At 45.6% G+C, this 72,089-nt stretch overlaps 3 protein-coding genes across 3 annotated transcripts in view; all 3 read left to right on the top strand.

Annotated features, from left to right (window-relative positions):
- The first annotated feature begins 31,890 nt into the window (after window positions 1-31,890).
- Window positions 31,891-42,039, top strand: LOC149335997 (podocan-like protein 1). Its single transcript, XM_089552506.1, has 5 exons — window positions 31,891-32,049; window positions 35,702-36,095; window positions 38,068-38,314; window positions 39,793-39,979; window positions 41,778-42,039. The coding sequence occupies exons 1-5, from the start codon at window positions 32,046-32,048 to the stop codon at window positions 41,954-41,956; spliced, it is 1,011 nt and encodes a 336-aa protein (XP_089408632.1). The 5' UTR covers window positions 31,891-32,045; the 3' UTR covers window positions 41,957-42,039.
- A 6,304-nt stretch (window positions 42,040-48,343) lies between these two features.
- Window positions 48,344-53,595, top strand: LOC149335996 (uncharacterized). Its single transcript, XM_089554631.1, has 4 exons — window positions 48,344-48,740; window positions 50,111-50,357; window positions 51,656-51,842; window positions 53,166-53,595. Exons 1-4 carry the CDS (start codon window positions 48,475-48,477, stop codon window positions 53,342-53,344), a joined length of 879 nt encoding a protein of 292 aa, XP_089410757.1. The 5' UTR covers window positions 48,344-48,474; the 3' UTR covers window positions 53,345-53,595.
- Window positions 53,596-71,191: 17,596 nt separating this feature from the next.
- The window catches only part of LOC149335995 (uncharacterized), a 1,811-nt gene continuing 913 nt past the window's right edge, over window positions 71,192-72,089 (top strand). Inside the window, exon 1 of the mRNA XM_089554630.1 lies at window positions 71,192-72,089. This exon is cut by the window's right edge and continues 913 nt beyond it. Within this exon, the coding sequence (XP_089410756.1) occupies window positions 71,756-72,089 (334 nt within the window). The 5' untranslated portion in view covers window positions 71,192-71,755.

Below are 72,089 nucleotides of genomic sequence, written 5' to 3'. Positions count from 1 at the left end.
TGAACGGAGGCCCGTTCTTCATCAGGATATATATATATATATATAGTATAATGCAGGTTCCAGACAAACATAGAAGCTCACGACGGCTAAATGTGGGCAATGCTCACTATAAGTGCTAGCATACTTGAAAAACTTGGAGGAACCCTAATTACCATTGGCAGTGCGATAGCGTAAAAACCTCGTTGTGCGCTGTCATGCACCATCAAACTTAACTTCCCAGTTGAAAGGAGGATGTCCCTATCTCCACATTTCCATCTGTCAGGTTGCTGCTGAGTCTTCCACGTACCAGCTTTCGCAGGTGGCAGGGTTCTTACCCTGGCAGCCATCATTCGGACTTCCCATCCTCTCCCCTAGAATAGGAGAGGGGAATTGTCTTTTCACTTTGCACCTGCCAACAGTACCTCCCTCTACCATGCTCTTCGCATGTAGCAGGAGCCACCTGCCAAGGTGTCACCGGCCACATTCCACGTGGTAAAGTGTGGCACCAGCGGGGAATACGGGTACATGGGGCTCTTGTGATATCGCATAAAAAAAAAACGAAAAATCTCTCTGCTGCGTACAGCATGGAGGCGCTGGGCGGTTCGCTGTCTATTCCGCTGCTTGGGATAAATTACTACTGCTATGAGTGGTTTCAACAGCGCTGAAATCTAGGTATGCGTATGCAGTTTCTTTTTTCTCTCTTTTCGTTTCCGAGCCGCAAAGTGGCCAGCATTGGTGTGGCTCAGTCATCGAATCAGTCCGGAGTTGGTAACCGACGCTTAGGGAGACAAAGTTATTAGGAAGCCGATATAAATAGTGCCTTATTCTTAGATTTTCACCACGCATGAGACCGAGACTTCAGCATCAAGACGTAAAACCATCTCTGTCTTGTAGCTACGTTCCAGGGGCTGCCATTCCAGTGCATTGTTCCTTAGGTGTGTGCATAGTTTTTGCTATGTATTTCTTTTTTCCTTGTATAATAAGATACATTTATCTTAAATTATGCGATATTTACTTTCGTATAGAAGATAAAGAAGCGCAGATCACCCGGACCTTTGGAACAACCTGACGATTGCAGTTCTGTTCAATAGAGGTGATCAGAAAGGGTTGAGAAAAGCGGGATGCTACTGAGCGGAATGCTGCGATAACAAACAACGCAACTGGGACATTGCATCGGCGCTTGCACCATTGCTTGGACACCTCGCAATACAAGCGGCTTATTATCAGCGTTCCCGGTGATATTAGCGCTGCTTCCGGTGGGGATAGAGTTGATATTGTGCTGCGAAGGAGACAGCACTGTGCGACGAATTAATAGACATGCATTCAGAACCAGTAAAATGAAATTGCGGCAAAATACTTGGCTGCAAATGCTTTTACATGTTCATGATTTGCTTCAAAACGTTATTATAAATCTTCACATGTGCGGTGGCTTTACTCCGCCAATGTGAAATTTAGCGGCTAAGGAAAGTGGATTGCAGTTTTATGGCACAAATTATGCAACGCAACGCAGTACCTACACGCTCCCGTAAGCCAGTAACTCAGCATACGGCATAAATTTGCTTCTGAGTGCAATTGTTCTGCCTGGGTTCGATCCCCAGTGCCGCCGGGTACCCACAGGTAATAAAATGGATACAAGATCCCCCTGGCCGGGGGTTCAGCTGATTCAGGGTGAAACGCTTATGAAACGGATCTTTTACCAAACCTTCAGCCGACAAAAATATATTGCGCCATGGTGCTCTTTGGCCGTAGATGCCGTTGCGCCATAAAAATTCATCATCATCATCACAGCTGTTCTTCGTACAGACAGTTCACATTGTGGCTTCATCATTCAAAATATACGAGACCTAATGCGGAAGAGGTCTGTCAATTACTGGCTATGCAGATCGCTGGACATTTCGCATTACATAGAGCAGCATCGCAAACTTCACCGCGCATGTCGAACTGGTGTTTATTGCAAGATCCATCATTTCAACGCAAGGTGCAATGAGTTTTTCTCTCCTGAAGCTCGTTTTGGCAACTACTTCTCGTTTGACAAGCAGCCTGCTCGTGCCCGTAAAAAGCCAAGTATCTTGTTTGTAGAAGTGCGCCAAACAGTGGGAAAAAGAATGAAACACATGGCCAGCATTTACTCCCTCAAAACAAATTGCTGAAAACTTGATAATTCGAGCAGTGTGCTCAACGATCGAAAGTCACTGTGGGTTAGACAACAAACACATCTGGTTTTACACATCAGGAAAAGTTCAGGTAAGGATAATGCCTCGCCGATGCGAGTATTTCGCTATGAAGAAAGAACCGATGGGCTCAAAAAGAAGCAAAGGAGGTAAACATGCAGGGTAATAGTCGTCAATGTCGACAGAGATTGACAGCCACGGGAGAAGATATGGGCGAGTCGTCTAGAAGAGTGTGGCTGCGACTGACGCAAGACAGAGGAATTGAGATCGATGCCCTTTGTCTCTTGGCACAGTTGACTATGGTCATGAGTGTGTTGAGTGTCTCGGTTGCTGAGGGCCTAGGAACACTAGATGCCAGCCTGGTATTGAAAGCATTTGAGGCCTAATTAAGCCTGATCATTAATGAGTTATTTAAATATACTTTACTGCGCTCTAGGGAGACGTCGGGCAATGCGGAAATGCTGGAATCTATGAACCTGAAATTAAAGATATAACGAATACATGAAACATGAATCTAAAGTACAGCTACCAGCTGTACGCAAAACTACTGCAAACTAGTACAAAGTTTGCCATTCGCCTAAAAAGAGAGAAAGTATTTTAATTTTATTGAAGCTCTTCGAGCAGCCCTTATCCACAGACACGGTAGATGTAGGCTGAACACTGGGGAAGGTTTTTCCAACGTGGAAATATCCTGACAAACATGTTGTTAACAACTATGGTCCCATTTCTCGAATACCATCCCATTTAAAATTCTTAAACTTAGCATACCATCTAAAATCACCCCACCCCTCAACTGCCACTTCTTATTTCACAGTTCCCAACATTATTTGAAGAAGCATTATTCCGGTGAGACACAGCTGCCGTCATTCACCAATTTTATTCACAGCTTCCTCGACCGGGGAGGTATTATTGATAGTGCAACGGTCTTTATGGACAGTTGTGAAGGCCGGTTAGAGCGGGCAAGGACAGGTCCGGTCCCAGAACAGTTCACGCTCTCGTCTCGCGCCGCGCGTCGGCTCTGCTGCTTCAGCTGCCGATCGTCGTTTTCTCGTCTCGTGCCTCGCGTTGGTTCTGCTGCTCCGACTGCTGATCATCTTCTTCTTTACAACAGAATTTTTGAGAGATATTTAGACCCTTGACTAGGTATTGTATGGCCAACTGCTATTTATGCTAAGCAATCTTGACCTGGATCCTAATGTTCTTGCATGATTAAGCCGTTTTGGTCCTAATCCCTCCCAATAAATAACAGTTAGCAAAAATAACTCTTCTCTTTCTACTCTCTTTTCGGGCGTCCTGCAACGCTCCCTTCTCGCCCAACGACTATTTCTAGTCCATGTCAACAACCTTCCCGGCAAAATCCGATCGCGTCATTGCCTTTTTCTGATGATTAAGTAATCTACCGTGACAAAACTAATCGTGATTACAAAGACAATCTCCAGTGAGACGTTAAATTAATCACTGCATGGTGTAAAGATTGACTAATGATTCTAAACTCTAATAGGACCAAATCGTGCATGCATGCCCAGATAACTTTCATGCATCTTCTTACGAATTAGAGGCTTCCGCGATGGGGCAGTAGCATCGTACAAATACTAAGGCGTCTTTGTCTGTTCTAACCTTTGATGGGAAACGCCAATAAAATTAACTACCAGTAATGCGAATTATTCAATAGCTACCTTGCAAGGAAACTTCAAATTGCAAAAGAACTAAAACTTTACACAGTACTTCTTCCTAAAGAGCATGGAGATTTGTATGAGATCTGAGATTTATATGAGATATGAGGTTTGTATGAGTATCCAGATTTGATTTTCAAGCAACCTCCATCGAAGCTACTCAGAATTGGTCTGCTCGTTACATTCTTAACAGTTGTCAACGCACTGCTAGCACTACTAATATTAAAACTACCAAAATACGTTTAACGATCCTATGCTTCGGTGACCTGCATACCCATCACTTCGCCTAGACCACCGTCATGATATCAGGTCATTCACATGCCACGCCACTGCCTTTTAGCACGCATTTCCGCCTCGCTCAATTAAGAACTGAAACCAGGTTCCTTAGGCGCTACTCTATTGAAGAATCTCATGTATAAGTGTCTTATGTGCCATGTATATATGCATTTATTGAATATGTGTTAAATGTGTCTCATACATATCAAAGACATATGTCATATGTGTCTCATATTTATGAGAATGTGGGCGAAGAGAAGACCCGGGCTAAAATACTAACTCTGTTTGAAATGTTCCCTAAGCCACCGTGCGTCCAGATCTCCGTGACGCACCGCCATCGTGGGCCTCCGTATACTATGCAATCCCAAAACGATGAGAAGATCGTAAGGCACACCATCCTCACTTTTAAGCACGACGTATCTAATGCCATGGAAGTCAAGCAGAAAATCGTTAAGAGACCTTGGGTGGACGTCCACCACCCCCCCCCCCCCCTTCCCCCCCAATAAAGAAAAGAAAACAGTGTCCCAACAGTCCAAAAACTTGTGAACAATCATTTAAGCCTTTTTACTTAGGAAGCCTGGACTCCGTACGGCACAAATAATAGCCTTTTCTCCAGCCACATTTTTACGGGAAACGTGCTGCTGTGCAAACGAATAAGAAAGGTTTTGGCAGCCGGAGAAATCTTCATAACCCTTTTTAAAATATCTTGCCATGGAGCTGCACCGCACATGGTCATCTACAGTTGTGAAGGGAAGGGTTACCCCCAAAGATTTTTATAATAACTTTTCGGGACACTCTGCTGAAAAAATGGCAGGGCTGTTCAGCTTACTCTAAATGATGACGAATAATTCCTTCAATACAATGCGTTAAGAGGAAAATTTCAGGCAAACCTCTGCCAGTCTCAACTCAGTCACAGCAAAAAAAAAAAAAAGGGTCGCAAGCTTCCCTAAAGAAAAGAAAGCTATTGATTAATTGTCTGTCGAAAATGGCATAATGCAAGGCCTTTATTGCGGACTAGCTGAAGTAAGCGGGTTCGGATAGCTCTCTATTAAGGGGAACCCCAAACACTGCGAGTGCTGTGTGCAGCTTTTGCACAATCATACGGGAACAGTATGAGGGCTACATTACATACCACAATTTTGTGACCAAGGAAAGATTGCAAACAGTGGCACCTACAAGCCCTAACAGGTTCAATCCAGTAAATTCTTCCGTTTTTTCATCTAATTCAGCAGCCTTTCTTCGCCAATAGCGCTCACTGTCAATATAATATTCAAGAGGGAAACTTAACTCTTTGGTTGGAGTTGTACGTACTTCACGATCATCATCATCATCATCGTCATCAGCCTGACTACACCCACTGCAGGGCAAAGGCCTCTCCCATGCCTTTCCCTGTCCTTAACAATGTCTTTTGCCAGTGGCGGCCATTGTATCCCCGCAAACTTCTTAATTTCATCCGCCCACCTAACTTTCTGCCGTCCCCTGCCCTGCTACGTTTGCCTTCTCTTGGAATCCACACTGTCACCCTTAAAGACCAGCGGTTATCTTGCCTTCGCATTACATACCCTGCCCAAGCCCATTTCTTCCTCTTGATTTCAACTAGGATATCATTAACCCGCTGACATTAACCGTTAGACAGGCAGAGCAGAACGCTGGGGCTAAAAATTAACATGCAGAAAACCAAAGTAATGTTCAACAGCCTACCAAGGGAACAGCAGTTCGCAGTTGGTAGCGAGGTGCTGGAAATATTAAGAGAATATGTCTACTTAGGGCAGGTGGTGACCGCAGATCCGGATCATGAGAGGGAAATAACTTGAAGAATAAGAATGGGGTGGAGCGCATATGGCAGGTTTTCTCAGATCATGAATGGCAGTTTACCGGTATCCCTCAAGAGAAAAGTATACAACAGCTGTATCTTACCGGTACTCACCTATGGGGCAGAAACGTGGAGGCTAACAAAGAGGGTTCAGCTTAAGTTAAGGACAACGCAGCGAGCTATGGAAAGAAAAATGATAGGAGTAACGTTAAGAGATCGGAAGAGGGCGGAGTGGGTGAGGGAACAAACTTCACGATGTGTTGGCGTGAACATTCGCAGCCCGAGGCCATTAATCATGCCGAAATTCTAAACACTTTCCTCATTTCTCCGTGCTCCCTCTTGGCTGGTAAAATACTTACGCTTTTTTAATCGTTTCCAAGGTGATATCTATATTAGTATAGATAACAGCAACATCATCGCCAGCGGCGGGGAATCAGTGGTTCGGGCGCTCGACTACTGAGCCGGACATCCTGGATTCGAACCCGGCCGCGGCGGCCGTATTTCAATGGAGGCGAAACACAAAAGGCGCCCGTGTGCTGTGCGATGTCAGTGCACGTTAAAGATCCCCAGGTGGTCGAAATTATTCCGGAGCCCTCTTCCATTCTTCGATCAATCCCTCCTTTATCGCTTCCCTTACGCGCGATTCGGGTGTGAGACACATATGAATGTGAGATACGAGACACACATATGACTATAGATATCAAATACGAAGAATTTTAAGCACGAAAATGGGCTGTTAGAGCATTTTTGTCAATTTAATGTTTAATACCTTATGAGAAAAATCATATGAAATCATATTATTTTTCTAATAAGGGAACAGGTATTTAATTGTTAAAACTGCTCTAACAGCTGACTTTGGTGTTTAGAAATATTCATATGTGATATCTGTATAATTCTTTTCGCTTAAAACCATTACATGTATGTTAAAGAAAACGCAATGAAAAACGAGAAATTAAAAAGTACAAGAAGTTAATGCGTTCATAATTATTAAACAATATTCTTACATTCGTATCTACGACGATGGTCGAATTTCTACATGTTGATGGTGATTCCCGATGAGAACAAACATATGTGGCTACGGCTCAGACTGTGGGCGTGAGCAAACATTACAAGAGCTCGCTTCCGGCTCGGTATCTTTCTCAGTGAGCTGCGCACGTGCAAGGCTCAAGCGCAAACATGAATGGGACAGAGACATGTAAAAAAGGGCGTAAAGACTGACCGGCGATGCACTACGTCAGCCGTCGCTTGAATCGGTGCGATAACTGTGGGCGGCCATAAACAGGCAACTTCTGCGTCTATCCCCTTTGTTTACATGAGCGATACCATTCAAAGCATGTAGCGAGGCAAACACGCACAGTCCAGATATGATTCGGTACGTATAGGCCTGGTATTGTTAGGTTACCGACTCCGGTGACGAAAGTTCAGATTACAACAAGCCGTCTGTTTAAGGGCCGTAATGTAAGGGACTTTGACGCATTGTAACACGAGCGTAAACGTCACCTGTAGAGCGTGTTTTTTTGTGAAAGCACATCCTGACCACAGTCCAGATATGATTCGGTACGTATAGGCCTGGTATTGCGAGGTTACCGACTCCAGTGACGAAAGTTCAGATTACAACAAGCCGTCTGTTTAAGGGCCGTAATGTAAGGGACTTTGACGCATTGTAACACTAACGTAAACGTCACCTGTAGAGCATGTTTTTTTGTGAAAGCACATCCTAACCACAGTCCAGATATGATTCGGTACGTACAGGCCTGGTATTGTGAGGTTACCGACTCCAGTGACGAAAGTTCAGATTACAACAAGCCGTCTGTTTAAGGGCCGTAATGTAAGGGGCTTTGACGCATTGTAACACGAGCGTAAACGTCGCATGTACAGCGTGTTTTTTTTTTGTGAAAGCACATCCTGACCACAGTCCAGATATGATTCGGTACGTATAGGCCTGGTATTGTGAGGTTGCCGACTCCAGTGACGAAAGTTCAGATGACAACAAGCCGTCTGTTTAAGGGCCGTAATGTAAGGGGCTTTGACGCATTGTAACACGAGCGTAAGCGTCGCATGTACAGCGTGTTTTTTTTGTGAAAGCACATCCTGACCACAGTCCAGATATGATTCGGTACGTATAGGCCTGGTATTGTGAGGTTACCGACTCCAGTGACGAAAGTTCTGATTACAACAAGCCGTCTGTTTAAGGGCCGTAATGTAAGGGGCTTTGACGCATTGTAACACGAGCGTAAACGTCGCAGGTACAGCGTGTTTTTTTTTTTGTGAAAGCACATCCTGACCACAGTCCAGATATGATTCGGTACGTATAGGCCTGCACTCTAAAAAAAAAAGGTAGTTGAGGTTACTACATTTTGGGGTAGTAACGACTGTCACATATATGACTACCTAGGTAGTAACTGTACGTAGTAACTGCAAGGTAGTAACATTTACTACCTCTCAGTAACTGTACGTAGTAACTGCGAGGTAGTAACATTTACTACCTCTCGAGAGAAAACACCTTAAGAAATAATCTAATGACTTTTGACATTAGAATCTTATGCACATAAGATAGTAATAGTGCAAAATAAGAGCCAAAAAAAAGAAAACTAGAGGAAAAACAAAAAAGAAAAAATTAAAAAATGCCTTCTTTTAGGAGGATTCGAACCGCCGACCTTTGACTTTCTATCCTGAAGTTGTTTCTAACCTGTTTCTATACTTTCTATCCTACCGCGCTAACCACTACGCCACGCCACCAGACGTTAACTTGTCACCTTATGTGCCGTGATATGTGCAGCCACAGTTGTTTCTTGTTCTTTTCATTGCGTGTAAATGTAGCAGCAGCATCTACATTCTCGCACGGGACAACAATGTTGTTGAGAAGGACCTTTCAGTGGCTGATGGCCAATGACATAAGGAAATCTTCTGTGTTAATGAAAAAGAGTCTCTGCTGAGTTTTTATTGTCGAAAGACATGAATACCTGACTTCGTGGTGACTTTCTAATGTGTCACAAGGAGTGCATGAACATGACATCAGAAACTCAACGCCCATTTTTGTGCATCTTGTAGTAAACCAGAAGGAAAAATGAGCACAAGTCAGGCACAATAGCTTGGGGTTGGTGAAAAATTGCAATTAAGAAATCAAACGAAAGAATGGAACACATACGCGCTGCGTATATTGTATTGAAAACAAAAACAGCACTGGCAATTTTGTTAGATTTGCTGCCAATTAGGAAACCCTTTTCATTATATAAAAACATGGGGCATTGAGTAGCAATGTCACCGGGAATGTTAGTATGTGCATATTCCTATCATCCATTTCCAGATCAAGGTAGTAATGGATACTACCAGGGTTATAATGAGGTAGTACAAGTGTAGTAACTGCCAAAAAACGTAGTAACAGCAGAAGTTACTACCTTGTTACTACTTAATTTTCTTTCGAGGTAGTAACAAGGTCGTAGCAACATAGTACATAGGTAGTAAGGGTTAAAAAAAGGTTGTAACTGCAGCCGTTACTACGTTTTCACTACCTTTTTTTCTAAGAGTGTGGTATTGTGAGGTTGCCGACTCCAGTGACGAAAGTTCAGATGTCAACAAGCCGTCTGTTTAAGGGCCGTAATGTAAGGGGCTTTGACGCATTGTAACACGAGCGTAAGCGTCGCATGTACAGCGTGTTTTTTTTTGTGAAAGCACATCCTGACCACAGTCCAGATATGATTCGGTACGTATAGGCCTGGTATTGTGAGGTTACCGACTCCAGTGACGAAAGTTCTGATTACAACAAGCCGTCTGTTTAAGGGCCGTAATGTAAGGGGCTTTGACGCATTGTAACACGAGCGTAAACGTCGCAGGTACAGCGTGTTTTTTTTTGTGAAAGCACATCCTGACCACAGTCCAGATATGATTCGGTACGTATAGGCCTGGTATTGTGAGGTTACCGACTCCAGTGACGAAAGTTCTGATTACAACAAGCCGTCTGTTTAAGGGCCGTAATGTAAGGGGCTTTGACGCATTGTAACACGAGCGTAAACGTCGCATGTACAGCGTGTTTTTTTTTTTGTGAAAGCACATCCTGACCACAGTCCAGATATGATTCGGTACGTATAGGCCTGGTATTGTGAGGTTGCCGACTCCAGTGACAAAAGTTCAGATGACAACAAGCCGTCTGTTTAAGGGCCGTAATGTAAGGGGCTTTGACGCATTGTAACACGAGCGTAAGCGTCGCATGTACAGCGTGTTTTTTTTGTGAAAGCACATCCTGACCACAGTCCATATATGATTCGGTACGTATAGGCCTGGTATTGTGAGGTTACCGACTCCAGTGACGAAAGTTCAGATTACAACAAGCCGTCTGTTTAAGGGCCGTAATGTAAGGGGCTTTGACGCATTGTAACACGAGCGTAAACGTCGCAGGTACAGCGTGTTTTTTTTTTTTTGTGAAAGCACATCCTTATTACTCAGATCGTGTAGAGGTGTTCGATGGCTCACGCAATACACTGGCAATTAAGGGACCGCATGATTCAGGAGTTATGGGATTCATTTAAATAAGCACTTAAATACGTGGCCTCTTAATGCATTTTTTGTCGTGTTGATGGCGTCGTTCAGAGTGAATGACATGATCAGTGCACAACGATTCTTTGACAGGTGTCGGAGTGGAAAAAAAGGAGGAGGCACACCCAAACATTGTACGCTTCTTTCTGTCGAAAAAATGGGAACTGTAGTATTTTTTTCTCCAATTCCCCCGAAGCCATGAAATCGCCCTATCCAAGCATCACCAAACTCAAACGATCTGCACAACGCGTTATTTTACACGTATTGCCTAGAGGGAAAAAAGGAACCGCCGTCTTTGCATCTTTCTCAAAAAGCGTTTCGTCCACCGCGGTAAAGCTGGAAGCACACAATCACTGCTTGTCCTGAGTATAGTGCAAGGATAAAACGGGGATAATCTGGCTGAATGAAGGCTGCGCTTGATTCAGTCGCTGTGCGCAGAATGAAGTTTTTAATAGTATTCTTTCCACTTAATTCTTTTTACCCAGAACAAAATGTCCCTGGGTAAAATGAGTGTGCGACAAAAATTCCCGGGAAAAAAATCCCCAGAAAAACCATCTAAAAACATTTTCCCATCATCGAAGTAGGAAAAAAATGTGCCCAAAAGGATGCCATGAAACGTCCCTAACCCCTTATGGTTTGAGAATCCGCCTCCATGCTGGTGTTGGGGGTTCGATCCCCAGTGCCACCGTGTATAACCACCAATTTTCTTGGGCACATGCTTACTTGGCCTGCTGCTCAGCTTATATTACGTTACGTGCAGTGTCGGTATGCAGTGCACTCTAAACTAGATACTTGTCCTCCCCGTTGGTACCGTACTAAACGCCATGGCTGCCGAGGTGCTTAGTTGTGTACCGTTCGCAAAGAGACTAATGAAAGAAGCTGCCCGAGAAATACTAGTCTACTTTGGTACACGCGATGTTTCCGGTGCCTAAATTCATGTAAAGAGAACTAAAACATAGTAACTTTCCGGCAAACGACTCCGTTCATTCGGCCACTTTTGATAAAGGGCACAGGACCAATATTTGTGCAATATAGAACACTACAGGGGTCCTATACATCGGCGTAGAAGTGACTAAGCAACGAACATATTCGGGGCCTTCATTCCCCCGCTGCTGTTTTAAAAACCTAGTGCAATTGATCAGTAGACTGAGGAGTGCCAAACTGAGCGTCGATCAGTATCAAGTTGTCAGTGGACACTGACCTTGAGAGACAGTGGTAAGGACACAGTCATTTATATCAATGACAGGCGGAGCAATTGCCGACAGGCCACTTTAAAAAGGGCTGTATATTCTCACCACCACCACTACCCAACCAACCACAGTGGAGGGTCCATAAAAGAAATAAGGGCAGCAGAAAGCAAGTGGCCAAGCGCAAGTCCACTTCTGCATCGTTCAGTGCTTCAGCGAAGTCACCGGCGCAAGTGTTTTGTGGTGTGGCTTTTCTTGGCAACACCTACGCTAAATGACCATAATATGAACTGGCACTGCGAAAAGCTTCACGCTAACATGTATTCTGGTTTGGTTTATTTGGGTTTAACGTCCCAAAGCAACTCAGGCTATGAGGGACGCCGCCGTGAAGGGCTCCGGAAATTTCCACCACCTGGGGTTCTTCAACGTGCACTGTCATCGCACAGTACACGGGCCTCCAGAATTTCGCTTTAATCGAAATTCAACCACCGCGGCCGGGATCGAACCCGCGTCTTTCGGGTCAGCAGCCGAGCGCCGTAACCACTGAGCCACCGCGGCAGGCTAACACGAGTTCTCAAGAGCTAGAAGGAGTGCAATAATGAGGGCAGCTTTTCGTCGAGCAGGTTCCTAACAATTCATTTTTAGGTAATTTTTTACAGTGGGGCTTTTTTTTTTTTAATGGGCGCTTCCTGAAGGGATCATACTCCAAGGACGTATCTTCCGGGGAAATTTTTTCCTATACCAGTTCTTTCGGCAGCTGTATAAAGACGCTATTATGGAGCATCCAAACTGCTTTCCGTTTACCACAGAAGGCGCCGCGGAGCAAAGCTTATACTATTTGAAACAATCAGCGTGTGAAACCAAATCTTGATATCCACTGCAGACAGAATCTCTTCAAGAAAAGGATGGAGTGCATATGGCGTAAAGACACGCAGCTTCCTGTTATCGCCAAAATAAATTATGGCATTTGTTTCATCATAGTATTCACAAATGGGACGGAATATTAGGAGGCTAATGCGAATGCTATTTGTGGAGACTAAGAGAGGATGAGGCACCTAGAAATAAAAATTATTTGAGCCATTATCGTTCATCGACACAACTTCTTCGGCAGCAACAAGCATATATTTTTTGCAGTACGCAACATTTGCAATTTATACAATAGCTTTTTTCCTTGTTTGATCTTGATGTACAGGCAAAATATCATATTCTTAGGGTTTAAAAAACCCTTTGACTTGGTATCAAGAACGTAACTATGAAAAATTGTCTTTGATTTTGTTGCAACATTAAATGATTGCATCTAATGTTATCTTAACGGTTTTATATAGCGCGTTTTAATTATTATCCCTTAATCTCGTCATGTAGCTCTTAACTCGGAAGCATCGCAGTGGTCTGTTCAGAGGCATTTGTTGTTTCGTGTGTAGATAAATGATGTTTTAAATGAGACTTCATGCAAAATACGGCCGTACGCTGGCAATATTTTTCACAGAACAGTGTATACTTGGTTACCTACCATATCATTTGGACTTATATAGCGCTAGTGTGCGGAGTGGGGCTACATCTGAATCCCTCTGTATAGCCATCCATTTCACTCGCACACATAATTCACACCAGCTACAGTAAACGCTTTGCAGTGAACAGCCAGTTTAAATACCTTGCGGTTTGCCACTGCTGTACCGCATCTAGATTTTGCAGGTTTAAGATTATCGTCAAGAACATGTGGAATGCCGAACTTCCTCTAGCGCATCCTTAAGAATAACCTCCTTAAATGGCAGATTCCTCATATATATCTTTCATCTGAGATTCACCTTAGATAATAACTATATAGAAGAATGCTTCGCAGGTTGGACACACAATAAGAATCAATAACAAATTTGTGAGGTATGCCGTAATGGGTACAAAGCCACGCAGATCAATTTCTCGCCCAAAACTGAGTTTTTATTACCGGCGATGAGACTTACAAGCTCGCATCCAAAAATATGAGTCCCCAAATGATGTATATAGAATTTGAACCCCTGAGATATGCTAGATCAAGAAGCTGCTTCATTTCCTCCCATTGACCTACACTAATCCTAGTCAACAGTGGTAAATGAGGAAAATTGCAAGTTTAACTAATGGTGCTCAAAGTGTTTCGGCACAATATAATCGAATGGAATCTATAACCAGAACAAGTTATTTTGTCCGAGTTATAAATAGCATTTGTTGTTGCACTAAAGCAGTTTTAGTGAGGTTCGCGTTAGCTTTATAATACATATATATTTGACCTCGCTGTTAATTGCGCTTGTAGCCTGGCCATACCCAAACAATGTATACCCCCCTACCCAACTGCGTACTGATACATTCGATTACTGCGCATGTACGAGAATCAATAAAATAAGTAAGGTTATGAAAAGGGTGAGTAGGGTGAATGGATAAACCAAAGCGAAGTAATACCCGCAGGTGGCAACAAGAGGACTTCATAGACTCGGCCTATTGGCTGTGAGAGGACGTACTGGAGGGCTTCGGAGGGCAGAGATTCTTAAAGTTCACTGACATCGCACAGAACATGGTGGTTGTTCGCATTGCGTTTCCGCTGAAACACTTCCACTGTGCGCAGGATGTCCGCGTCCTTGGGCTCGCCATGCGAACACCATTAATAGTAAGCCACTGCGCCACTTGATCGTGCATTAAAGATTAACATCAGGCACAAAGAGGAGACAGGCGTAGCCAGTGGACTGAGATGGCCATGGGCAGCGGTGAGATTAACGAATTAGCTGAGACACAGCTACCGCTGCCGGAGCTACAGGCGTTATTAGCACAAGCTTCCCAAGCAGTATCGGCCCAATATTGAACATGCATTGGGAGAGATCGGTCCTACAGATGACTTGAGTGAAACCATCCATTCTAAAATCGGGTCGATTAGATCCCCATGTGGTCGAAATTATTCCGGAGACCTCCACTACGGTACCTCTTTCTCTTTTCCTTCTTTCACTCCTACCTTCCTCCCTTCCCTTACGGTGCGGTTCAGGTGTCCGCCAAGATATGTGAGACAGATACTGCGCCATTTACTTTCCTCAAAAACCAATTTACCAATTTACTTTACCAGTGCTGCTTGGGTGTAAACTCTCCAGGTCAAAAGTGCAACTTTTTTGGCATGTTTTTGCGACAATGTCAGCGCAGCTATCTACCGTGCTGGAGGGTACATAGAGTCATATATAGTAACGAAAAATACTTGAAATGAACTGCAGGCCTATCAGAATGTTATGCAGGTGGCCCCAACTTTTAAGGGACGAGTGGACGGCCGCTGTGGCGGATATGCAGGTCCTTTTCCTTAGGTTGACCTGAATGTTAGCAGGCCCACGAAATGGGGGGAGGGGGGGGGGGGGAGGGCGGGAGGGGGGGAGTTTTGTAGCAATCGCTGGCACCTTGCGTGTTGGCATATAATTGCAGAAAAAACGGAGTGACAGTCGCACAACTCGCTTTGAATGTGGTTGGCGATTGGCCAGTTTCTTTATGCCGGACTTATCGTGATTTTTTCTACCGTCACAATGGCTGCCATGTTTTCAAGTGGAAAAAACCTTCGCTAACACTATCATTGCAGGTCTCTGTGCGTCGCGCCGGACATCCGGCATGTCTCCTGAGCCTTTTTCACCGGAGATAAGCTGCGTCATACTGGAAGTGTAAAGATCGTCGCCATTATCCGTCAGATAAACACTACACGTCTATCAGCCCGATAGGCAGCGTTAATACGTAACACCAACGCTTATACCCATAGGAGACAATAAGATGATATTGCCGCACAACTTGCGCCTCTCTGCTGCTGTGCACCGCCCAGTGTGAGTTCATAAAGATATACGGGTGACCCTGCTTCAGCTTACTAAAATTACCGCGAACTGCGGATCACGTCTCATAAAACCTTGCCTTGGCAACCTCAGATTAACTAACGCAATTTTCTGCCCGACTGCTGTGCTCTCTTATAGGCGTATAAATGCTGTTTGCTTCCAATTTTCTGCAAAGCAAAGCATTATTAGAACAGCGACTAGCAGAGAACAATGGCAGGTATAAAAATTAATACCCTAAAAAGTGAAGTAATGATCAAATGTTTGGTTTTGGTTGGTTCGGTTTATGGGGTTTAACGTTCCAAAGCGACTAAGGCTATGAGGGACGCCGTAGTGGAGGGCTCCGGAAATATTGACCACCTGGGGTTCTTCAACGTGCACTGACATTGCACAGTACACGGGCCTTTAGAATTCCTCCTCCAAAGAAATTCAACCGCCGCGGCCGGGATCGAACCCACGTCTTTTGGGTCAGCAGCCGAGCACTAAAACCACTGAGCCACCGCGGCGGCTAATGATAAAATGTGTAGAAACGGAAGACCAGTTCGTGACAGGCAGCGAACCACAGGCATATACAACATTAGGTCCGGATCACAAGAATGAAATTAGAAGGAAAATAAGAGCATGACGCAGTGCATTTGGCTGGTACTCTCAGACCATGAATGGCAGTTTCCCAGCATCTCTGAAAAGAAAAGTATATAACAGCTGTATCTTACCGGTGCTCCCCTATGGGGAGACACGTGTAGGCTAACGCAAAGGGGCGCACTTAAATTGAGGACGACGCAGGTAGCTATTGAATGGAAAGTGGTGGGCTTGTAAAATCAACAGATAGGAGGACAGCAGAATGGGTTAGGAAACAAACTCGGGGTAATGATATCCTAGTCCAAATGAAAAAAAGCACGGGATGTCCAGAAGCGGTACTGCGAAAATAAGATTAAAGATGGCCGTTAAAAGTAGCGAGAGTGGATTCCAAGAGGAAGCAAGCGTAACAGATGGCGGCAGAAAATTAGGCGGGTGGATGAGATTAGAAGTTTGTGGTGTAATGGGGGCAGAACTAGCAAAGGACAGGAATAAATGGAGAGATATGGGAGAAGTCTTTGTGGTTCAGAGGACGGAGTTAGGCTGGTGATGAGGAGGAATGTGCTGCATATCTTATAACTCGCACTTATTTATACTTGTCAATTCTCTTGTACAACGATGGGGATCAATTTATAGTGCTTACCTCCAACCTTACATGCGTTTATACAAGCCGGGTGATAGAATGATCGCAATTTTTTACCCTAATTTACCTAGTAAGTAAACGACTATTTAAAAAGTTGGCAGTGGCTTAGCTCGGCTATGCCAGGATATTCGTAGCGAAAGCGAGCGCCACGACGAGGCGAGCGGTGTGACGGCATACCAAACGGCGGCGGCGGCTCCGCGGTGAGGCGCTTAATGTGACGTCATGCCAGATGGCGCGGCATCCACTAACTGCGACGGTTGCTAGGAAACGGCTCTAGGTCGGTCTCTGTGCCTCCTCGGAGCACCTAGGTTTATTTAGGTTTATAATAATAAACCTAGGCAATCCTAGGTTTATTATAGATTCGCTTGCTGCGCGAGCAGCGAAAAGACCAGTGTATTGTGTTCATAAAGTACTAAAGGGTAATCTTTATCCTTAAGTATAATTGTTTTTTATGCGTAAATGAGTGAAAACGGCGCACGAAGATTTATTTGCACTCTTGACTGGCCCATGAACAAAAAATATGTTTAGTTTTAGTTCACAGTGAATAGACTGAAATATTTGAAATAATATACTGCTGAACTGAAAGCTTTAGAGAAATTTCAGCTATTTTAAAATGCATGTCAATAAAACACCCATTTTAATATTCGTGCTCTGTATTCGTATCTGTGTTTTCATAAGGCAACTTAGCGTCGCGTCCAGTGATGGCACGGTTGTCATCATCATCGGAATAAAGAGAATTTTATTGACTCGAGTTTTCTCAGGGACTGCCGTCCCTCGAAAGAAACAATGACACACAAACAACCTAAGTCCGCTAAGGTGCGAGAAAAACACACATACAGGGCGCCCACAAAAGTTCGGGGCACAGTCACAAAGAGTTACATCGCGGTTTTCGCCATATTGCACCCTTTGCAGGGCAAAGGCCTCTCCGACATCTTTCTAACTAACCCGGTTATCTGGCAGATACGGCCTTCTGCCAGGCTTCTATGATTCAAATTATAAGCTGCAAATTTTATTCTTGACTTGTTTTTTCGCTTTCCCTTCTCCTCATTTTCTATCTCTCGAGTGTCATTTACAGCTTTCTCTTATTTCTCTGAAGTGTTTGCTTTATTGCTTATTGCTTTATTGATTTGTCTTTCCAAATTTTTTCATCCCACTGGTTTTTACGTGTTGGCAGCAGGTAGAAACAGGCTTTGTGCCAAGCTGGGTCGAAAAGAAAACAAAAGCAAGTAAAAATGAAATCACCTTCTGGACAGCCAACGGCACTGGCGGTGAGTAAATAAGTCTCTAGTTACATCTTGTCATATTAGAATGCAAAAAACGCAACACTCAAGAATTAGCGAGTAGGAAGCTTCACAGTGTTGATCCGCTAACCGTGCCATCCGGGCAAAAATTTGTTTCACCATATCAGGCAAGCATTGAAAAGGGCTCTGATGCACTCACGTTTCCTTGCTTACAGCAGGCTCTGCGCTTATCTTTCTAGCCTCTAAAGCCATTTTGTTGGAGCTGAAACTTTTCGTACTCTCAAAGATTCATTATCTTGTTCAGCATCCGGCTCATGTCTGTGGTGATCGAAGCGATAACAGCGCTCAAAAGTCTAAAGGACACGTTCTCGCCACGTGGGTGTATCAGGACTGTGAGGGCGGCGCAGTCTATAAGGAAGTCTCAGTGAGTGGAAACGTACACGCCACATTGTGCAGTAGTAGGATATCATGATAAGTGACTAGATAGGCTCAGACCTGCTGGCATTCAACCTGATGTGCTCCACATTCGAAGCTTCTATTGTAACATTGTTTGAATTGTCCAAGATTGAGCAAAGTGTGTTGGAAACGCCTCTTGAAAGAGAAAAAAGACGCCAAGACAGAACACCTGGAGACCACATTCCATGTTCAGTAAACAAAATAAATTAGCAGTGCCACATCGTGCGAGCTGCATTTTTCTAAGAAGTTAATTGAACTCACATCGTGCCGCTCGTTGGCGGCGTTTTTCTACGTTCTTAAATTAGTGGTCGGGCTCTTCACTGACACCTGTGCTGGGTATTTAAAATAACATAAAAATCAAAGCATGTTTACACCAAGGGTAATGTGGATGCTCTGCGCTTGTTATTCCGTTTGTGATTTTAATTAGCGCTGTGTCTTTTAAAGGGTCGCGGAGCACTGCTGTGAGCTTTCGGTGACCGACATCAGGCGAGCCCGCAGCTCGGAGCCTCGGCGTCTTTCGAGATAAAGAACAATGTTCTAAGCGCAAGCTTCAGCGCTTTGATATCTGTACTACATATGCGCGATTCCCAAAGTGCTTAAACAGTGCTTGAGCGTTTTGGTGTTTCTACTACCGCCTTTGAGCCTTTGTTATCACCAATGGATTTTCACTACAAATGCCAGTGGTTCCTGAAATCCATCCCAGCGGCTGAGTAGCATTTAAAAATAAAATTTTAATAAAACACTGCAAGCTATCTGTTAGAGCTCTTTGATAGAACTGTTCTGGTATAGTGGATGAAATTTCGGTCCACTGAATTCCTTTGATATCGGTACTTTAGGCCGACTCCGGTTCGAAGCAGTATTGCTGGCCGTGCCGAACGTACGACGTTCAGTGAAACCTAGGCGTAGCAAAGCTAGGAAGTCGCTTGAAATATCGTGTTTCGACTCTCTGAAGATGAGCTATCAAGGTGTTAAATCTCGGGTGAATGCCTCGCATGTACTGACTTTATGTAAAATATAAAGCCCTCAAAGATTGTTCGTGAGCCGTGCAGAGTACCTCTGAAAGCACGCGCTTAGAAGTATTAAATTCCGGAGCGCTAGGGATGAGTCTCCTCATCGTCGATATATTGCAAACGCTAATGATGGCAAGTGCATACCGCTTTGAATAGGAGAAAAGAAAAGTTGGTTGGGTGTATAATTTTCCAAAGGCTCCGCAATATCTCATAAGCAATGTGCATTGTGCATGAGGGTTCTCGAGCAATTACAGAGTGGCCTCGCATGGGCACTATACGACAAACTATAAACAACGCTTGAAGCCTGCGAATGGCCCCATTGTTCATTCGGCACTTGTTAGATGATCGGTGGCAGTTTCTACGTCGAGAAACTACAAACAGTACCTTTACATCCGAACCACTAAAGGCGTATATCTACTTCAATACTTTCAGCCAAGAACTTGACGAATTTCGAACAATGTTCAGGAATGGCCCTATCAGCTTTGAATTGTTCTTGAGTTTCGAGAATTAGCCAGACCTTGGGTTCTTTCTTCGCAGTCAGAAGTGATGGTGGTGGTGAACATCGACTTTTTTAAATAAACCCCCGTTCATAGCTCAAAACAATGAATTTCAAGGCATAAAATGCCATTCCATAGCAACCTTCCTCTTGAAGCCGATATTATACATTGGTTTCACTTTCCTTATCACATACGGTATTACGCCAATCCACTTCACCTCGCTGCGTATAGTTGCTGCATTACCGATCATTCTGTAATGAAAGATATTGTCTGTCGACGCATGTTTCACGGTGACATTTCAGACATATCTGCTTCATGAGATGATTCGCGCAATCGGAGCGAAGACGAAACAATGCGTGTGGATAGGGCAGCTATAGGTAACATAGCTCACCTCTGGAAAATCATGCGCTCTCAGTACAGTAGTGCCATTTCTCGGAACAGCCTTCAAGCGATAACTCCTGGTCGCTACGATGGAGTAATTGAAGAAGCTTCCTCGCTTTTGCACTGTTTGGTAACCCAGAACGACTCCTTGATGTTCCTTGCAGGACTACCTGTTGCGTAAATAATGTAATTAGTATTAACACTGATTAAAAAACTTAAAAATAACCTTAAATATTTATGGATATATAGCAATAAGGGTTTCTTACATAGCAAAGGCATCCTAGATGAATCAAAGCGATAAATAACATATTAATTTATTCCGGAAGGATCACGGCACTTACCCAAGAGAAAGGGAGATACTAATCAAGAAGGCTTTGAAATACTCAAGCTGTTGGCTGATTAAGCCGATAGGCACTTCTGGAGAAAAAATATCACGCGGATGACTACAATAACTAAGGAAATGTCGGTAACCGAAATAAGCTGAGAGGAAACCGCGTCTTGATGATGAGGGGTGGCTGTGTTGGGCCGTAAATGAAGCGACTTGGCAAGTTATGCTAATAAGTTTGTGTTATGCATTTATGAGCTTGCGCTGAACGAGGATAAAATCTGCATCGCTAGGCATCGACTTATGAGCGGCACTCTAGCGTCTAATATACACCACCCACACTGAGCTATAGAGTAAAAAAAAAAAATAAGCAATAGCCGAGCAAACATCTCGTGCCACGAGTGCTGTCAATGTAAACTGAATTGGCCGTTAAAATTTTAACTCTTCTGGAATGTATATGTTTCCTACAGTTCAAACTTTTGTAACTCCAGATTTCTACATGTCAGCTTGAGTTAAGGGTTAACGAAACTGATCGTTTAGCTAAGACGGAAAGGAGGAAAGAGGAGGCTGTGGAATAAGTTAGGAAGAAAGAAAAGTGTCTCGATTCTTAGCCGATCCTCCAATTAAGGATGTGGGTCCCTAAACACCGGAAGAACCAAAAAAATCCTCGTCCTCACAATCTCTAGAAAAAATTCCCCAGAAGAGAGACGAAAGCGTATGCGTATAATGTATGCGTGTAAGGTATAAGGCGTATAAGGTTTGCAAGTATCCTGTAATCGCCATGCAAGCCAAGTGTAATTCTTCGCGCACTCCTTGAAGGGCTTGTGACCAGGAAGACAACTTCTTAAAACAGTCCTTCCTCTGTACTGCCAAACCTAAACATACTAGGGGACAGGGCAGACGCTAGGTGAGGCAGTGGTCCAACTTGATGTTTTGAGGTATCTTTGACTGCCGGGACTAGCAGGATTCTAAAAACCCTGGCTTTTCGGGCCCCACCAAAGAGCTGAAGAATGTTATCAATGTAACTCAAAGGAAGTAAACTGTAACGCAAGATGTCTTCGAGAATAGGCTAGAAGTTGCTCAGTGCTTTCTATGTCATCTCCTTATCGATGAAAAGCTACATTTCCTCATACTTCCATCGAGGTACTTTGATATGGTTAACCCATATTTGGCTGTCTTCGCACCATGCCTTTACGTCACTTCTTTGAAGCCCAAGCACTTTGAGTGCCACACGGTAGTCCTCAGCAATGGAAGGTGACAGCGGGACACTGCATGGATATGCGCCACTGTTCATTACCACCGAGTCATCCGAGGCTTACAATCATAATGCTTTACTCTTGCGTCAGAGGCACGGCCAGTGGGGCTAGAGCATCTGAACAATAGTCTCGGAAATCAAATGCCAGTATGCACAAATAGCACACTGACAAAGAATGAGCACTTATTCTCTGCGGTCTTTCTGATATAGGGCCGTGCAGTGGCGTTGGCCTCTGCAAGGAACTTGAGCGGTCCTTACTGCGCGATCCGCTGAGTGTCGTTATACAGTCGAAGAGAGAAAGAAATTAAGACATAGACGGAAGGAAGGGATTTCAAATAGACAAACAGTAAGCACTAGAGCTCATAGACCGCGGGAATTCCCCATACTGGCTTAGCCCCTGATCAAATGGATAAGAAGGACCTCCAGCATAAATGATTTACCAGTACCGAAAGTTGGGCGAGTTGGCCTACGTTCAATATGAAAAATAGCGGAAAGAGAACATGAAGTACGAACAGGACGACGTTGGGAACCGCTAGTCTGCGTCGAGCTGTCTGTCCTACGTGTTCTCTTTCCGCTATTTATAATTATGAAAGTATTGACCATAGCTTTCCCGTATCTCCGCTCTCAGACTAGTGTGACGGTCTGCCTTTATTAAGAAGGCCCATCGCGACCACCGTAAGTGAATGTCCTAAACGACAAAAAAAATAACAAACAGTTTTTGACGCGTCATTTATGGTCTCCATCTCGTTTGTGCAGCTGTATTTTTGTCACACAAGGCCTATCGCGTGAGAACGCCACTCTTTCGTACCGCCTGTTCGCCGAGTGTGCATACAAGCCACCGTAGCTGCACAACGTTCAACATGTACTGTTAATTGTACATTTCCTTCCAGTGTGTTCATGTTCTTTTGACGGGCGCGACACTGCTGCGCAACATTAGAAGTTGGGATGTCTATTGGACACCATTGGGCTGTTTGCCTCCCATGATAAATCGCGAACATGGAGGTGAGTCGCAGATACGCTGCTTCTGAACTTCCTAGAGGGCGCTGCTTTACGCAGAGGAGCATTCCTTCCCTCAATGTGAGGCGTAGACGGAGAAATTGACGACATATTTGTTGTAAGAATAATTCCGCTTCTACCCTGCCGCCACAATGACAACCGTAAGCGCGACCTGAACAGCTTCTGGAAGAAGGTATGGAGGATATGAAAGCAAAAAAAGGTAAGGAGTACATGGAAATTGTTGGCCACACGTGACCTTGGCCTTTTCTTGTACACCACTGGATAAAAGCAGCATACTCACGGGTATGTGGCGTCGCATGATACCACATTCCACTTAACTGAAGGCGGCGTTCTGTCAAGATCAGGCTTCAGTAAAAAATGAGCTGTAACTTATTTACAGACTCTTACGCTCTAAATACTAAAGCAAGGAAATTGCGTGTTCTGTGCATGACGAACGGTAATTCCATCGCAGGTTAATATTCCATTCTCGAGAGTCGTACTGTGAGTGTCGATGACCAGTAGTCGCAAGCTGACGGTTATTGACATAAACATGTCTTCTCACATAACCAGCTTTATCGAAACGACCTTCCTTTCTCCAGATCATACGCACATAATACTTGTGTAATTTGTCGTATAGTTGGGTGGAAAACTATAAATAGCTTATTGGTAGTGGAAGCGATAGAAAATTTACTTTTAGGAAGGGCGACTATGTGACGGGTGCTCGTGTGCGGGATCCTCAGTCCACGGCTTCGAAAGGTTCTGCTTCCCTGTGGACCTGTGCGACCAGACTTTGCTGATCCCTCAGGCTAGAGCTTGACAAAGGGGCTTCCGATGGGGAGGTACTGAGGTGGATTATTCGTGGTTGCCTGGGGCGAGGGCATTCCCACATGGAGTAGTTAGAGTCGGTTATGCGTTGTTCTATGACAGGCAGTGAGAGGGGTGCTCTGAGGGGAAGAAGGTGGGCCTGTGCTGCAGGTTGGAGAAGGAGTTCGTCTGGAGTTGGCGCCACGCCGTGGCCTTAGCTTCGGTTAGGGATGGGTTGGGTGGTGGAAGTGTTCTTCGGTGGAGTCTGTAGCATTCGAGGATGTGTGAGTACGTAGATGACTATCAATTGTGCGTCGTTGAGGTGCGACCACCCGTCGCCTCGTGCATGGCCTGTAAGTACTCAGGGAAGCGCCTGTGCGCGCTCGTTGCCAGGAAGGAACGTGTCGCCTGGACACCATAGTTTAGTGCGCCCGCAGCTTAAGAAGAGATGACCGGCAGCGAGGCCACTCAAGGAAACGACCCCTCTGTAAAGGGGCTCTGAAACACCTTCCGAGGAGAGCACGTCAACTCGCTCAATTACTACATTATGTTGTCATGAAAACCTGATCCAAATAATACACTTCTACACGCAGCAAGGGACTCACAATCACACGCTAAAGTTGGCGAGCCCTTCCCTGCGACTTTTATTGCGAAAGCAATACTACTTGCACTTTCACGCCGTTGCCGTGCCGCGGCCGGTGACCACCTTCGTGCCGCGGCGGTGACCACCATTGACCTTCATTTGACCTGGATTGCATTAGATTGGATTACATCGGATTATATTGGATTGGACTGGATTGGACTGGCCTGGATTGGATTTGATTAGATTAGATTACATTAGATTAGATTACATTGGATTGCATTGGATTAGATTGGAGTGGATTGGATTGTACTGGAGTGGATTGAATTGGATTGGATTGCATTGGATTGGATTTGATTTGATTAGATTAGATTAGATTACATTAGAGTACATTACATTAGATTATATTATATTAGATTACATTACTTTACATTACATTACAGTAGAGTGGATTGGATTGGATTGGAATAGATTGGATTGGATTGCATGGGATTGGATTGGTTTGGACTGGATTGGATTGGATTATATAGCCGATGCATCACCACAAGTCTAACCACAAGCACCACCACCAGCTACACTACCACCTGTACCAAGGCGTACATACGTACGGATATTGCTTTCGCAATTACCGGGCTTAACCAAGCTAAGCCACAGCGAATTTTTTCATGCCCGCACCCTCCTCCGTCGCTCACACCTGCGCATACAAGTTGAGACTTGTGGCTACTGGTTAGATTCTCTCGGGCGTCAGGCAGCTACCGTGGCCGCAGCCAGTAAGTCGCGTAGCTCCTGCGGGTCAGGAAGCTACGCCCCCCTGACCGACGGAGGCGCGACAGCTTTTCAGCATGCTAAAAGTGACGAAAGAAGAGGGAAATGTGCCAAGACTCTGAAATTCAAATTTTCACTGCAGATAACTCAGCTTCTACAAAGCGCATTAAAAACATTTTACTGGTCATTACTCATCAACTGGCGTAGTTAACATCCCAGGCATACCGCAGTGTTTTAGAGCCCCTTTCAGAGCCCCTTTAACTTGAAGACTTCAATCCCAAGTTATTCTTTACAATTGCAGTTATTTTTTGCAATTGAGAACGCCCGTAGCTGGGGTTGTATCAAGAAGAGCTTTATTGAAAGATGATTACTATAATGCAAACCCCTCACCATTGTTTTCCTCACCGTTGCCGTCCCTCACCTGCGTGCCTCAATAGCCATGAACATTATGCCCGTCTACAGCATTCCCGGTTATCCTGCGCCGTAGTCGTTGAGCCCCACTAATATTACCCGTGCCCCTCTTCACTAAAGCAGTGGGCCTGTCTGATCTCCAACCAGCCGATTGGCCAGCTTTCTTTCATTGTTGCGCAGGATATCCTCCAAGGCTAGTGCTATGGTGCAGTAAATTGCTTCCCCTCTCTCTCTATCTGAGCGATTCTTGTTTCCGCCCCACTCCGGCTACATACCTGAAGCTACAAAATGGGGTCGCGAAAGCCTGCCGCACGCGCACAATACTTTCGGTCTAGTTTAAAGAACTTTTAAAATTAAATTCCCACAATTCACCTCGAGACACCGCTTTCATTTGGCGATTGAGTACCTAGTAGACATTAAACGCACACTTTCAGTTCAGTTCAGTTCATTTTCCTTAAAGCCCCCCTTGTATCGGGGGTACTACATAAGGTTTGGTTTGGTTTTGTGGGGTTTAACGTCCCAAAGCGACTAAGGCTATGAGAGACGCCGTAGTGAAGGGCTCCGGAAATTTCGACCACCTGGGGTTCTTTAACGTGCACTGACATCGCACAGTACACGGGCCTCTAGAATTTCTCCTCCAAAGAAATTCTATCCGCCGCGGCCGGGATCGAACCCGCGTCTTTTGGGTCAGCAGCCGAGCACCATAGCCACTGAGCCACCGCGGCGGCCGGTACTACATAAGGGGTGGGATTTTAATGAAATGAGCAAACAAAACAACGAATATTATTTAGCCCTGAAGGTCATCGGTTACATGTTTTTGAACAGTAGAGGATGAAGCGATGTTGACCATGTCACGGGGTAGGCCGTTCCTGTCCGTTGCTACTCGAAAGAAAGGGTGCTTATCTCAGCCAGCTCAAACTCGTCTGGTCGAACCAGACTTAGAGGTGCTGTTGATAGAGTTTCTTACCACTCAATAATAGCAGGTTAAAATTTTTTTGGCATGAGGAAACAGTTGCAGTGTGAATGTTCCTTCTTAATGCATCCAAATGGCGCAAATTTCCAGCAATATAAGGGGCACGAAATGGATTTCCTAAGCCTGTTTTCAGAGCTTGCTTGCTGACTGCTTACAGATGAAGCATACATCGCGCTAGGCTAACAAGGCTGAGCTTCATCTTTCTCTGAAAAAGGCATTGACTGATAGCGGTACTATTATACGACTTGGTTTAGAAGCAGCAACACGAGAAAGATTAAATGGGTTATCCTGTTTGCAGAGACTCAACCGGCGGCAGTTTTCTCCTCATATCAGTTCTCTCAAACGCAGTGCGTTAATCGTGAATCATCATCAGCCTGACTACACCCACTGCAGGGCAAAGGCCTCTCCCATGTCTCTCCAATTAACCCTGTCCTTTGCTAGTTGCCGCCACTGTATCCCCGCAAACTTCTTAATCTCATCCGCCCACCTAACTTTCTGCCGTCCCCTGCTACGTTTGCTTTATCTTGGAATCCACTCCGTTACCCTTAAGGACCAGCGGTTATCTTGCCTTCGCATTACATGCCCTGCCCAAGCCCACTTCTTCCTCTTGATTTCAACTAGGATGTCATTAACCCGCGTTTGTTCCCTCACCCACTACGCCCTCTTCCGATCTCTTAACGTTACACCTATCATTTTCCTTTCCATAGCTCGCTGCGTTGTTCTTAACTTAAGCTGAACCCTCTTTGTTAGCCTCCACGTTTCTGCCCCATAGGTGAGTACCGGTAGGATACAGCTGTTATATACTTTTCTCTTCATGGATATTGGTAAGCTACCATTCATGACCTGAGAGAACCTGCCATACGCGCTCCACCCCATTCTTATTCTTCTAGTTATTTCCCTCTCATGATCCGGATCTGCGGTCACTACCTGCCCTAAGTAGACATATTCTCTTACTACTTCTAGCACCTCGCTACCAATTGCGAACTGCTGCTCCCTTGCAAGGCTATTGAACATTACTTTGGTTTTCTGCATGTTAATTCTTAGCCCCACCGTTCTACTCTGCCTGTCTAGCTGATTGATCATGCTTTGCAGTTCTTGTCCTGAGCGGCTTAGCAAGGCAATGTCATCAGCGAATCGCAAATTACTCAGGTATTCTCCATTAACTCTTATCCCCAACTCTTCCCATTCCAGTCCCAGGAATACCTCCTGTAAGCAGGCAGTGAAGAGCATTGGCGAGATCGTGTCTCCCTGCCTGACACCTTTCCGTATTGGAATTTTATTGCTGACTTTATGGAGAACTATAGTAGCTGTGCAATCGTTATAAATATCTTCCAATATTTTCACATAGCACTCTTCCACACCTTGATTCCGCAATGCCTGCATGACAGCTGAGGTTTCCACTGAGTCGAATGCTTTCTCGTAATCAATGAAGGCTATATATAGGGGTTGGTTATATTCTGCGCATTTCTCTATCACCTGATTGATAGTGTGAATGTGGTCTATTGTCGAGTATCCTTTACGAAAGCCTGCCTGATCATTTGGTTGACTAAAGTCCAAGGTTGTCCTGATTCTATTAGCGATTACCTTAGTAAATACCTTGTAGGCAACGGACAATAAGCTGATCGGTCTGTAATTCTTCAAGTCCTTGACGTCTCCTTTCTTATGAATTAAGATAATGTTAGCGTTCTTCCAAGCTTCTGGTACTCTCGAGGTCACAAGGCATTGCGTATACAGGGTGGCTAGTTTTTGTAGCACAATCTCTCCTCCGTCCTTCAGCAAATCTGCTGTTACCTGATCCCCACCAGCTGCTTTCCCTCTTTGCATTGCTCCTAAGGCTTTCTTTACTTCCTCCTTCGTTACTGGCGGGATGTCCCATTGCTGTGCTCGACTGCCTCCCTCAGTAACTTGATGATTACATTCGCTACTGTATAGATTTGTGTAGAACTCTTCGGCTAATTCAACTATCGTATCCATATTGCCGATGACATTGCCCTGTTTGTCTTTTAGCGCATACATCTTGTTTTTACCTATGCCCAGTTTTCTCCTCACTGATTTTAGGCTACCTCCATTCCTTAGAGCATGCTCGATTTTCTCCATGTTAAACTTTCTTATGTCGGCTACCTTGCGCTTATTTATTAACTTAGATAGCTCTGCTAGTTCTATCCTGTCTGTGGAGTTAGACGTCCTCATGCTTTGACGTTTCTTAATCAGATCTTTAGTCTCCTGAGATAGCTTGTTGGTATCCTGTGGAACCATCCTACCACCTACTCCTGCGGCGCACTCTGTAACGATAGCTGTAAGATTATCATTCATTGTTTGAACCCTATGGTCGTCTTCTTCAGTTAAAGCGGAAAATCTGTTTTTCAGCGACATTCTGAAATCCTCTACCTTCCCTCTTAATGCTAACTCGTTAATAGCCTTTCGATTCACCAGTTTCCTCCGTTCCCTCTTCAAATCTAAGCTAATACGAGACCTTACCATTCTGTGGTCGCTGCAACGGACCTTACCGAGGACATCCACATCCTCTACGATGCCAGGGTGTGCACACAGTATGAAGTCTATTTCATTTTTAGTCTCACCATTGGGGCTCTTCCACGTCCACTTCCTGTTTGCTCGTTTGCGGAAGAAGGTATTCATAATCCGTAAATTATTTCTATCTGCGAACTCTACTAATAACCCTCCCCTACTGTTCCTAGAACCTATGCCATAGTCACCTACCGACTTGTCTCCAGCCTGCTTTTTACCTACCTTTGCATTAAAGTCGCCCATCAGTACAGTGTACTGTGATTTTACTTTGGTCATTGCCGATTCCACATCCTCATAGAAGCTTTCAACTATCTGGTCATCATGGCTTGATGTAGGCGCGTAGGCCTGCACCACCTTCAGCTTGTACTTCTTATTAAGCCTAATTACGATAGCTGCCACTCTCTCGTTAATACAGTAAAACTCCTCGATGTTGCCAGCTATATCCTGATTTATGAGAAATCCCACACCTAATTCTCGCCTATCTGCTAATCCACGATAGCACAGTACATGCCCACCCTTTAGTACTGTATGCGCCTCATCTGTCCTCCTAACCTCACTAAGCCCTATGACATCCCATTTAATACTGGCTAATTCCTCCAGCAGCACTGCTAAGCTAGCCTCACTTTATAAGGTTCTTGCGTTAAACGTTGCCAGGTTCAGTTTCCAATGGCGGCCTGTCCGGAGCCAGAGATTCTTAGCACCCTCCGCTGCGTCACAGATCTGACCGCCGCCTTGGTCAGTTGCTCCACAGCCGCTGGGGACTGAGGGCCGAGGGTTAATTGGTTTGTTCATAGAAGGTTGTGGCCAAGTACTACACCAGGGTGGCCAAATCCTGTTCTGATGAGGAAGTGCGTTGTCGGCTCTGGTCACCGAAATCAGGCCGCACTCCAAGCCTGGTTATGCAATTCCATCGACACGCGGAGTTGTTTTTTTTATATCCGGTGGAGAATTGCGTGGCACCGGGATTCGAACCCCGGTCCTCTTGCACGCGAGGCGGATGCTCTACCTCTACGCCATCGCTGCTCCTCATGAATAGCACGTGCTTAATGTCCAACTGCAACAAAAATCTCCGCCTTGCAAAAAAGGACTTTTTCTTGATAGTACGTCAAGAGAAAGTAGTAAAAACAGAAGACGACGTCCGTAACAGGAGCGAGTGCTGCAAAATCTCTCTCAAAGACCGTCACTGTTCAAACCGAAACAGCAAAGAGGCGGCCATTACGAAGTGCCAGGAATGACGTAAAAACGAATCAGCGTGTTTGGGCGGCGAGCTAGGACGCGTCATTCAAGCTCATTTCCAGTGAGAAACACGAACCCACGCGAATCCACTACACTGCAAACGAAATCCCGTGAACAAAGACCACTTTTTGTTCTGTGGCGTCTGCTTTCGTGCTTCGGTCAGAAACGACCCACAGTTTTACTAGTTCATATTTTGTGACAAGTCAATTTTTTGGACAGAATATCCGCAGCTGGCACCAACTTTCGATTAATTCTGATGAACCTAGGCAAACAGACCATCGCTATGTCATGTCAAAGAAAGATAGCCATGCGCCTCAAAGCACTTAACAGCTCGCTGTAGTGCGACAACATATTCGGCGAGCACGTTCGCTCCAGCGGTAGCTGCACAGTGTTTCGCATTGTAATCACTTCTAATATATTTTTTTAAAGTTTACCGTAGGACCTTACGAGCACCTATGGCCACCAAATCGAATTTAAGCCTCCAGCTTTTCACTTCGTGTCATCCGTGGTCCGAGCACTCCCAATGGGTCCAGCTTGAGGAAGGCTCTTCGGTACCCGTACTACAGCCTTTGTCAAAAGTTTAGAGCCCAGGGGGTTTGCTTCTGGGCTGCATTGCTTTGCTCGTAATGCGACCTCAGCGTCCCAAATCTCCTGAAGGTAAGAAGATTTTTGGTCCTGCTCCGTCCGATGCGTACGACTTCCACAAGTGCTGCAGGAGCGCCACCATAGTGCTTAGAAGCAAACCTCCTGAGCTCTAAACTTTTGACAAAGGCTGTACATTTCAATTCCATTGCTGCCTAACTACGTGACATTTTGCAAAGCAGCTACAGAGCTTTTTTATGCGCTTGTAACAACAGTACCAGCTTTCGCACATGCGAGGAACGTTTTCGCAATTAGTTTTATGACATACTCAACACAGTAAAAGGCATTCTAGCGAAAGTAATAATTTGTTGTAGTTGGCCTTTAAATCTGTTATGCTTTTCACAGGGTAAATTGTTTTGTAATTTCTAACTCGTAAAACGCGCAAGGCAACCTTCCTTAAATATCAGGTTGTAAAGGGTGGCGATGAAAACTTTTTGTTCAGTTAGAGTCTGCTAACAAAAATGGCCCTTTACACAGGTGGAGTCCTTATTCCGGGACCCCGCTGGACGAGGCCGCTGCTCGCGCCCGTTGGACTAGAGCTCTTTGAGACTCCAGCTCTGAGCTGTTGAGCAGGGCTGCCTCCCATACTTATCAGGAAAGGGGGGGGGGGGGGGGGGGGGGGGTTCGGGGGAAGAGCTCCTTACAGGCCCAAAGCATGCGGAAGTTATCGGATACTTCCCCACAGTGAAGGGCAGCGCAAAACTGCAACAAACAGCGGAATCCAGCGGCAATCCAGCACTACGAGAGTGCTTCGCAAACCCTTTACCGATTCCTCTCGCGCTGTCGATGAAAACAGAGCAATGTCTTTGGATGGGGCAATAGTTTCCTCCTCGCTTGAAACGCCCACACACGACTTAAAAGGCCAGAGAGCCTGCACACCGCCTGACATAGCTGCAATCATGGGCCTAATGCTCTTGATTGTTCGTTTTTGCTCCTGATAGCCGCTCTCGTCCTTTTTTTATCTCCAAAAGGTGTCTTCTCTCCCACGCAACGCCGTATGGGCCGAACAATGCCAGGCGATAAGTCTCCCTCTTGCCAGGAAACACCTCCGGAGGTTGTACCCAAACGGTCACGCGCCTCGATTGCTGCGGCCGTTATCGCCCTCGCATAGTTAGACGCTGATCGGACCGACAGAAACGGTGTGTTGAGAGGGAGAGAAAAAGGCCGCTTCGTTACTGGGTGGCTGGCATATAAAACGCCAGGTGGACCCAGGAGCGTCAGTCTTAAAGCGTAGTTTATACTTAACGTTGCTATCCAAGCAACGCCACAAACAAACACGCAATGGGTGAGTGCCTCATATTGCCTTTTCATCAGTTACAATCCTGAAGTTGTAAATGATGCGAACGACTTTATTTGGTTTCCATAAAGGCCATTTGAGAGCTGAGGTTGCATGTATATGAGGGTAAACAAGAAAAAAAAGAACACTGGAACAAGAGGGTGAGTTATGCTAAGGTTAGAGCGTGATGTGTTCGTTCGAAGTAATGCTGATAGCGCCATGCTAGATGTTTACTTTAACAGTTGTACCGGAAGTATTGCCAAGCTGAACACTGTGGCCATGGTATGTCGGTACGTAGAACTCATACATTACTCATCCGGCTACTGAGACCGCAATTCTGTTGACCCGATTCTCGAAGGTATCCACACTGAGCCCTGAGTGGCTGTGCGAACCGGCAGGCCCTGGTCATTACGGACTTTGTGAAAGAAGTGCGAGTCTCGTAGAATAGTTATCACTGTCACTTCTTTGTGCCGAACAGACGCATTACGTCTGTAAATTTTTCATTTCTACTTTTTCGTCAACGCCACGTTATGATCAGGTGCGGATGGTATGTTTGGTTTTAGGTTCCAAAACTGCGCTTAAGTCTTCAGAGGCACCGTAGTGGAAGGCTCCGAGTTAATTTCGATTAAATGGAGATTTTAAACGTTATGTTCTTACTGTTCGCATAATCATAGTGCGCCTCGCGCGGCTGTCATAAAGAGCGATGTTTTAGGTGCACCCGATTGTTATTTAAAAATGTGATGATTCATGCACCCTGCGTACACCGCCAGAGGTCGATTCAGGACACCTGCCGTGAAATTGCTCATACGTTCCTGGCAATATTATATACCTGGCAGATCGATCAAGTGTTGGACAAAGGACGTTTGTTCAAACGCAAGTTCACTCGCTCATCGCTTAACTTTGAAATATGTGTAAGAAGCTTAGTCGCAGCAATGCAGTAAAGACAACCGATATGTTTTCTCACTGCTTTTAAGGCCACGCAGACTCGCTCCAAATTAGACGCAGAGAGCGGGTTTGTGCTTACGACATGGCTTCCCATATATACGGGCAATTTCACTGTTTACATAATAGGCCTCCCCTATCTCGAATGCATTAGTTGTTTTAATTCATACTTTCGGGCAGTACGACACATGGGATACAAGAAAGATTAAAAAATGAGTTGTAAATTAGTGAAAGAAAAATAAAAAAAACGGAAAGTTAAAACAAAATTAGCGAATTGGAGGCACATGTACGAGTTCACAATGTATGATGTAAATCAGTGGTAGGCCTCGCTACTTCATACAGCAGGTTTAACATTATCGGTTTCGCCACCGAGTAAGGACATTTTCTGCAAAAATATGTTCCATTTGTGTACATTTTTCTTAGACATGGCTGTATTTATTCGAGGATAAAAGCCAGGCGCCATTAGCGCCCAAAAGAAAACTGCTTCTAATAAATCATTGCATTGTTGATTTTAAAACATATATGAATCCACATAAAACAAGTGGCCTGCTGAACGCGAAGCGAATAGTGCTGATTCTTGCTTTATTCGATTATCTCATGTACACTTGTGGTCGCACAAGTTTCCAGTAAATGGTAGTGTTCCGGAATGGAGACATTGCATACGATCACGCAGAACACTGAAGCCTACAACGCTCGAGTAGAACGGAGCTCATTCTTGCTTCGTGGGCTAACAAGTATGACTGCGTACGCGCAGATTACGTCTACCTAGTGGCGTAGACGCGCTATCGGTGACGACTGTATCCCTGTGCCGGAGCGCAAACGGAGATCGGAATTCACATCTGTGCTATCAGCCGCTGACGTCAGTGTTGAGCGAAGCTGCAGGCAATATTCGATTCATTTCTTGTATTGATGAAAAACCGACCACATTCCGGTAGATACCGAGTCTGGACTCCCCAGATGGCTTCTCGGGTATCCTGGAGGCTTTTGTCCTCCGTGATAAGAAATGCTTTGTTCTGTGCATTATATTCCAGGTGCGATCAGAAGCTTAGGAGGGGAACCGTTGCGTTCTATTGTGCGGGGTTTTAAAAACTTGAGCGGGGTGTGTAGCTGGGCTAGCTGATTGGTCGTTATTGATTGCGCAGTGCTCCGAGATGACGGGCATATATGAGAAGGACAAACAACTGTGCAGTTATGTGCCCTTCTCGTCTATGCCCGTCATTGGACAGCGCAGCACATGTCCATAGTTTTAAGAACATTATCGATTTCGTGATTTACCGTTTTACGCTAAGAATTTGGGCACCTTATGGAGCTCCTTCCAGTTAGCGTGCTAGTGCCTCGTCTTTGTATTTACTGGCTGCGTTCATCACGCCTTCATTGTCTGTATCAACGCACATCAAATTGGATCGGACAGAAAGGCGAGATGGGGTTCAGTTGTCAGCGGATATTGATAAATTGAGATAACGTTGAAATTTAACAAAATTTACAGCAAATGGCAACGTGCCAACTGTGCTGGTTGCTTTTTCAAGCCACTGGATATAAATCAAGTTACAGGAGAAATGAAAAATGTGATAGAAGAACAAGAACCATAGGTTGTTGCCTTAATATGTGAACTTTTTGCCATAGGCACTCCTTTATTCCTGGTCAGATATTACTTCCTCTTCGCCTCATTGCCGAAACAAAGTCTCCAATTAGGCACGGCACCAAGCCGTAACTGGTACTACAAGCTCTCTTGTAAACTTGCAAGTTGGCGAGGTCTGTCCGACATGCGTTTGAGAATTATTGAGATGCGCGGTAGGGGTGATGGAGCGGTTTTTACTCGATACGACGATGAAGGCCACCTAATGTCATGATTGACATTTATAGAACAAGGTGATGGCCTCAATTCGGGTTAACTAGTCACAACCGAACAAGCCAAAACTATGTAGTACACGTAATTGTCGCTGAAATCAAAGACGGAAATGCACTTCGACAAGGCATGTATAAAGCGGAGAGGAATTAGGCGATCGTCCCTTAGGGTAACGAAGTGGAGCCCTAAAAAACGCAATCGTAGCAGAGGAGACCAGAGAGTGAGGTGTGAAGATGAGGTTAAGAAGTTTTCGGGGCGTGAGGTGGCTGCAGATGACGTTCGACATGTTTAACTGGAGATCAGGATGAGCAGTTTTCGTCCTTCAGTGGCCGCCATTAGACATTTTGTGGCGAAGTAAAGACCGTGTTTGGAGCCGTGAAGTTACTTGACTACCACTTTCCGAATATCGTTCAATGTGCAAGATTTCTCGACAAAAATGTTCATTATTGGAAGATACCACAGTACTGTTATGGGAATATTCAAAGCAATTGCCCATTGTTCTCATGTGTAGTAAGGTCTTTTCATTTAGAGTTTTTCCATTGCTCGCATCGAGAAGTCAAGACTGCCACAGAAAACCAAAGAAGGCTTTTGACGCTAGCAGAAACGTTGATAGCAAAAACAAATGCACTCCTGCTGACGGGAGATTTGGGGATATTTGTGATATTGACAGTTCTAAGTGAAACCTTACCGTATTTAAAAAACTGCTTTCACAAAGTCTTTGCAGTTCAAAATGCTTTTCTCCAGACATGTTTGGCTGGATGACATCTATTACTGAGCTGTCCAAAATGACAGTTATCCGGGGTAGAACTGCTTCCACTTCACTTATAAGCTTGTGAATGATGTGGTAGACTCATCTGTCATGAACGATTCCAGGACACTACAATACATACCTGGCCTTCGCCGCCATCGCCCTTTCGGCGTGCGTGGGCCTCGTCGTCGCAAACTGCCCGAGCGAGGCGAGCCTTCAGCCTTGCACGTGCGACCACTACGGCATCAACTGCATGCGTGTCAATTCCACCACTCAGCTGAAGCGGGCATTCAGGAGCGGCACGCCAGTAACATGGGACCAGAAGCAGCTTTGGATACAGAAAACGGCTATCACATCGTTTCCAGACGGCGTGGTGGGAAGCTTCAGGTTCAGCGAGGTACATATCGAGCTGAACTCCAACCTCAGTTCGTTCACCCTGGACGCCCTGAGGAACTCGACCCGCCTACTCGACGTGCTCAGCCTGTATGGGAATGCCCTGCAGACTTTTGAGTTTGGAAAGTAAGTTCTGAAAGCTTATATATCTGACTGCTCGTGAAAGTCAAAAGGTACATGGTCCTTTTGAATGTGCTTGCCGACGTTTCCTCATAAGCCAAACCTCCCGAGGTTTTTCTATGGTTTTGGGGAGTTTAACGTCCCAAAGCGACTCAGGCTATGAGGGACATTGGAGTGAAGTGCGCTGGAAGTTTCGGCCACCTGGGGAACGTTAACGGTCAGTGACATCGCACAGTGCTGGCGTTCAGGTTTGTACTGTCGGTTCAGTAGTCTTGCTATCAATAGCGGCAACGTTCTAGAGTGTGTGTGAAGTTTCGGGCTGCCTAGAGTTGGTGTAGCCGCACTTCAACTCCACCGACAATCCCAGGGATTTCAGCACAAGCGTCTGGATTACTTAAAAGACTATCCGGACGTTTCGTACTATCCTTTAGAGTTTTGCGGCCCTAATAAAGAGGGGTATTACACTAATGGGGCATACATTGTTGATCGCTCAAGCGAATGATCCGGAAATATCAGAATTAGTGAGAATCTACTTCTAGCGAAAAATTAGAGATAATTACGTTCGAAGTGAAGAGCGCGAGAAACTAAGATGAAAGGGGCGAACTAAACAGGACAAGCGCTGTTTTTTTTTTTGCCCTGTTTTTCTTCCCTGTCGTCTTCATTTCTCACACTGTTATTTTTGAACATGCATCACCACTCGCCCTCCTAGGTATTGCGGCTAATCGCACTGTTACGTTAGTTATTCACAAATGTTTATGGATATAACGTGCGTTAACTCTAGCAACACGACAAATGAGGTAGACAGTTATACTTAACGGAACAGGCGTAATTACGGAACGCTTCATTATCGGCACGTGTTTGATAAAGTATTGCATGTTAGCGGTATACGAACAATTTGCTTCCTCCACGAGTAGCTAGCGTATAAGTGTTGTACCATTCACGTGCGGCCGTAACAAAGACGGGCGTATAGTGTCACGAGCTCCTGATTTCCCGTTTAGAGAAAATGCTCTGTGCGTATGCTGCAAATATTCATCCCGGCCGATTGGCCACAGATGCTCCATCGTTTGAACGTCGAACTATGCACCGACTAGCCCAACAAAAAGTGTTACTTGAGTACCTTTCTAATACTGCGGGCCCTTTTATAAGCGTTTCAGTGCGTTGTCTTGTCCACGTTTCTTGTGATTGTCTCCTTTTTGCGCTAAGGTTTGTACGTCGAACTGTGCACCAACTCGACCAGCAGCAAGTGTTACTTCTGTACTTCCTCCATTGTATCGTTGCCATCTTTAGTGCTTCCTTAGCATTAGAAGGGTCTGCAAAAGTGAAAATGGCGACCGTTGACCCGTGTTGACATGTGGTCACCTCATGTATAATGAACTTTACATACATCGGTTGTGAGAAACTGTAATATACCGCTTCGAGCATAACGAACTGCAGTGTGTGAACCTCGGATATAATCAACATGAATATGCCACGTCGTATATAACGAACTTTATATACACAACTATTAGAAACCGTAATATGCACCTCGCGTATAACGAACTGCAGTGTTTGAACCTCGGATATAATCGATCTGAATATATACAACAGATATAAGAAATTTTAATATACCACCTCGAATATAACGAAATTTTGTCTGTGAGCCTCGAATATAATCAACCTGAATTTGCCATCTAGTTAATAACGAACTTCTGCGTATTTACCTCAGATATAACCAACCTAAGTATGCCACCCTTGGATATGACGAAAGGGCAATAGAAAGAGAAACAATTTGAAATATACCTTGCTAACGCATTCAACCGATCCACCAAGGATGCCGTAAGCGTTCTTTCGTCCTGGAAAGCTTGTACCATGACAGCTATGCAGCGTACGCACAAAAGTGATTTAAGCCAGTCGTCCGAGCCCAATGGGGCATTTCTCTTTTGTAAGAAGTGCGCAAGATCATGCATGCTTTTTCTCACCTAATTTTCGCACCGTGCAGGCTGCGACATTTTCGGGACCTGATGGTGCTGAACCTGGGAGGGAACCGGCTGACACGCATTCCCGACAACACGTTTGTCAGCACCAACATGAAAAAACTGGTGCTCTCAGACAACCCCATCACATCGATCGGTGCACGGGCGTTCTCCTCTCTCCAGGGTCTGAGGGAGCTCGAGCTGGAGAACACGAGGCTTGTCACGCTCGGCAGCCTCTCGCTGTCAATTCCACAGGGACACGCGGAACTCAGGGTACGCTCCATTGTACAGTAGGCGCTCTGTGACCGTCACGAACATATATAGGCACACACATCCAAAGGAATGCGATCCTCACCCAGCCTTTAATGACGTTTGACTACAGTAGTAGTTAAGCTGGTGTGTCTATTGATGACGTTTGTTGATTAGTGTTTAATTTAGTTTTTTTGACATGGTACGTTTGGCTGAAATGTGAAAGAATGAGTAAAACAGACCCACCCATTCTCGCGCCCCAATTTTTGTTAAACTGCACTAAACGTCTAACAAATGCAATCTGTTGATGGTGTTTGCTCAATAGCGCTGAATTTATTTTGTAAATGACGCCCAGAGCTACAAAGGCCAACAGCCTTTTACTTGGCAAGGTAATGTGCATGAACTATAGCCAACCGGCATATGCGTTAGTGCCCAAGCGAGCAAACGATTGAGGCCCGCATCCACCCTTGCGTTTTTAACTTCAGTAGCAGCCGAGCAGGGTATCTAGAGATGGTGCTTAACCACTAGTGTTAATTCATTTATTAAACAACATTCCGAAAGACCAGAGTTAACAGCGACTTAGGCTCCATGGTAATTCTTGTGCATTAAGGCCAACAATGTAAAGGAATGCCATCCCCTCCACCTTGTGGTAGCTAACTTTCGTAACAAGTTGAGCTGACAATCCGATTGATGGTATTAGCTTATTGGTGCTTAAGTTATGCCTTAAAAACATCCGGAGTTACAAATGTAAATTTTGTGGCTGGAACTAACAGACATTCGCGAGAAATAAAGCTTGCGATTACCCAATAATACATATTTGTAATGAAATAGGCCTCAAGATAGAAGGTAGGACACACGCAAACCTCACTGAATTAATCAATATGTCAGAGGCAGACGGCCTATGTCAGTTATCAGTACTTCGATTTTTAAAAAAACCTAGCTCTTGACGTAATTCTGAGCATTGTGCCAAAATATGTTATAGTGGTGGTGATCGGTGCAACTCAACCACATTAAAAAAAAAAAAAAACCTGCGTTTCTTTCGCCAATATTGTGTAACATCGAGGAATCAAAAGCCTGCATGTGATTACAGCATCACCTGTAAGTCCCTCATTTATTATGTCTTGTTCATGAATTCCAGGATGATGCGTCGCTTTCTTACAGCGTGATTGTAAGCCCTCTATTTTAGGTGGTGCCGTGTATTAGGGGTGACCCTTTTCTTCTGTTAATACATTTAGTGCTCTTTGACTATGCTTCACGCAATGATCCGCTCTTCCTCAGTGTCCATCAATCCTACTTCTCACTTTGAAGAACTCCAAAAAATAGATTACAGTTCGGCAGAACTAACGTAATGGAGCTCGTTCTGGCAGGCAACGTATTGGCATAAAGTTCTAGAACCCGCTGTTACGCTGAAGTAATTCTGCGGAGATTGAGATGCGATTCTGGACAATGCAACATTCACAGTTCGATTGTTTCACTATCGTGTCTTTCTTATTCGTGCGCAGGTGGATCTTTCCGGCGGTCAGATCATGCAAGTCGACCGCAGAGCGTTTGATGGTTCAGCACCTCTAGTGCTCGACCTGTCTCACAACAACCTGACCACGCTGGAACAAGAACCGTTCGAAGCCCTCATGCACCGCATGTACACATCATCAAGTCAACTCAACTACCTGCCTATGATCGGCGTTGGAGGTAAGAGAGAGAGATGCAAAGCTTCCTCACGCCATTAAGATATCAAGGCAGAATTACGAAGGCTTTGTTGAGTATACTAGAGGGCCAAATACGAAAGACGCGCAATCTTTCTTAGTGTTGCGTATCGGCTGTATGACTGTTTCAGGCGTAAACGAAATCTAACGTGTACGTTTATACGGAGCTGAAGTTTGTGTCAAACCCCTCTAGCCGTCGTGCACGCTCCCAGCGTTTTTGAAGGGAGAGGGATTTGACGCGTTTCTTTATACGGACGCTTCACAAACATAAGAGTTAGACTTGAGTCAACCTGAGGTTTTCCCCTCCCTTGTCCATTTTGCAATCGGTATGATTGAATGTGCATAGTTAGATCTACGACATGACAAGCGCCTAACTTTAAATGGATGGTTGCGCCGGTCAAAAATGAAAGAAGCCGAAGAAAAAAAGGCATTGTGGAGCGTTGAGTGATGATACAGTTTATGAAAAAATGATAAACGTGCAACTTTACGACGGAGACATAGATCCTGAAGATCAGCGCGTTTCTTGAAGGCTGTGATGCTGGTGTGAAAAGAATAATCAGAGAAGATGAAACGAATTGTGTGATTCTCCAAATATTCGATGTTATTTATTAAGTATGCTTGATGAGGTTCTCATACAGCTGAAGCATATTCAGTTTTAGGTCGAATAAGCGTGGTGTAAGCACGAAATCGGAGTTGGAGGGAGCATGGTTTAAGTGAAGATTTAAGAGACCTAAAGACCGATTAGCCGATGCAAGAATAAGGTTAATATGGCGGTTCCATGTTAGGTTAGCAAGAACTTGAAGAGCGAGGTATTTGTAAGTGGCTACCAACTAAACTGGAGTGTTATTTAAAGAATGCGCTGTTTGAAATCTTGACATTCGGTTAGTAAAAGATATAAATTTTGTTTTAGAAAGGTTAACTTGCGTGGGCCAAGTAGAGCACCATGCTGTTACTGCGTCGAGGTCGGATTGAGGGGAGTCAAAGTACACCGCGAAATGCAAAGATAAAAATAAACGACAGAAGAGTGATGGAAAGCTCCGATAGACGGATAGGGGAAAAGAGCATGAAAGCGCATCTGATAAAGTCTGCGCGATTCCTTGGAGCTTGTGTTTTTTGTAGAACAATAACTAGTGCATGAAGTATTGTCTGCCGCGATTATGCTGGAAGCCTACAAAATGTCCTTGTCGACTTACTGCTTCTCGACGCCAATGATTCTAGTACCACTCAAGTGCTGCACACCCCCTGCTAGTGCACACTACAAACAACGGCCGCTCGATCGCATTTACTTGACACGGTGATTTTGGAGGCCTCTAACATAATCGTGCCAGGGAATGCATCACGCAACACTTTTATTGTTGTACAAACAACGCAAGTCCCAAGAAATTATATAGGCTTAATATAATTCGCCTTCATAATCTCTTCACTCATCCGCGTATCGGTGCCTGTCACATCTCTAAAGCCTCATCGTTTTCAGTTTTGGTCTTTGGTCTTTCAAACGTACAGAAAGGAGGCGCGCATACTCATCGAAGGGAACGACGTTTCCGGTTTCACGTCACTTCCTAATGAGCTCCTGTTTCTTCGTGTTCTGTCCTTTTTGTGCTTTGTCTTTCTTGTGGCTGCTCTTTCGCGATGAATCATACTAACGGGCCTACCGTTCGACATAACCAAAGCTCAAATAAGCTGTAGGGTCCAGCGTAAGAATGGAATCTCTCAATGCTCTTCAGCGCCAATACTTCGCAGTGCCAGTATCTCAACCTAACTGATATCCCATCGGGCCATCGCAGGAAATCCTTTCACCTGCCGGGGATGCTCTTACGAGTGGCTGGTCCGGCACAGTCAAAACCGGGTCGTGCAGCAAATCTTCAATCGCTTCCGGTGCACCGACGGCCGGGGCCTCGGCAGCGTTACAGCTGCCAGGATTGGATGCCGGAGGTGGAACTGGCCGTTCGCAAACATCGGCTAATTTATTCCTGTCATGTACATATGAGTTGTAAGAAATAAACTGAGCGGGAAATTTATTTCTACCTCTCACCCCGCTTATTTGTACTTCGGATCTTTATATGTGGCAAGTCGGCAGCTCTGCGCAGCAAACCTGACCAGCACAGCTACTGCCGGCCGCCTATGCAGAAACCACGGCGTGCATAAGCGACCACCAGGGGTACAATATACACTAGAAGTTCTCCACTACGGCTACTAAACCGCAATCCATCCTTCAAAACCAACGACCTGGACTTTGGATGCACGATAAAATCTTCTGTCTTTTCACTGCGACTTCTCGGAGCTTGGTATATGTACTTCATTTTTATTATTTATATTACATCAATTTTCTGTATTTATTATTCCTACAACAATTTTCAAGGCTGCATACGCACGTGTGACTGCGCCGCCAGAGGTGCGAGCCCTTTTTTCCAGCAGGCATAGCAGGAAGACAAGACAGGAGCCTTCGGCAATAAAATAAACAAGTTTGTCACATCCGAACCTAACGACACCACATTTGGCAATGGGTCTACCCGTTTATGTACTCATAGGCAAACGTAGTTCTGTCTTTGCTGCGATCAAAACCGCCTTCCAGCCCAGCTGGCACTTCAAACGAACGTGGCGGCAAACCATTGTCACATGAGTGAGTTAGCACGGCGGCATCAAGAGAAAAGCTGGTTTTCAACTCAAGGATGCACACACGTCGTCAAATGCTACCAAAGAAGTGATCATGGCGGAAAAATTGAGCCCACCCACAGTAATGGCCTTAGAATTAGCATACCTAAACATGACAGCAACTATTTTCGCAAGGTCGTCGGTGCACGCTCCAGTGCATGGGATGAGAGAACGTTGTGATCAACATGCAGAGCCCGCATGCACAGTCTAAGTCGCAAAACAAAAAAAAAGGCGATTTACGATGGCGCCACACAAGTGTTCGAGCGTCACAAGTACAAAGTGTTCGCCTTTGGTTTGGTTTATTAGGGTTTAACGTCACAAATCGACTCGGGCTATGAGGGACGCCGTAGTGAAGGGCTCCGGAAATTTCGACCAATTTGGGGCTCTTTAACGTGCACTGACATCAGGCAGTGCACGCTCCTCTAGAATTTCGCCTCCATCCAAATTCGGCAGTCGCGGCCGGGATCGAACCTGCGTTTTTCGGGTCAGCAGCCGAGCACCGTAACCACTGAGCCACCGCGGAGGTTGTTCGCCTTTCCATGATTTCACCGGCCAGAGGGTGGGAAAGACGCTGAGAATTTAAGTTGCAGCTCTATGCTAACTTGACCGCTGCATCCATCAGTAATACTGATGGATGTAAGTAAGGCGGTGTAAGTAATAACGTAATAATGTAAGTAAGGCGGTGTTCTGGGGCCAGGAGCACTATAGGGGCCAGTAGTAGACCACTGTGCCAGTAGACCATAGTAGACCATAGGGCCAGTAGCACTATGGTCGCGTGGTAATGTTTTTGCGTCATTTTTTTTTCTTGTAATAATGTCCGTGCCGCAGGTACAACGTTCAAACAAAAGGAAGAGCGACGAGCCGAAAACGTCGCTTGAAGTGTCGTGCGATGATTGTCTGAAGAAGAGCTGTCGAGATGTTAAATCTGGATTAAATGTCTCACCAGCGCTGCCTTTATTCAATATATAAAGACTGAGGCGAACGTTCGTGAGCCGTGCAGTGCACCCCTGAAATTTCAGACTTGGAAGTTTTAAAAATCCGGAGGAGCAAGAGTGGGAGTTCTGATCGTCGATATATTATGAACACTGACAATGCAGAAAATATGCCTCGTTACATGGAAGGAAACAAGACTTGGTTGGGACCATGTTTTTACAAAGCCTGTGCATTGTTTCTTGAACAATGCGCGTTGTTAACGTGGGTTCTTGAGCAATAACAATGTCCCACCTGGTGCACTCTGTGAGAATCCACGAAAAAGTTTTGAAGCATGAGAATGACCGTGTTGTTCTTTCTGCGTGTCTTATAGGACAGCTAGCAAGCTGTGCTGCAATAAACGTGCAGACAGTGCCTCGTAAAACTGAATCACTAAATGCGCGTATATAATCCAGTAATTTGGCGCCATGAACTTGCCCGTCAGCCAAATTTGGAAGAATGTAATCAAATGGCCCGCAAAGCTTTAAATATTTCATGAACTTCCTGAATCAGCCTCCTCCCGCGTTGCCTCTTGAGAGTAAAAAATTAGAGCAAACGCCGAGGCAGCGTATGAGTATCGAGCATTAGCAATATCGAACGAATATTGCGTCATAAGTCATCTTGGCTATATACGGAACAAATGTTTCGGTTTATTTGCATATCTACCTTTTTATTTCAATATGAGAGAAGCCAACAGCCACAGAAACCAAGGGGCACAGGGGATTTTTTTTAGTTTATTTGTTTACTTTGTGGTGTTGATCAATTTATAATATTATAATATTTATAACGAGCCCCTCATTCCCCTTTCCTTGTCTTTTTATTTCAATGTATACCGCACAAAAAGAAAAATCGTTGGACACCACTTTGAATGTCCTACGTCAATTAATTTGTCTGTAATGGACATTTGAAGTTTCAAGACGTAACGGTTTGGGGAGCCAAAGGTCGTCGATGCGAATCCCTATGATAGCTACGCTTTGATTCGACTACTAATCTTATGCTCCGTAACGCGCTGAATCGATTGATACACTGCGAACATTCTACGAAAATTGAGTGGTCCCCAACCTATGTACTAATGGTACCACCCACTGATCCCACTTGAACGACCTTGTGTTTCGTGCTAACGCGAACTTGAATAATGCGAGTACTAGAGCGAACGCATTAAAAGCACATTAGAATGGCAGGTGAAAGAGAACAGATGGTCATATGCAGCGCCACCTTCGCTGTTTGCAGTGCTTCTGAACTGCGTATGGAGTGGACGTTCTTGTCGAGCGCTTGCCTTCGTGCCTTCAGCGGCTACGTAGTGTTTGGGCATGGTAATCCAGCCTAAAATTATTAACAGCTTTATCAGAATACCATACCTACGACTGCCAAAACTCATCTCAGCCCCCACCCTTTCGATTCGTGCCATTCGTAGCCAGTTGACTCCCAATGCGACCAGCTTGAGGACGGCTCTGGGTCACCCGTACCTACGTCATATCCGGTGAGTTGCCTAGTTATGTGACGCGCTGCCATCTACAAGTGTCGTCAGCTGCGCAGCTTTGTAAACACTTGTAACAACAGTACCAGTTTTATGACAAGCGGGGAACGTTGTCACGATCAGTTTTGGGACATACTCAGCACATTAGGAGGCATTCTAGCGAAAGCAAAATTTTGTTGGACTTTACCTTTAAACCCGTCCGTCGCGCTCTTAACTCGAAAAACGTGCCAGATAACTTATTAATTAACAGGTTGGAAGATCTCACTGAAACAAGATGCAGAATTCAACGCCAGTCCAGCACTGCAATATTTCTGAAATCCTTCCGCGATTCGTCTCCCATTCTCCTTGAAAACATTGCAGTGTCTTTTCGTTGGAGCAACCGTTTCCTCCTTTGCTAAAATGCCCCCACATGACTGAAAACGCCACCAAGCGTGCACCCTGCCTGAAAGGGCTGCAATGCTCTTGGTGCTTTTTTTCGCTCCCTTTGCGTGGCAAGGGTCTCGGGATAGCCGATTTTATTTTTTTTCTTCGACAGACGTGTCATTTTTTGTGTGCAACGCCATGTGGACCGAACAATACCAGGCGATAAGCTTCTCTCTTGCCAAACAACACCGCTGTAGGTTCTACCCACACGGTCACGCGTTTTCCCTGTGGCCGTTGTCACAAGTATCGTGATCGTACCGACAGATGCGGTGTGGTTGCAGGGAGAGACAAAGGTCACTTCCTTATGCTCGGTGACTAGTACATAAAGCGTCAGGTGTCCCCAGGAGCGTCAGTTTTACACGTAGTTCATACTTAATGTTGCCATCCGAGCAACGAACAAAACACACACAATGGGTGAGTGACTCATACTGTTTTTTCATCATTTAATGTCCATCAGTTGAAGCTGATGCGAGCAACTTTATTCGGTCTCCACAAAAGCCACTTGTGATCTGAGGTTGTATGTACCCCTATATGAGGCGAACAAGAAAAAAGAAGAGCGATGGAACGAAAGGGTCATGTCTGCTACAGTTAAAGCACCATGTGTTGGTTTGAAGTAACGCTGAGAATGCCAGGTAGGAAGTTTACTTTATCAGTTATAAAAGAAGTAACGCTAACCTCAACATCTTCGCTGTAGTATATATTAACGGAGAACTCCTCCATTGTTCTGCCGGCGAGTAAGAACGCTATTCTCTTGGCCTGACTCTAGATGACCTCCAGATTGTCCTCTGTGGGAACCGGCAGACCCTGGTTCCCACGGAAGTTTGTGAAGGAAATACGGGTCCCGCAGCATAGATATTCTTATTACTTTGTCCCGAACAGACGTATGACGTCTGTAAATTTTGCAATTCTTCTTTTTGTTTTGTCAACACCATGGAGTGAACAGGTTGCGTTTAGTGTTCCAAACCTGCACTTGGCTCTTTAGAGGCATCTTAGTGGAGGGCTTCGAATTAAATTTATCATCTAGAGTTTTTAAATGTATTGTCGCAACTGTTCTTATAATAGTATGTCAAGAACTGTTCGTATTTTCTTATTTAGATATGCGGTGATTTGTGCATCTGGCCGATATTGCAAGCGATCCACCCAGACAATTTGTTCTAGTATTGTTCATTCCTTCCTGGCAATATAATAGTTAGCACACAGATACTCCAAGCGCTGGACAGCGGACATTTTTTGAAACTCAATTATTTCGTTCATTGCTTAACTTTGAAATATTTCGAAGAAGCTTTATCGAAGCAATGCTATAAAGACAACCGATAAGTTGTGCCCCCGTTTTTAAGGCAACAGAGTCTTGCTCGATTTTAAGTACAGAGATCGAGTTTGTGCTCACGTCATGCCTTCCTCAAGGCCAATTTCGCTGTGTACATAATAAGCCCCGAATATCTCGGATGTATGTGCTTTTTAATCGTACTTTAGCGCAGCACGAAACAGTGCGACACATGGCATAGACGAAAGTTTGAAAAATAGGTTGCAAATTTGTGAAAAGGAAACCAAGAAAGCAGAGGTAGTTAAAACAAAATGATGGGGTTAAAGGCTGATGTAAGGACATTGCCTGAAATGAGTCGTTCGCATTTTTGAAATTTTCTTGCGCACTGATTTGTTTATTCGAAGGCAAAAGCCATGGGCCATAAGCGCTGAAACAAAAAATAAAAAGGATTCTAATAAATTACTCTACTGCGGATGCGAAAAAAAACCGTTCTGCTCTAGATAAAACAAGGTGCCTGCTGAACGGAAAGCGAATGTTGCTAATCATACTTTATTAGACTGTCTCATGAGGAGTTACGGTCGCATAAGTCACACATCAAAGCACAGAAAATGGGATCGGAGAAGAAAATCGGAGCTTTCAATTCATCCGCTAATATTGAAGAATTGAGATCATGTTCAAATTTTACAAACGTACTGCAAGTGTCGGCGTGCCAAGCTACACTGACGGTGGTGTTTTCAAGCCACTGCTTATAGGCACAACTACGGAAGAAACCAAATCATCGAGCGGTCACTAAGAAGCATAGGTTGCGACTTTTTCATGTGAACTTTCTCCGTAAGCAGTCCTTAATTCCTCGTCCCCTATTACTGTCTCTTCACCTTTCTCCCGAAAACCCAAGGCATTCGACTGGGCAGGGCGCCGCGGAATAACTGAGACTCCGAGCACCATTGTAAAGGTTGCAAAAAGGCGAGGTCTATCCAGAGTACACTTCAGCAGGATTGATATGTGCGGCGTGACGATGACGTGGTTTCTACAGTATGCAATGCTCAAGATGGGCGAATCTCTTGATAGACGTTTCTAAAACAACCACATATCCTCCATACAGGCGCACTAGTAGAGATCTAGCAGGCCAAAACTATGTGGTACAGATCTTGCGAAAATCAAGAGTTGAAACCACTTGGAAAAAGCACGTATAATGCGGAGAACAAATATCCGATAGTCACTTAGGACAACAAAGTGTAGTTCAAGGTTTGCCGCAGAGAAGGCCAGTCAGTCAGGTGAGCGGATGAGGTTAAAAAGTTTTAGGGGGTATAAGATAGCTGCAGCTGGCGTTGCTGTTTTAACTTAACATCAGCACGAGCGCTGCTTGTCCTGTAGTGGCTGCCGTCAAACTAATGGCGAAGTAAAGACCGTATTTGGAGCCCCAAAATCACGTGGCTCCCTCTTTCCTGAAGCTGTTCTTACGATGAATTACTGAGCTGTCCAGAATGACAGTTGCCCAAACAACTGCTTCTTTTTCACTTGTAAGCTTGTAGCGCTGTCATAGGCTCATTTGTCATGAACGGTTCCAGGACCCTCAAGTGCACACTTGGCCTTCGCCGTCATTGCCCTTTCGGCGTACGTGGGCCTTGTCTTCGCCAACTGCCCGAGTAAGGCGAGCCTTCAGCCTTGCACGTGCGACCACTACGGCATCAACTGCATGCGTGTCGAGTCAGCCACTCAGCTGAGTAGGGTATTCAGGATCGGCACGCCGGCCACCAGGGACCAGAAGCAGCTTTGGATACAGAAAACCCCCGTCACGTCGTTTCCACAGAACGTAATCGGAAGCTTCAGATTCGGCGAGGTATATATCGAGCTGAACTGCAACCTCAGCTCGTTCACCCTGGATGCCCTCTGGAACTCGAAGCGCGTACTGGGCGTACTCAGCCTGTATGGGAACGCCCTGCGGACTTTTGAGTTTGTAAAGTAAGTTCGAAACGTTTCCGCTACCGGCTAGATGTGTTAGTCAAAGGGTATTGGGTCCTTTCCAAGACGCTTGGAGACGTTTCCTCATTATCCAATCCTGATGGGTTTGTGCTGATGGTCCAGTAGACTAGATGTCAATAACAGCATCGCTTCTGACTGTGCGAAATATCTGGATGCCTAGGTTTGCCAGAGCACTAGGGTTGGTTCCAGTGACCACCTCAGCGATTTCAGAATTAGCCTCTTGACTCCTTACAAAGACTAGATTAACGTTTCGCATCGCTCTTCAAGATTTTATGATCCTAATAGAGCGGGACATTGCAGTAAAGGGGCATAGAAGTTGATTGGTGAGGCGAACAGTCGGGAATAAGAAAAAATATTGAGGACCAACTTGCGGTGAAAAGTTGCGGCTAATCGCGCCGTTACGGTACTTAATCACAATTGCTCATGGATATTATGCGCGGGAGCCAGCTCGAGCAAAACGAGAAATGAGGTGTACAGTCACTGATAACAAAATAGGCGGAATCACGGGACGCTTGATTATCGCTACGGGTTTGGTGAAACATGTTGTTAAGGATATTTGACGAATTTACTTTCTCCGCGAATATCGGGCATGCATACGTTGTACCGTCAAACGTGTAGTCGTAAAAAAGACGGCTCAGTATTGTCTACGCACCGTTTATTCGCGCATAAATAGAGTGCATTTTTCCACAGAAAATGCTGTGTGCACATGTTGTAGACATTCATCCTAGCCGACTGGGCGCAGAAGCTCCTGTTTTGGATTGCGTGGCTATCTTTATTAATGCTTTAGCATTAGAAGAATCTACACAAAGGAAATGGCGACCGCCGACATGCGTACATGTGGCCGTGTGGGTACTTCGTATATAAGGAAAATTAGTGCACTACATCGGATAGGGTATAACAAACCTTAGTATGCAACTACGAATGCGACGAACTTTAGCATGTGATCGTCATGGATAACGTATCTAAGTATGCTACCTCGTATGTCACAAACTTCTCTCTGTTGCCCTCTGATATAATAGACCCTAAGTACGAGAACTTTGAATGCAACGCACTTTCGTGTGTTGATCTTTGATATAACGAACCCAACAGTGCAACCTCAGACATACTGAAGGACCAATAGAAAGAGAAAGCAGTATATGAACAGACCATGCTAGCGTATTCAACCAATCTACGGAGGATTACCTAAGAGTTTTTTTTTTGTTCAGGGGACCTTGTATCAGGTCAGCTCTGCAGCGTGTACACAAAAGTGATTTAAACCTAGCCTCCGAGCCCTAGAGTGCATTCCTCTTTTAAAAAAAAGTGCGCCTGGTCATAAATGCTTCTTCTCACCGAATTTTTCCACGATGCAGGCTGCGGCATTTTCAGGAACTGATGGTACTCAACTTGGGTGGGAACCGGCTGACACGCATTCCCGACAACGCGTTTGTCAGCACCAACATGAAAAAACTGCTGCTCTCAGGCAACCCCATCACATCGATTGGTGAACGGGCGTTCTACTCTCTCCAGGGTCTGAGGGAGCTCGAGCTGGCCAACACGAGACTTGCTACGCTCGGAAGCTCCTCGCTATCAATTCCACGGGGACATGCAGAACTAAGTGTAAGCTGCATTCTACTGTATAGGTGGATTCTTGCAATCATCGACATGTATAGGCACACAAACGCTCAATTCAATGAGATCCCCATCCCGAATTTATTCAGGTTTGGCTTCAGTAGCAGTTAAGCAGGCGTATCTGTTGATGGCGCTTGCTAATGAATGTTTGATTTAGTTTTTCTTTAATTCAACGTCTTCAGCGACAGAGGTGAATAAGGGCTTAGTTGGCCCGCTATAGCTTGTCTGAAATATAGCCAGTAAAAATTGGCGGGCGCTTAGCTTTGGTTAAGCCTAGGAGGTTGCGAAAGCCGTGGGAAGAGCGCGGCGCGCAGTGCCAAGCGGTCGCCGTTACCCGACGAGCCGCGTTGGTAGCCCGACTCTCGCTTCTGCTATGACGTCATGCTATAATGTCACTAGCGCCTCTAGCGGGAGGAGCGCGGCGCGCCGTGCCAAGTGGCCGCCGTTACCCGACGAGCCGAGTTGGTAGCCCCAGAGCCGTGTATCCCTTCGAAGGGAATATACGGCTCTGGGTAGCCCGTCTCTCGCTCCTGGTATGACGTCACGCTGTAACGTCACTAGTCATGGTATGACGTCAGGGGTCATACTAAAGGTCAAACGTGCCAAGTGGCCGCCGCTACGCGAAAGGCCGTTCTTGGGAGTAGTATTGCTTTCGCAATAAAAAGAAAGTTGAGGACATAGCAGAGAGCTATGGAAAGGGAAACGATAGGTGTAACGTTAAGAGACAGCACGAGGGCAGAGTAATTAGGGAACACACACGGGTTAACAACATCCTAGTCCAAATAAAGAGGAAGAAATTGGCTTGGGCAGTGCATTTAATGGGACGGCAAGATAACCGCTGGTCCTTCAAGGTAACTGAGTGGATTCGAAAAGAAGGCAAGCGTAGCAGGGGCGGCAGAAAGTTAGGTGGCCGGATGAGATTAAGAACTTTGCAGAGATACGGTGACCGCAACTGGCAAAGGACAGGGTTAATTGGAGAGATACGACGAGAGAGGCCTTTGCCCTTCGGTGTGCGTAGTCAGGATTATAGTGATGATGGTTGTGCAGTATGCGATTTTTCTGCTCTTCTTCAGTGCCCACCAAGCCCAGTTCTCCCTTTGACGAACTCCAAAGTATAGATAACAAGAACAGAACTAATATAATTGAGCTTTTTTTTTCAGGTAACCAGTTAGCTTCGAGCTCCGCAACCAGTTGTTACCTGGAAGTAATTTTTCGACATTAAAATACCATTGTCTGTCATCATGCCATCACGCCTCATGCCATCATGCCTGTCTTCTCGCGCGTAGGTTGATCTCTCCGGCGGCCAGCTCATGCACGTCGACCGCAGAGCATTCCAAGGTACAGCTCCTGTAATTCTAGACCTGTCTCGCAACAACTTTACCGGACTGGAACAGCACCCGTTCGAAGGCCTCATGCATCGAATGTACACCACATCAATCCAGCTCAAATACCTGCCTATAATCGCAGTTAGAGGTAAGAGCGAGTGAATGAAAAATACAACGCTTCCTGATGCCATGGAGATATCCAGACAGTTACGAAGCAGTTGCCAACTGTTAGAGGGCAGCATACGAGAGACGTGCAATGTTTCTTGGTGTTGCGTGTCGGCGGTGTAGCTGCTTACTGCGGAAAAGAAGTATGAAGGGTACGTTTATGCGGAAGTAAACCTTGCGTCGAACGCCTTGCGTCGTCGTACGTACATGCACCCAGAGTTTGTGAAAGGAGAGAGCCTTTTTTGAACGTTTCACAAACTTAAGAGCCTGTCTACACTAGGCACAAAGCTGAGGGAGGCGTCCTGACGAACAACCTAAAAGTTAAGTTTCCACGCGTTCAAATGAGTTCATCTTGAAATAGCAGGCACAATAAAGGCGACAAACAAAATGGTAGAACAAAGGGGAGCAACTGATGCAAGTCGGTAAACCACTTCAACATCGGCGATCAAGTGCGCCTCTTTTCTGCAGGTGTCAACCGCAAAAAAAAAATAAACAAAAGGCAAACACGATGAGGCTGTTTCAAGAGGTAAATGAAGTAAATAAAAGACAGGAGAGTGGTGAGAGGCAGTGATATGCGGATAGGTTCAAAGATCATTAACTTGCATCTGATGAAGTTTACATAATTTCTAGGAACTTCCATTCCTTGTACAACAAAACGGCAATAAAACGGAGAGTTGAGCTAGTTGGTACATGTTTCTTGGAAAAAACAGCGCTAAACGAAAGGACAACGAAAAAGAGTACAACAGGACCGGTCCTGTTCTACTCTTTTCCGTTGTCCTTTCGTTTAGCGCTGTTTTTTCGAAGAAACTTGTACAACAAGAAAAACCGCGATTATGTTGGAGACCTCCAAAATCTCCGTATCTACTTTCCGCTCCCCGCGGCTCATGATTCTAATAGCACTCAAGTGCGCTGCACACGCGCGGTTTCGAGGTGAATCATGCCAACTGGGCGAACTTTGGATGTTACTGAGCTCCACCAGTTATAGGGTCCAGCGTAAGCTTGCATGGGGTCTCTCAGTACTCTTCAGCGGCATTATTTCGCGGTGCCAGTAGAAACCTTTAGCATACCATGTACCGTGTTACCGCTACCGAAGTATCGGGAGCCCGCCCAACGCCGGTGAGCACGCGCTAATTGGTCCCAATGCTGCAGGCGCGCGCGTAGCTGCCGGTCACCTGGCGATTTGCGAATTCGCATTGGCTGAGCCCGCGCACCCGGTACTCTAGTACCGGTAACGGTAAGACGGTGCACGGTATGCTAAAGGTGGCTAGTATCTCACTCAAACTGATATGCCATCGTGACGTCGCAGGAAATCCTTTCACCTGCCGCGGCTGCTCGTACGAGTGGCTGGTCCAGCACAGTCAAAACTGGACCATGCAGCAAATCTTCAGGGGTTTCCAGTGCAGCGATGGCGGGGAACTCAGCAGCATCAGAGCCGAGAGGATTCAATGCCGAAGGCGAAGCTGGCCATTCGCAACCATTGGCTAATTTGTTTCTGCTATCGTCAAGGTCGGTCAAAATTTCTCAGCGCACAGGGCCTGCTCTTCAGCAGCACATACAGGCACTTACGACACCCCGAAGCTCAACATATTTGTAGTGTTGATGATGTATTCTTCCAACCTCAGATAACTTTTATAGCTTTATCGGCATCTTAAGTGCCAGGACATAACGAAGAAAAGCAGACCCGGTGGCCTGGGAAATTTCGACCAGCGGTGTGCATGTGATTTGTAAGAAATAAACTAAGCGACGATTTTATTTTTCTACCTTACCGCGCTTATTTGTAATTTGCGTCTCTCTACGCGGTAAGTCTGCAGTTCAGCGTGGCACGCCTAACGAGTACAGCTTCGGCCAGTCGGCTATGCACAAACTATGGCCGATAAATGTCGTCAGAAATACGCCAGAGTTTTCCACTAAGAGTACTAAGCCACGACCCTATAGACGAGGTGCTGGTTTTAGTTTCGCACTTCCGCGGGTAATAGACCGACGCTTTTTTCAAAGGAAGTGCACAACGGAGCATTGTTATTCAAGCCGAAAGCGAAAGTCTCCATAGGCCAAGAATGGTGAATGGCGTTTCTTTTGGGCTGCTGGCAGAGAATTTATAGCGAAGGGCACGGTAGACAGGCATCTAAGCTCTTCTGTCTAAGGCAGCACGGGTGTCAGAAGGTTATTTCATCGGTGAACTCTACGAACCTGTAGACCAGTTAATCGTGCGCTGTTTGCACCTGGCAACAATCTATTGCAAGCAGCTGAAAAGAACTACATGCTCAGCGAAAGGTCGCCAAGAATCACTGCATTCATAAGGGCGGCAAGGACTACAAGCGTGGAGCCTTCAGGAGGAGTAAATGCGGTGATAGACTGGAATGTTTTTTTCTCAATCATGTATTTCTCGCTTTTGGTGGTTTTGTGCAACCGATTTTTTTGCGACTGTTTGTTCCGCTCCTGAAACCATAGTGAAGGGAAGACATTCTTCGTTTTCAAATTTATCAGTTCTGAATTTTTTGAACGTAATATTTTCCCATTTTCCCAGCGGTCTCTACGAATACGGGTTTGCGAAAATGCAAAAGTGAAAATATATGGGCTGCGGAAAAAAATTGTAAGCATGTCTTATTCTATACACATGCCTATTGATATGCTATGAATGTTGATCCAGCCTGCTGCCGCTCTCTGCTACCTGTGCAGCCATTTCACAAAAATTCCGGAAGAAGATGAGGAGAATAAAATGTTGTTGAGACTTAACACCGAAATTTTATGCTGGTAGTCAAAACATTATTTCCAATTGCTACAATTGTTCATGTAAATCTCTCAAGGAATACAAATGTGTTGGTGTGAGCCGCACCCCTCCTTAAAATACAATGAGCATTCATTCACATTGTGCGCTTTAACGGAAGCCGAAGCACTCTTTTCAGAATTCGACGAGATTCAAGGATTGCAATGTAAGAAGCTTATAGGTTAGGCAAGTTGTTTTGCGCCAGCATTTAAAGTGATCATGTAATTGATGACTTAAGTCGAGATCATCTCCAAGCTTTTTTCAGAGCACTGGGGTAGTTTGAAGAAACAAGATCATGCCGGCAATTTTTGTGACGTTTTAGATTTTCCTCTCTCTCCGCCCTCACTCTGCATGTCCGTAGTATGATACCGCCGAGCAAAGGTTCACAACATTTATCTTCGGTGGGGTTCCTTATCTTCCATCAAGTCAACGTTTCTGCGTTGCAAATGTAATGCGCTGCCGCTGTCGATGAAGTTGTCATCGGTCTTCTTGGCCTGTGGTGTGCGTTGTGGAGAAGCTTGAATGCGCTGCAGCTTTATTGAGCGATAACGTTACCATTTTAAACGCTATCAAAAAAAGGCTCGGCATGCTTTACCGGCGGCTGTGACTTACTCATACCGACAAATTGTAGAAGGACGCATGTTTTCAACGCAGTCGTTTATGAACGCAATTTTTGCGCGTATTGTAAAATTTCCCGATAACAATCAATATACATGCGCTGACCACTGCTCGGGAAGCTTCCAGTGTTTTGAAATATACCGTCTAAAACACACCCCACTGGTTCTGTATGGTAGTCCCCTAACTACTACATTCAAGCACAGGACAAACTTTAAAAGACTTTGTCGCGCAGTGGAAGAACAGACCATTCCCATTAATATGCTCATTACAGCACCCAGCAATATTCCAGAACTGCATCACAATTAACACTGGACTTAAAAGAAAGCTGGACTCGCAACGTCTTTAAACTCATGGAACTCTAAAACCCCTTCATGGCTCGGCTGGGTTTTCCAGATTAGTATATTCGAATGGAACTTGTACCCCGTGTTTTTCTCTCGCTCCTGATTACTACTTCCATCAAGTTTGGCAGCCATGCGACGTTTCATTCCACTGAGAATCGATGACAAAGTTCGTCGATTTCGTTGTCTCAGTTCAGACTATTTCTACTGGAAAAACAGCATTTTCTACATCGCAAACACTTCACAGTCTTTAAGCCGGCTTCCTGCTCGAGTAAACAAAAATTAGGCTTCTGTGGCTGCCCATCAGCAGCGAAACCCGGCTGTGTTGTCGATGTCCAGAAAAAGTGGTACACAAAACCCCCAGTGACACCACCATGGTCTCATATGACGTCAGCAGCAGTCCATAAATAATGACAAAAAGGACTTTAGGTACAAGAATTTTCTGGTAAGGACCTTCAGAGTAACAGCATTTAGTCTGAAGGCCTACACGTCAAAGGCATTCATAGTAAAGACTTTTAGGTAAAAGGCCTTTATAGCGCGGGCTTTTACGTCAAGGGCTTTTATGGTAATGGCCTGTAATGAATCACGATGGAGATTGGGGTTGACATCAGTTAGTAAATAATTACTCACTTATTACATGTCTACTCCACCTTGGGCGATTTCTCTAAAAACATTTGACCAGCACGGTTCACAAGCTTCGAGTTATTGATTAATTCGCTCTCCACATATATTACAGCTTTGAGGAGAATTTCGTGTTGGTGGACGCCGCATGCTCGGGCGAGGAAGCGGCGGCAGCCATGGTTGACTAAAAAGCACATTTGATTAAAAAGCAAAAGAGGTGAAAATATAACAGAAACGTACATAAACAATGAGCCTGAGAAATCAGTCCACGGCAGAGAGATGATGCAGTGAAGGCCACTTGGTAAGTAAATTCCGTTACGTTGAAGGCCTTTAGTGTAATGCCTCTACGTTAAAGGCTTTTATTGTAAAGGCTTTGAGGTGAAAACACGCTTTAGCATTAACAGCACTAAAATTACGGTGGCCACCTAGTGGCCACCGGAATTTTTATGTCGTCTCGTAGTTATTATGAAAGGACTCATTTTCAGCCGCTACATACTTCAGCCACCCAGCGCTCATATGCCGGTTTGTCTAGTAACAGTTATGGCGCCATCGCTGCACCGCATAAACCGTCATCACTAGTCGTGGACTGAGGTTCAGCTTTGATTTGCTGTTTTCGCTGTTTTAAAATGGTTTCGCTCGCATTCTTTAAAACAATTAGTTACAGCGAAGAGAGTGGACTATAACGATGTGATGTGTTAACTGAACATGTTCGAACACGCCTATAGTATTTCTGTAATCTTCATCCAGGTTTAGCACTGCTACATACCTCGTCCCTACTGCTCAGTGTATTCTATTGCCATTGTTCTAAAGAGCATTAGCCAGTGGTATAAATCGTGGTCATGCTGGTGTCATTTACATGAAGCAGAAAACCTGGAACCCTTGTCATCTCCGCGCACGTTAGAGAGCGCCAGTTTCGGTAGAAATTATTCTGCAGGTCAGTCCCCTCAGGTAAGTTCCAGGCTTGTCCCCTCCCCCCGCCCCCCATCTCTGGTGTATTATAATCCCTTCGAAGGGTGTGCTACATAAAAAAAGAGCGCATAACTATAATAACGAGGGGAAGCAGTCTGAAATGACTAGCATGAACAGGAAACCTAGAAAAAACTGCAAGGGGGGTCTGACGGATACGTTGGCAGTTCATATTTGGAACAAACAGCGCAACCTTAAGACACAGACTGAGCAAGAGGACTATACAGCGCTCTGTCGTCCTCCTGCTCAGTGCGTGTCTTAAGGGTGCGTCAGACGCCTCTATCTTTGATAGGCCCTCGACTATCACAAGAGGCTGCTCTGTATATTTATTAATACGTCTCTACAGAGCTTTCCGTGAAAGCCTTCTGCTCTTGTAAATATCAAACTCCCAGAAGCCATGCAAGCTAAAGCCTGGAGAATCTGCCTCGACCTTTACAAGAACACCTCCACAGAGGGTACTCTAGCTGAGAGCTGACGACTCTCTCTCTCTCTCTCTCTGTGCTGCTTATCTAGGAGCTGCATAATGTCCAGGTGTGTTTTGTGGCGTGTGATCTAAGCCATTCAGCACACTGGATAAATGCAGTAACCAATCTTCACCCGTCACAGTACAAGCACGCTGTCTCGGCCTCCATGCCACTATGGAAGATTGCTGCATGGCAAATCAGGAGCACCATACCTGGCATTTCGGACAAAACCAACACCAACGGACCAGCACTTAAATACTTTAAACTTGAGGACATTTCAGGATACTACATTACGCTGATGTCTGCTTCATCCCCGTCTCATCAGCATTTGGCGCCTGGATTCCATCAACACACACCACAATTTCCGCGAAACTCAGTCACCGCACTTCGACTACTGCTTCCGAGGTGGCTGCTCTGCGAGCAGCTTTTACTTACATTCTACAACCGCCCCCAAAAGCGTGGGTTATCTTTACTGACTGTCGCGCTGCACTACAATTGTTAAAGTAATCGCGCATTCAGGAGCAACCCTTCATCGACTTCAACGGGCTATGCACAGAGGCCTGCGAGTTTCGTCATCGAGCTGCGCTGCAGTGGTTTCCCGGTCACTGCGGCCTCTCAGGCAACGATCACGCTGACGGCGCAGCAAAAGCGCCACATGATGACACCTCCGCGCTACTACTTATTCCCTTTTCCTGTAGTTATGACATCGGACTCGCGGCGGCTGAATCCTGACGTAACAAACGCTCTCTGTGGGTGAGCCGCAGCGTCACTACGGGTCCCTCCTTTGTATCCACCAAACTTGACTTTTCGCATACCACAAAATTTAGATAGGCGTAACCGTATTTTCTGCATTGAATTCGCTTGTACGTTTTTTACATTAATTACTTTCCTTAATAAAATCGGTGCCCCTAGCAGTCCGCTTTGCACGACATGAGGTCTTCGCGAAGATCTACACTTGGTCTTTTGATGGCAGATTTTCATTTTCAATACTCATCGCAAGGCATTGTTAAGTACTCCGGCAGGACGGCACCCTATGCCTGCTAGAGCATGTCCTTGTACCCTGGAGTGATGCAGTAGCTGCGTGGGGCAAAAGCCTCACTATAGCTTTTCTTAGGGGCACGGGTTTGATAGGCAGCATTTGATGATCCTGTGTGTTTGCTAGAACGCTGGTGTTTTTAAGCATGAAATGCTTTTAGCTCCCGTTGTCGGCAGTGTGGTGACGTCACACCGAGACCGACAGCCAACATCCGGGCACTGAATTCCACTCATCCGGGCACCGTACGAGATTTAACGAGACTCTCTAAGTCTTCCTAAAGGACCGGCATACAAGCGCCGGTACCTTCGCGCCGAACGGGTGGTAGCGTTCCTCCCTTCCTGTACGGTGCGGTTCGGGTGTCCACTGGGATGACAGAATTACTGCGCCATTTTCTTTCCTCAAAAAGCGTTGTGTTCAAAGGGCATGGCATCGCGCCGAACGGGTGGTGGCGTTCCGTGGACTGCCTGGCAGCGCTACAACACGCTGTCGCGTTCCACTCCTAAAGGCGAAGCTTAAGCGTCATTAATTAGAAGTTAATTAGTAATTAGTTGTTAATCAGTAACTAATCACTAATTAGTAATTTGCCATTACTTCGTCATCAATTATGTGTGACATAATCCAGTGGTGACGTCACCAGTGTCACATAGGCATAGTGGTACAAATAACGGAGGAATGAAAACAACGATTACAAAGATGAAAGGCAAACAGAAACCGGATTCCGCTGACGAGGCAGGGCGGAAGAGATTCGCCAGACACTCACAGGAAATGATTGCGTCCACATGGACCAGTGCACAGTAGGTGTGGTGTGGTGTGGTGTGGTGTGGTGTGTTGAACACTAGACGCATTTCAAGATTTTGACTAGTACCATCTACAACCAATGTGTTTTGCCCGTAAACGTTTCATGCTTACTCTACTCTCGGTTACGGAAGAGGCAGAAATTTTTTGGGCAAAAACCCGAGATATTGCGCTATTATTCGAGGAATGTCCTTAAAATGCGAATTTTGTATTTAAGCATTAGCGCTACCTGTTGGGTGCAATCCATGTTTTCGAAAATTTGCCAAGCTCTGAGGTTTTGCAAGGAAAACTTTGCACGATTTGACCATTTCACTAAAGCACTGTCGCGCGTGCAGTTCAGCAGGATGAATACATGGTGCGTGTGTCACCTCGGCTGCATTGACAATCCCAATCCTTGGTCAGGCTCCGCGCCTTTTACGCGACAGCGTGTTTATTTGTTGACCGTGCTGCCGGAACTTCGAGCCTGGTTCGCGGTAGGAATTCCAATCGGGCTGTTGGTGTGCACTTTCCTTAAATCCAATTTTCAATGTTCTTTACTACTACAATTTCTTTCCTTTCCTATTCTTTACTTTCGTTTTCTTTTCTTATCATTTTCCTTTTCCTTTCCTTCTCATTTCCTTCCTTCCACACCCACCTTGCGTTCAAAAGTGTTTCCAACGGGGAAGGTGTCGCGCCGAACGGGTGATAGCGTTCCGTGGACTCCTGGCAGCGCTGCAACACGTCGCGTTCCACTCCTAAGAGCTAGGCTTAAGCGTCCTCCAATAACTTTTCCAGTGTTTTACCTCACCTGGTTGCTTAAACTTGATGTTGGGAACTTATGCGCCGATATATGGCTCCTCATCGTTGCAAACTCTGGGCTTCATCGTCACTGAAACTTCGGGTTCGATTGCAATATGACCGATGAACTTCGCTTCCACCTATCAACTTTTTCTGCTTGATTTCACTTCACGTTTTTCTTGGTGTTTTTTCCCTCTTTTTTTCCCCCTCTTCTTTCATCCTCATCTGGAGTATCATGCCAGGCTAACAACCAGGCAGATCTCTCCTGTATTCATTAAAATCTCTCTCTCTCTCCCTGACTGGGTGCTTAGCTCCTTTGGGATAAATGCGTAGTAAACTTGGTACTTCCACCCCCTCGTGCAACCCAAGACACGTTACCCATTCTGTTCCTAAGCCAAGCTGCCCTCGATGCATTAAAATAAAGTCACCAACGCTATCATCCAACCTTGAAAAGACCGGAAAGTTGAGCCAGCTGTACGGCAGTATTCGTCTTGACCGAACAGAATAAACTGACTGCACTCGCCGTGTCGATTTATTCTCCTCTGTTGTCCGTCTTCCTTCCGCGCTGATCCACTCGAAATGAATCCTTCTTAGAGCGCGCAAGCTGTCCAAGAAGAGAAAGCTTCCGAGCGCATTCGTGCAGCACCGCGTCAAGGCCGGACAATCATTGTTATTCCACACCTCCACTGCAGCTAGGAAGGAATGCCTCCTACCGCGGACGTGGTTGCTTCTGCCTTTATAGCCGCTATGCGAGTGTAAGGACAGATAAATTAGTTCAACTTTTTTTTTTTTTTTTAGCAGCAAGTCAAACGTGAAGAGATCCGGTTCTTTATAACATCCTCCTCTCAGAAAAGCAGCGTTTTCCCCAGCCACTGGTACTTACTTTTAAAGAATGGAGTAACACACAGCCACGTTGCAGCATGTTCAAGGACTTTGTGCGGTGAGGCGAGCGGGCCCTGAATGCCGTGACGGCCTGCCTCTGACTCGCTACGGACGAACTTAATTCAGGATTATATTTCAAGATTGCGTACGTATGTATTTCTATACTACTGTTCGTTAGTGCACGCAACTGTCCAGCTTTCGTAGCTCGCTTCCGTTACAAAGACGCCTGAAGCATGTTGATCATTGATCAGGAGTCAGGCGACTTCATTCATTGATTGTGCTGAGCCTGTGTGCAGCGTGTATGTACGGCTATTAAATGCCGATAGGAGTTTTTTTATTATTGATAACATCTTGAGCATGCGTGTATTTTTGACTGTAACGTGCACATGTAGTAAGCTGCCCCATTGTACTGCTCTAATTGGAACACTGTTGCCACAGACCACATATATACAGTACATCAACGTCCAGAAGGTGAATTTAAAAAAGCGCGTAACGACTGACACATTGTACCAATAATAGGGCTGTAAATGAGATCAAAACTGAAAACATTATGTTGTTGCCCTTCCGAGCAAGTAATGCGGGCTTTCTCTCTAGTACAGTGCGCATCTGATAGCGCCACTCGTTCATAATCGCAACGATTATGGTACTTGATCTACGCACTGGGACACCTGTATTTTTAGCTGCGAGCCGTGAATAGTGACAAGTGTAAGATGGGGCGAATTATTTAGTGATCACTGATACACTAGATGAACTACTTAGAAATCTGCGTTCATTGCCGACTAATCAATTTAAGCTGGAACTGCCTAACTCTCTTACTTGACGTTGTTGTTTTCTGCCTAACCATGCTGCTTGACATTGTAGTATTATGTTTTGTAACCCACCCCTGCTATACCTCCAACAAGAGACAGCAGTAATTTTAAATAAATGATAAATAAGGCGACGTGAGCAAGATAAGAGGGAATATCCTTTTTTGCACGAAATTGCGAGTGTTCGGTTTATTTCTCCACTAAATTTTACAGTGACATTTTGATATTACAGGCAAACAGGAAAAACTGGTTAGAAAAGAGAAATAATTGTATTCGCCACACATAATTAAGAGCAGGTAATAGGTTCAGGTAAAAGAGACACCTCAACCGCACCACTTAACATAATTACGGAGTCGTGAATAAATTAATACTCATTGTTCCCCCTAATGTTGCTCCCGACTGTACTTATCTTAGTTCAGTTAAAGCATGATGCGTCATTGCATATCTTTTGGATTTTTGAAACATTTGAAACTTCATCAAAGCTATTTTCGAATGATCTCTCCCAGCCGCAGTTTGAACCGCCAACATGCTCACCAGTGTTCAAGCAACCTTCCTGGCTTTGGGCTTCTTCGCCTCCTGTGTGGTCGCCGAGATGCTCGACAGCTCCTCTTTGAAGGCTCCTTCCAAACTGTGCGCTCCTAAACCAGATTCGTACGACGTCGGCAACAGGGCTACATGCCCTTTCACCCGTGTCCTCGACATCGACTTTCGAAGGATTCCGACACAGATTCCGAGCGTGAAGTGCAAGTGTCCCGGGAACCTTTGCAGCTCGCTTGGCGACTTCAGGTGTCAAGAAGTGAAGGAGACTATAAGCGTGACGTACGCGGAAGGCTCCGATTCGGATTCCAAGTGGGTCATAGTGAACAAGACGATGGAAGTGACGATGGCGTGTGTGTGTGCCACGAGCAGAGCTGTGGCGGCTAAGGAGGATGCAGGCTTGAGTACAACCGGTGTGCCGTTAGGTGCATAGATTAGGCAGTTAGCTTTTACAAAGTGTAGAATGTTTTATGTGAGCGAAATTTTCCTTCAAGCGAGGTTACAGCCACGCGGTCGCAAGGAATATTAAACGTTGCAATACGCAAGCAACAAAAGCCTGGGAGAAACTCAGTGACTTCCTCGTATATACGCTAAGGGCCCCTGCTTGACCAAAGAGCAAAAAACGTGTTATTGTTACGAATATTATAATCACTCTATAAATAATATTCAATGATTAAACTGCTCATAAGTACTCAGGTGCGTGAAGTTAAATAATGCAAAAAGTCAAAACTATTGCATATCTTGCCATTGCAGCAGTTGGATAACACATCGTATAGGTTGTTGTGAAGTTTGGCTAAGGTTTTACCTGCAGTTAACTTCCAGCCAGTCTACTCTACATTAGGCGGTTAGCAGTTGTGACGTTATTTCTGCAGACACACTCTAAAATAAAACTTCTTTAATGTGTTGAGGTCTGACATATATCTGGAGCATAATGGAGCATAATAAATAGTTCATATGTGTAGAGCATTGCATCGTGTAATAAATACAATGTTTAAGAAAAAATGATGGCTCAGTGGTTATGGTGCTCGACTGCTAACCCGAAAGTCGCAGGTTGGATACCGGCCACGGCGGCAGCATATCGTTGTAGGCGAAACACTAGAGTTCTGTGCAGTGTGCGATGTGAGTACAGATTAAAGAACCCCAGGTGGTCAAAATTATCCCGAGCTCTTCACGAACGTCGGCGTCCCTCATAGCTATGCATAGTTGGGATGTTATACCTCATAAAAAGTAAAAGCAATATAGACGTTCGTCGCAGTGGATTGACAGGTCGTGAAGATTAACGATAAACAAAGCAGATGAATGCATTTCACGTAGCAGTGGCTAGGTAGCGAGCACCGTTGCATTTTGACCAGAATAGCGCAACAGGGCGATTGACAGCCAGTTGAGCAACCATCGGCACGGATCAACAGCTTGGAGGAACGCAAGATAGAGGATAATTTTTCTTGCAAGAAGGGGATCCGAGGACGGGCCACTCTGAGAAAACACACACGCACCCACCGACAAAACCTTTGGCACAAAGCCCGCAACGCCAACGAACAGCGCATGTTCTCACGGCGTGACCGCTTCCCCACGGTGACGTGGACGCAACGATCGACAGACAAGTAAACACACTAAGAAGTAAAAGCCGATTCCGGCTACTTCGTCGCGTGACTGCCAGGCGGCGCGCTATTTTTGGCCCCACTCTTTCATCGCAAATTACCGTGTCTGGCGTGGTTGTGCATTGGCTGTCCGGTTCGGGGAAAAACGAGAGGCTCGTGTGTAGCTCGAGGCCTGTCCATATCGTCCTGTAGCGCGTCAAGGTCAAGCGGCAGTGACCGTCAACGACGGCAGCGTGCGTTGCCCTGCCGGTCACGACAGACTCCTTAATTAAGCATTCACCTACGCGCTCAACGAAAACGCACGTGAACCGCTTTCGAATAGGATACGTCTTTTACAAGCTCTGCTGAGTTTCTGTCCGAATGTCGCACTGTATGGTCGAATTTCAGAGTACCAGCTCACGCTTGAACTTAGGTTCAAATGCACGCGCATGTGTACAAAAGATTGTAGAACGAAAACATAAAAATTGCTCGGTAAACGGTTTATTTCTTTGTAAAAATTAATACGATGTGCCCCTGAGCACGGCTTTAATGAAAAACATTCGCGTTCTGCCGGATGATGCGAATGAATCTAAGTTGATTTAATTTTTTTTTTTTTCAAAGTGTTCCTTAACTCCAACGAATCCTCATTTGGAAGTTTATATTCGAAGCGTGATGGATTGCTTACGGGTTGATTGTCGTTATTATCACAGCTTTCCAGAAACTGGGACAATAATAGCGTAAGTATTAGATTTAATTTGTAAAAATCAATAGAAATTTATTAAGGGGGGTCATTAGTCTACTAGCCGTACCATTGGTGTTTTTTACATTGGTGTTCGCGAAAAGTAAATCAACTAAAATGATTGGGAACATACAAGACAACATAGTTATCTTTTCTTTAATTAAGTCAACTAAACGGCTGCAAAGTTTTTAATTCGCGACCTTTTAGAGTAATAATATATTCGCGATAAGTGAGCGAGGTTGGTAACTGGAACGTCTAGAACTTAAGCCGCGTAGAATTTCAATGCTGTGTATTCACTGCACATAAAACGGAAATAACAAGCTTGCTGAGCTATTAAGCACTTCTCCGCTTCTTTAATACTGTGGAACATTGCTTCCCAGCTCTGATTCCTTAGCAAGAATTTCAATGCTTAAGGCCAACGCTTTCTCGGAGTCGCTAAAATTACCACCGTGCTTTTAGATGCTATAAGTGACTACAAAATAATCCTGTTTTACCAATTACATATGATTATTCACTGTGAAGTTGAAACAGTCTGGTCGTGTCTCCCTTTCTTATTTTGATCGTAAACGACGTCAAAACACTTTGCGGCTGCAAGGCAGCTGGATGCCATTGACATGACGCTTTATATGTTCACGCAACGACAAATATTTTCATAGTGTCACCAAAACTACTCGTACGGGTGAATAGAAATAGTTTATCTTTGTATGCGGTCTTAGCGCTGTTAAAATTGCGCATTCTTACCAACGAGCTTCCATCTTTGCCGTTGCCAACGCGTTTCGCCGCTCATGTTAAGCAACTCAACAATGAAAGTTCCGGCTATGCAAGCCTGGGAAGGTCACGCACGTGTTAGCGTTGAGAAAGCAATGCCACCGCAACAGCTTCTCAAATTTATTGCGGAACTGCTCAAACAAACAAGAGAAAGTCTGGTCCTAACCTGGTCTTAACGGCATCGTTACGTCACATCCCGTCTCGACGGAGTCTTGCATGCATGAGCGAAAAACGAACAATGTACGCGTAATGCAGACGCTTCCGCCACTCGCACAGAGATGGCGTTATTTATAGAGAGCTCATCTCTATGACAAAAAAACACCACGTTGCGCAACCAGTTGTTATTCCCAAGTCTGTTTCGGAGCATTTACCTCTTGCAACAGCACATCGCTCTGTTGCGCAACTGGCCCTTCACCAAGGTCGTCAGGTAATCAGGATGCGTTCGTGTCGTCCGGTATGCAATCCGTTGCAACATTTGCCGGCTACTGGCCCTCGCCCTCTCTAAGCCCTCGTTACATCTCAGTAGCACGGCGAATGTATTGCAGCAGTACAAGCCAAGGACATTAGAGTACGCGTATAAAGTACAGACCTTTGCTCTGAGCAAAGAGACAGTTCGGACACGCACGCTGCATCACTGGACGAGCTGTTCGCTGTGCGAGGCAGAGCACCCAGTTATTTGAAAACGTCTCATTCAAACCATGCGCTGACTTTTTTTTTATCGATAACGACATCATCACAGCTGTGTTCGTGTATTAGGGTGACCGTCACGATCGCTTAAGCCAGAGACACTCATAAACCTTGCAACAGTGCCGTGTGCCACAGCCATTTGGAAAAGCCCCAGCTCCAAGATGACTCCCAGTGGAAAGCTGCCATTCCTGTGGTGGTTGGTCACGAGCTTCGTGCTTCCGGCAAGCGCAGCACCTACGAACTCGTCAACCGCAGCTGGGCAATGCAAGCTGGACCCAAAATCTACCAGGATTGGAGACCGTGCTACCTGCACCTTCGTCAGAACGGTCGACTTCGACGCCCAAAGAATCCCCGCGAAAATACCGAAGGTAGTGTGCAAGTGTCCGGGCATCTTGTGTTTCTTTATGGGCGACTACAGGTGCCAGGAAGTGAAGGAGGCGATTACCGTGTCGTACGCGAACGGGAGCTTTGTGTCGGAGTTGCAAAACAAGACCATGGTTGTGACTGTCGCTTGCGTGTGCGCGACGAGCCAAGGCCAGCAATCTGCGTGGAGTATAAAACGGACGGCTGGTTAGGACAATGTGTGTACCGCAGACTTCCTCCGAAACTGTGCAATTTCGAAGAGCACGTGGGGCCAATTTAAACAGGGTCAGCTCAGTGTCTAAGCTAAGATCTAGCACATGCATATGGGCTGGCTTCAAGGCAGGTTCATCGGCTGCCACTTTATTCCACACTGACGTGCGGAGTCGGGGTATTTGAAACTACAGCTGCATATCACATGGGCGTTAAATTCTGAAACCCTCTGATGACTCGTTTCGTGTTTGTCTTTCAACTCGCCGTGATATTCCGAGGCATCTCCTGGAAGTGGAGAGTGGCTGTGGCCCCATTGAGATCATTACATCAGCACATGCCAGCGTCGATCTTTGACAAGGAATGAAGACATTCGTGAGTTCGTGAGTGTACTGACAAGCAACTGATGAAGAAGACGCACTGTGATAGTGTATGAATTCATGTAGCCCGAGGACATCATCATCATCATCATGGAACTCGTGTGTCTTGCCATCAAACCAGGGATGTGATTGAGAGGGGGAGAGTCGTGCACAAAGCGATCTTGCGTTTTCCACAAGCTGTTTTGATGGTTCTTGTTATGATTTGGTTTGGACTGCAGAGCATGTCTTTGCACAAAACGGCTCTCTGTGATAGGGTGCCTGGCCAGAACGTGCTAGCGTATAGTGGTCAGCTAACCCTCCCCTTTTCGGCAGCCCGAAGCCCTCCACATACTCCTAGCTGCGATTTGCTAAGCCAAGCGACTCTTCGAGCGAGCTAGAGGGAGACTGCCTGCTGGCCTTCCTGTACGGAGTTCTGCTCTCGGTATCGAGAGCCAGCCTATCGGCGGGGAGGCGATCTAAAAGCCGGACGCCTGGAAGATACAAATGGGCCTTTGTGCATCGGAGCAAGTGAACAGATCAGCCCCACAAAGTGGGAACAAAGGTCTTCAGTGAGTGAAAAGAGAACCAATCGAATCCGGCGACCCATTCCGAAGGCAACACCAAAGAAAGAGCACTGCTCATTGGAGAGAAAAGGGACAAACAGTTCGGGAAAAGCTACTCAAGACTAGCCGATTCCTTTTTTTGTCCTATCCCCCTTTCGCTCTACCACTCATTCCGTACCATGTTATTCACCACTGTATGATGTAAATAGGTCTGAATATAATCGTATTTGCATATTTTCCTGCATCTCCCTGTATTCCTGTCACTATACACTATCGAAACACAACCGAAATTTTTTTGTTGCCACGACACAATGTTGCCACGACACACATCGAGTAATGCAAAAAAATTACCGACGATTACGTTACTTCCTAATGCGAAATTTGAGCGCAGCAAATAAGCTGTTTCACCTTTTCGATAGATTGAGGCAAAGAAATCGAGCAACACATGTATGCGCTATCACAGAATTTTTTTTTTTTTCACACGTATTCGCAATTTCGGCTCGGGCGGTGCACATATACAGATCCGCCGCCACCGATCTGGCTCTCTGATTGCCACCGCACAGGGGTTGCATTAGAGGAGGAGCGAAGAAAGGAATTAAGTTCGAGCCGGCGCTTTGACAACCGCAGACTCGCAGGAAGAGGGGGGAGGGGGGCGGCGTGTACACCCAGCGGCAAACGATGGGGGCAGAAGCGCGCGCAGCAAGCGGACAACACGATAAAGGAGGAGGGAAGAGATAGCAGCGACTGACTGATGCCGCTGACGCCGATAGCGCTTGGGGGATGAAAGGGGGGCGGAGCTGGTTACGAGGCCGACGACAACGCCGACGCCGACGACGACGCGAAACCCAGGAACGGACGCCAAAGAGCTGCGCTCTAAAATAATACACGAAACAGAAATATGTATACAAGTAAACTTAAGCCATGTTAAATGAAAACGTAGTGTGAAGTTCTCGCCGCGAACACGCAAACAAATCTAAATTGATGGCACGTTAAAGGGCCACTGACCAGGGTCCGGACATTTTTGAAAAACAAGCCCACTGCATACATGAGGCATCGAAGATAACCTCTGCAAAATATTAGAGCCATGCGCGCCCCGAAAAGCTGCGAAAATTCAAATCAAAGCCCGTTCGTTCTTTCCTTCCTTCAAAAACGGGCCCGGCCCACTACTCTGCACCCCGCTGACGTCAAGGGGGGCTACTTTCGCTAAAGGCACTCCATTGGTGCATCGTTCTGACTGACGGGAGAAGGTTGGGCGTAGCCTTGGCGTCGCGTCGTCTGCACAAGGCTTTCCGCAGCGCCTTCTGTTCTGGCTCATGCCTACAAACCCGCATGAAGGAACAAAAAAAAAAAAAACTGCGGAGGGAGCGTGCGGCGACAGCCTTGAACCCTAGCCATAAAAAGTAAAAAAATAGTAAAACTGAGGAAGTTGGTTCGCCCCCCCCTCACAGTCATTATGAGAAAGCCCCGCTTGAACCAACCCGTACGAACGTGTCTAAATGGCGTAGCGGTAGTGTGTCTTACTCGCTACCCAATGGAGGGGGGTACAGTTCCTGAGCAATTGCCCCATTTTCCTTTTCAGCGCAATTCAGCTACTTAACATATATTTCCTAACAACGGTTTGTCATGCTGCGCCCTTGTAATCACCAGTTTCGAAATGTAAGCCTAACAATAATAAATTTCCCCGCCGCGGTGGCTCAGTGGTTACGGCGCTCGGCTGCTAACCCGAACGACGCGGGTTTGATCCCGGCCGCGGCGCCTGAATTTCGATGAAGGCGAAATTCTAGAGGCCCGTGTACTTTGCGATGTCAGTGCATGTTGAAGAACCCCAGGTAGTCGATATTTCCGGAGCCCTTCACTACGGCGTCTCTCATAGCCTGAGTTGCTTCGGGACGTTAAACCCCAATAAACCAATGAACCAAACCAACCAGATTTCACTCCTGCGCGAGTTTTAATGTCGTGAAGCTGCAAGTGCGCATGGTGGAATGCTGTGTAGAAGGCCTTCTGGTTAGTTTCGATCCCCTAGGGATCTAACGTTATTTGCAAGTTGGCTAAGCGCGACACAAACGAGGACAAGACAGTGACACAGGAAGAGCGCAGGCCCAAAACTTCGCTCTGCTGAAGATCTGTAACGTGCACTGGCATCTAGAAGCAAACAAGCAATTTTCATGTTTTGCAACCGCCAATATGCAGGCGCAGCATTCAGCAGGATTTGACTTGCGCTCCTAAAGCAGCCCAGCCGATATTTCCTTCACTTTCCTTCATCCACTGGACCGACTAAAGTTATGCAAGCCTATTGCGTCGACAACTGCGTCGTCACAAACAATATCAGATTCGTATTGCCTATGCACATAATTTCAAGTAACTCTTCCTCTAAAACAAGCCGTAGCATTTTTTTTTATTGTTGCCCGTGCATTCACATTCGCCACCAGCGTTTTGCACGTGGTTAGTTACTCTCTAAACCTTTCAGGAGCCATTTGTCATTTCGATTCAGATACATTTTACCCCTCTAAATAGAATATCCAGGCCTCAAAGCACCCAATTTGTTACATTTACAGCGAAACACACCAATGCTAAATTTTTTTACAGGCACGCAAGAATTTTTCTGCAAGCTGACAAAACAGTCGGAAACAGAAGTACTAAAATCTGATCATTTGTAAAATCAAGACCAAGGTATAGAAAAATCATTTTTTTCGATAATTCCCATTCATTTCCCTAAAATAAATGAAATTTGTGCGTGCGGCAAAACCTTTCTGCAAGGAAATGCTCAAGGACGTGTTATCACGCTCACTGCTTAGAGAAATATTATTTGTTGCCTTCGCTAGCTGACCTATAGAAAGCGCCCCAAGTTATAAATACGAAGGACGCTAAATTTTCCTGGAACAAAGAAATCAGTGCTGAGTAGAGCGCACTCAGAGCATAAAGGAAAATACTGCGAGTTCGCAATGTTCACAATTGTCTATAAACCGTTTTTAGAGCGTTAACAGCGAATAACAAAATGGAGGGATGACCTTGCCATGAGAAATAAAAAAAGACTTGCGAGTACAACGACATAAAGTGTGTGGAAACAAGGCGCCCATTGGGCAGGTGCTATGTTAATCGTCTCTCCGGAAAATGTGCGCGTACGCGAGTCCCCGCACGCCCTGCGCGCTTTCAGTCGCATAAGCCTGCGCAACCCGTTTCTTCGAACAGCCATGGGCTACGGAGAGAAGCTGGGTGCCAACATGATGACGCATCCGTTAAAGGCAACAGCGCACGTGTATATTTTTCACGGTGCGTTTGTTTTTTTGTTTGTTTTTTTTTGTTGCGGAGCACGCACTCACCGACCAACAGTTCCAACACGTACTTCACGGAAGAGTGAGCGGCAAACCCACTCGGCTGCGGCGGCGAGGGATCTAAGAGAGAGAAACTTCCGCCATCCTTCATCGCGTCCTGTACGTCCCATAGCTCGTCTCAACTTTCGCACGTCTGGCGCATAACATCGGGCAGAGGTTGCGTTAAGTGAACGCCCCGGGTGCCGTCTATTCGGGCGCAAAGGCGCCGGAAGGCGCCGTCAGAGAGGTCACGTGGCACCAATCTCTCTCTCATTCTTTTTTTTTTCCAGACGCCTATTGTAGAGCAGATCGGCTAGCCCTTCAAAGGCAGGCGGCGGCTTTGTGCATGCCCTCCGTATAAGGTGGTCCACTTTAACCGGTTTAATACCCCTAATCTGTTTTCCACGGCCCTCAAAGTCGAGTCTGGTGTATATACCGCACCCAGAAGGGCAGACGGGGCAGTTTCGTCGATTCGGTCTCCGAACATTCCAGCGGCTTCTTTCGGTCGTAGGCATCACTTTTGCCTACCGTATCTTCTTCTGCGTTTCTTTAAAACAGCTGGGGGTTTTTCCACAGGAGACAGTCACTACGGAAGCCTTCTAAGAGGTTTTTTTTTTTTTGTGTGATGACTAGTGGGCATCTGGCGTATATTTGACGCGCACCTCGGCCAAGCGTTTTATCACCGACTGAAGGAAGCTCAAAACACACTGTGCGAACGATGGCGCGTACCGTGGCTGCCACCTTGGTCCTCATCTGCCTTCTCCTCGATGAAGCCCTCGTCTCCAGTACAAGTGGCACTCACTTCAAGATCTCAATCGCGCAGTGCATCCCGGACCCGGAGTCTGTTAACATCGGTGATCGGGCGAGCTGCACGTTCACCAGAGTTGTAGACGTCGACCCACAAAGATTTCCGACTAGGATACCCACCGTCAAATGCAAGTGTCCTGGACTCCTGTGCAGCCCGCTGGGCGACTTCCGCTGCAACGAGATCAAGGAGTCTCTGCAGGTAGTCCGTCGTCGCAGCAACGGATCATTTCGGAACGAGACCATGC

The sequence above is a fragment of the Amblyomma mixtum genome, chromosome 7, assembly GCF_055824585.1.
Source record: "Amblyomma mixtum isolate Tamu chromosome 7, ASM5582458v1, whole genome shotgun sequence".
In the NCBI taxonomy this organism is placed as follows: domain Eukaryota; kingdom Metazoa; phylum Arthropoda; class Arachnida; order Ixodida; family Ixodidae; genus Amblyomma; species Amblyomma mixtum.
This window is presented reverse-complemented; position numbering and strand designations above follow the sequence as displayed.

What these genes read in the sequence shown, in the direction of transcription:
- LOC149335997 (XM_089552506.1), top strand. An exon ending in AGGGACACGCGGAACTCAGG is followed by an intron (nt 38,315 to 39,792) that starts GTACGCTCCATT and finishes ATTCGTGCGCAG; the next exon opens with GTGGATCTTTCCGGCGGTCA. An exon ending in GCCTATGATCGGCGTTGGAG is followed by an intron (nt 39,980 to 41,777) that starts GTAAGAGAGAGA and finishes GGGCCATCGCAG; the next exon opens with GAAATCCTTTCACCTGCCGG.
- LOC149335996 (XM_089554631.1), top strand. Translation starts at nt 48,475, where the DNA reads ATGCGTGTCGAGTCAGCCACTCAGCTGAGTAGGGTATTCAGGATCGGC. An exon ending in CGGACTTTTGAGTTTGTAAA is followed by an intron (nt 48,741 to 50,110) that starts GTAAGTTCGAAA and finishes TCCACGATGCAG; the next exon opens with GCTGCGGCATTTTCAGGAAC. An exon ending in GCCTATAATCGCAGTTAGAG is followed by an intron (nt 51,843 to 53,165) that starts GTAAGAGCGAGT and finishes GTGACGTCGCAG; the next exon opens with GAAATCCTTTCACCTGCCGC.